This window comes from Peromyscus californicus, unplaced genomic scaffold (genome assembly GCF_007827085.1).
Source record: "Peromyscus californicus insignis strain IS unplaced genomic scaffold, ASM782708v3 Scaffold_1__1_contigs__length_55948999, whole genome shotgun sequence".
Taxonomy (NCBI): domain Eukaryota; kingdom Metazoa; phylum Chordata; class Mammalia; order Rodentia; family Cricetidae; genus Peromyscus; species Peromyscus californicus.
The window spans coordinates 53,824,732-53,893,418 of NW_026294492.1; the positions used below are offsets into that span (position 1 = coordinate 53,824,732).

Below are 68,687 nucleotides of genomic sequence, written 5' to 3' on the forward strand. Positions count from 1 at the left end.
TGGACAGGGAGCACTATGCAGTCGGGCTCTGTCTCTGAACAGATTAAGGAGGAGATCTAACAGAGCCACATCACAGACTAAAGAGAAGTTATTTACACCAGCAGCTGACTGGAGGAATATGTGCCTGTCACCCCAGCCCTCAGGAGGCTCAGGAGGAAGGCCAGCCTGCCATACATACTGAGACTTTGTCTCAGAAATCAGTCAAGGGTTGGGGTACAGCCCGGCAACTGACCGCTTTCTCTGCCAAGTGCTCAGTGGAGCCCAGGCGAGAGCTCCGCCCAGTGAGGCACCCACCCCAGCCACATTCAGTTATTGTTTCATAAGTGCACAGGCCAGGTGCTGGGCAGGCTCCTGGAGAGAGACCTGTTTTACATGTGCATTCATACCTCGTTGCATATGTAGGTACTGTGCTCAAAAATCATGTCACCACGGTGTATCCCTGATGGAAAGTCTTCCTCCACCAGCTCACATGGAGCAGATCTGGGGCTGGGGGTTTGCTCTCTCCATCTCTACTGTGTGGGTCCCAGGGATCGAACTCAGGGCCTCGGGCTTGGGGGCAAGCTCCTCTACCTGCTCAGCCCTCTTGCTGATCCCCAGCTGTCCCCAGTTAACTTCAGGCACATCTGGGGTCTCCAGGTCTGGGATGGGAATGCCTTGTTTTCCAACAGTCCAGGAACCCTCCTTCATTCCAGTTTATCTCAGCTCCATGAAATCTTTATGGACCTGTAATGGACTGTCATAAACGCAGCCTCTGGAAGGTGCAGTTCCCTGAACTGTTAGGGCAGTGCTCCTGTGGAGCTATTCCCCTCCAAGCTGGACGGGCCTGTCTTCTCAGGCGTTCCTCATCTGCCCGGGTGGGCAAGGGTGCCATGGTCAGGGATTGTCACTGATCGTTTAACTAAGAAAGGACCCTGACATCCCAAATGGTGGAGGACAGAAGCGAGAACTTCCGAAGTTCAAAGGCCTCTGGGTTACAGAGAACGTAGGACAGCACTGGACAAGTAAGACCCTCTGTCACAGCAAAGAGCACTCAGGTGTGGTGGCCCAGGCCTTAAGTCCCAGCACTCAGCAGGTAGGGGCTGACAGATCTCTGGGAGTTCCAGGCCAGCCTGGTCTACATAGCCAGTTGCAGACCAGCTTGGGGCTACATTGTGACCTGTAAGAAAACAACAACAAAAAGTATACATGGCCACCTGGGTGGGGTCAGGGTGGGGCCCCGCTTAGAATCTGCCCACCCCCACCACCAACCTCAACCCCTGTAACGGGCTGGGGGCGTGGTCAGGATGGAGTCCCGCCTAGAATCCCCAGTGAGGGGCTGGGGGCGTGGTCAGGGTGGAGCCCCGCCTAGAATCCCCAGTGAGGGACTGGGGGCGTGGTCAGGGTGGAACCCCGCCTAGAATCCCCAGTGAGGGGCTGGGGGCGTGGTCAGCGTGGAGCCCCGCCTAGAATCCCCAGTGAGGGGCTGGGGGCGTGGTCGGGGAGAGCCCCGCCCAGAATTCCCCAGTGAGGGGCTGGGGGCGTGGTCAGGGGTGGAGCTCTAGGAAGCCCTGGCTTAATTCCTGATACTGAGGCTGGCCTCAGACTCACAGAAATCCTCCTGCCTCTGCCTCCTGAGTGCTGAGATTAAAACACAAACATAACTTGTGGCCATCTCGTCATGCAAAATACATTCAGTCCAGAAGGCTATCCAGGTGTGGTGGCGCACGCCTTTAATCCCAGCACTCAGGAGGCAGAGGCAGGTGGATCTCTGAGTTCCAGGACAGCCAGGGCTGGTACACAGAGAAACCCTGCCTCGAACAACGACAACAGAAAAATCAAAGTAGCTGCTGTTACTCCTTTGAAGGGTGCTGCTCCTCCGGCCTCCTTGGTGCAGATCTCTGCCTGCGCTTTTATTGTCATGTTTGTGGCTCTGACCTAGTCCAAGGACAAACTGGATATCAGAGGTGTCTGTCTCTGTCCAGCTCAGCAGACGTGGTGGATGTGTGTATGATATGTGCACTGGGCACTCCTGTCCCGGGGGGTTGTGTGCTGACCCGCCCCCCCCCACACCTCTAGCCCTTCACAGGAAGTTTACGGCTGGGGTCGCAGGGCGCCTCACACCTGCTGCTCCCTATCTTTACCACCCAGCACTCTGCTGGTGAACTTTCCCAGCCGGTATCTGACTCATCACCAGCTCCAACGACATCCTTCTGGGCACCTTGTTCCAGACACACCAGGGAATAAATATGTAATGGCTTTCTTGATAATACTAACTCAAGGTGACACTTGTCTTGCTGGGGCAGAAGTGGGGTTGACTCACCTGTATGCTGGTTGAGGTCGCTGGAACACCATCTCCTATCTGGATACTCCAGGACCATGATTAACACCCCAGCTGAATCCATTCCTGTGTATAAACAACAGATACAAGAAGTTTTTATGGTTTGTTTTGTTTGCTTGTTTCCAGACAGGGTTTCTCTGTGCAGCCCTACCTGTCCTGGATCTCGCTCTGTAGACCAGGCTGGCCTGAACTCACAGAGATCCTCCTGGCTCTGCCTCCCGAGTGCTGGGATTAAAGGCGTGCACCACCATCACCAGCTGGCTTCATGTTTTTTAAGCTTTTCATTTTTCTTACTTGGGCACATATATGTGTGGTGGTATTGTGTTCCCCAAAATATTGTGCACCCTAATAAACTTATCTGGGGTCAGAGACAGAACAGCCACTAGATACAGAGGCTAGAAAATGGTGGCACTCACACCTTTAATCCTACCATTCCAGAGGTAGAAATCCCTCTGGATCTGTGAGTTCAAGGCCACATTGGAAACAGCCAGGCATGGTGACTCACACCTTTAATCCCAAGAAATGAGCCTTTAATCCCAGGGAGTGATGGCAGAAACAGAAAGATATATAAGGGGTGAAGACCAGAAACTAGAAGCTTTTAGCTGGTGAAGGTTTCAGGCTTTGGAACAGCAGTTCAGCTGAGATTCATTCTGGATGAGGACTCAGAGGCTTCCAGTCTGAGGAAACAGGGTCAGCTGAGGAACTGGCGAGGCAAGGTGGCTGTGGCCTGTTCTCTCTCTCTGATCTTCCAGCATTCACCCCAATACCTGGCTCAGGTTTGATTTTATTAATAAGAACTTTTAAGATTCCTGCTACCTATATGTGAATATGTGTGCCACAGAGCATGTGTGGAGGTCAGAGGACCCCCTGGAGAGGTTCTCGACTTCCACCATGTGGGACACCGAATGGACCTTAGGTCCGCTACCTTGCCTGCAAGCACCTTTACCCTGAGTCCTTTCGCTGGCCTTCTAGCCCCATTTGTACGAAATGACTCAACACTGCTCACCATTTGGGAGAGACAAGATCAAAGGGCAGTGAGGGTGGATGAGAAGGTGTGTGCACCTGTGCAGCTGCAGGGCGGGGCCTGGGCTGCGGGCCAGCCTAGGCACTATTCAGAGATAGCTCCCAATGCGAGAAGGTGTGGGACCTGGGGCTCAGTGGGCAGGCCTCACCCACCCGCACTCCATGGACCAGGTACCGCGGTGACATGTCCGTCAGCACACAGGAAGTGGATGCTGGAGGGTCAGGTCTCAAGGTGATAGCCTGAGCTACAGGAGACACTGGGAAAAAAAAAACAGAACAAGGAAAACAGCTGAGCCTGGTGGCCCCCGACTTAATCCCAGCACTCGGGAGGCAGAGGCAGGAGGATCTCTGTGAGTTCTAGGTAGGCCAGGACAACATAAAAGGACCATTTCTCAAAAATAAATAAATAAACAAAGAACAAGGAAGGAAAGAAAATGCATATTCAGGAGAACTCGATGGCCCCCTGGAGACAGTGCTCAGTGGCATGAGAAAGGCGCAGGACACAAGCCTCAGGGGCCACTCCGAGGAGGTCCCTGAAGTCCTCAGGGCCACAAGACAGGGGTGTCGGGTGCTGGGGCCGAGGATGCAGTTGTGGAATAAGAACACAGCTTCAGTGTGGTGAGATGGAGAGTTCTGGAAAGGTGCGGTGTCGATAGCTGTACAGCGTGGGGATCCTAACATAATTAAGTATATTTTCAAGTGGTTGTGACGGTCCTGGAGCAGGACTCGGTGGCAGAGTGCTTGGCTGCCATGTGTAATGCTCTGGCTCCTTTCCTCAATGCTGAAATGAATCATTAATTAGTTAAAAGGGCTAAATTAGGGGGTAAGAGTGGAGTTCAGTGGGGGAGGTATGTGGAACAGGACCTAATTCCACACCCAGTAATGACCCTCACACCAAAGAGACTATGGTTGTCAATAAATGTTGCATACTCTAAAAGAACTACTTGAAAAATAGAACCTAGGTTGGCTAGCTGGCTCAGAGGATAAAGACACTTACCCTCAACCCAAGGACCTGAGTTCAATCCCTAGCACATACACGGTGGGAAAAGCAAGTCCTGTGAGTTATCTTTCAAGCTCCATGGGTACAGTGTGGCACACACGTGAACACATGCACACACACAGCAGCAGCACACGCAGCACAAACTGGACCCCCCCACACACACACCACATTGCACACACAAAACTTCGGCCGGTACAGCTCAGTCATCATCCCAGCATAAAGGAGGCTCATGAGGTGGATCCAGCCTGGGGCACACGGGCAAACCATCTCCACAAAAAAAAAAAAAACAACAGCAAATTAAGTGTAATGGTTGGCCTTGACCATCAACTTGATGGGATTTAGAGTTGCCATGGATACAAGCCTCCTGGCCTGTATGCAAGAGATTATCTTCAGTAGGTAAATGGGGGTGGGCATCACCCCGTAGCCTAGGGTCCTGGACTCAATAAAAAAGACCGTGATTTGAGGCACTGCGACCATCTCTGCTCCCTGACCGCATTGTGCCTGGTCACCATGATGGACTGTATCCTCCCACTGAGTCAGAATTAACACTTCCATTAAAAATCTTCATGCCGCCGGGCGGTGGTGGCGCACTCAGGAGGCAGAGGCAGGCGGAACTCTGTGAGTTCGAGGCCAGCCTGGGCTACCAAGTGAGTCCCAGGAAAAGGCGCAAAGCTACACAGAGAAACCCTGTCTCGAAAAACCAAAAAAAAAAAAAAAAAAAAAAATCTTCATGCCGGGTGGTGGCGAACGCCTTTAATCCCAGCACTCAGGAGGCAGAGCCAGGTGGATCTCTGAGTTTGAGGCCAGCCTGGGCTACAGAGTGAGTTCCAGGACAGCCAGAGCTACATTACATAGTGAAACTCTGTCTCGCTAATAATAGTAATAATAATAATAGAAATAATTATTATAATAAAAGCTTCTGCACACCATCCACACAGTTTCATGAGATGATGGGAGGGGTAAGTGCTGAGAAACAGATGGTGGAGGCCATTCTCCTGCTTTTCAGAGGTGGAGGGCCATCAGGGACAGGGCTAGAGGCCACTCAGTACAGCGTTTTGTCGTCGGCCTCTGTCAGGCTGTGTTCTGCCCCTACCCTGGAACGTCAAGCCAGGCCGACTGGGAAGTGATGGACTAGCTCACCTGGGCAGGGGAATTTCAAGGTAGAACATCCTGGTGGTGGCACGCTGCTGCCCGCTGCTCTTGTTCAGATTTTCAGTGAGAAGCAGTAGAAAAGGGCGCAGTTTGGGGAGGGATTGTGTGTGAGGTGCATTCAGACGCTGCAGAGGACAGGACTTGGCACTGTGAAGTGAAGCCCGGGGTTATACATCGGGACAGCAGGAAGGCATCCCGAGAGTCAGACCCCGTCTGACAAAGGCTGAGCCTGTGAAAATCCAAACTCATTGAGAGCAGAGAAGCTGACAGGTCATTCCATCAAAGCTGCCCCCCCTCTCCCCTGCTCAAACACAAGCCCTCAAGAAGGGGACCAGCACACAGGAGGGATGAGGCTGGGGTCCAAGGGACCAGGCTCCATCGTGACATGCCTTAGACCTCCACAGGCTCCCCCACTTGGTACTGGTTCTTCGAGATTGATCGAGAGGATCATGATGTCCTGCTGCATGATGACTGAGCTCCACTGAGGCCAGGAAATGTGTGACAGGGTTGAGATCCATGCAGGAGGTCCTGGCAGTCCACCGTGTGAAGCTGTGTAGGCGAGGCCTAAGTTACAATGGAGACCCCAGGATCATGCTCGTCATAGTCGGCTTTATATGGCTGTGATAGAGCACTGACCAAAAATATCTTGGGAGAAAAGGATTTATTTCATCTTACAGGTCCCTGTCCATCATCTAAGGAAGTCAGGACAGGAACTCAAACACGACAGGACCCTGGAGGAGGAGCTGGTGCAGAGGCCATGGAGGGGAATGCTTACTGGTCTGCTCCCCATGGCTTGCTCGGCCTGATTTCTTACAAAACCCAGGACCACCTGCCCAGGAGTGGCCCCGCCCACAGTGGGCGGAACCCTCCCCATGTCAATCATCAATCAAGAAAATGCCCAGTAGACATTCCCATAGATCTGTGGCAAACCGTCCCTTGAGGCTCCCTCCTTCCTGGCTGTCTAGTTGGTGTCAAGTTGACAACAAGTACCCAGCACACTGGTGACGCGAGGACCACTGTGGGTCTGCTGAGGGAAGCGGGCACGCAGCGGAGCTGGTGTAAAAGAGAGGCTGTGTGAGCTGCCAGGGCAGGGACGGAGGGGCGGGGCTCCCCAAGCCCAGAGGAGCCCAGATGACTCTGTCATGAGTCACAGACGCAGGACATGGAGCTGGAGGATTTGGGGTTCCTCCTGCTGGGTGTTGGTCTGGCTTTGGTCTGCTAATTCTTTGCTGTGTTCTGATTTGTCCCTTTTTGAGGAGGAATGTTCACTCGGTGCGAATGTACGCTGTTTTTACCTCACAGGGAGTCGCAGTTAGGAAACACAGTGTTCAGGTTCAGGGGATGTTTGGCACTTTTGAATCGTGTTGAGACACTTAAAGACTATGGACACTCTCTCTTTTCAAGACAGGGTTTCTCTGTGTAGCCCAGAATGGCCTTGAACTCACAGAGATCCTCCTGCCTCTGCCTCCCCAGTGCTGGGATTAAAGGCGAGCACCACCACACCTGGCTAGCTATGGGGACTTTTGAAGCTGGACTGAATGCATTTTGTTGACAAGATGGCCACAAGCTGTTGTGGTTGTGTTTAATCCCAGCACTTGGGAGGCAGAGGCAGGAGGATCTCTGTGAGTCTGAGGCCAGCCTGGTCTACAGAGTGAGACCCTGTCTGAAAACAAACAAAAAAAAGCCTGCTTTTTTTAAGTTGATGAGGGGTAGAGTCCGTCAATGGGGGGCGCATCCTGTGGCCTGGGGTCCTAGACTGACTAAAAAGGAGAAAGAGAGGGTTTGATGTGAACAGATGCCCACAGGTTCCTGCCACCCACCACGATGAACCGTGTGCTGGTAAAATGTGGGCCAAGATAACGCCTTCGCTCTACGTTTCTTGTGGTGGGGATTTCCTCACAGCAGCCACATTCACAAGTTACACACACAAGACTGAGCCACGTGAAGCAAAACTGACGTGTTTCATGTGATTTAAGCACAGAGGGTTCTCTCTCACCCACTGGACTTGTTCAGTCCCCAGGACCTGCCTCTGAAACAGCAGGAGCCACAGAGGGACAGACAGACAAAGAGGAAGAAGCTCCCTGAGGAATGCAGGCAACCAGTGAGGCCTGGATCACACAGACCTGCACACGGCCCGGCTCCTCCAGTCTGCACAGTCCTGGGGTGACATCTGGCTTGGAGTGTGCTGGCCAGTGCTGCACACCGGAGCTCACAGCATTGACTGTGGATTCAAGCGTTTGTCAAATGTGCTCATAAACATTCTGTGAGATCACCTGGCTCCAGGTATCACAATAGGAATACTGTGTGTTTTGTGACTCTTTTTTTTAAAAAGATTTATTTATTTGTTTGTTTGTTTGTTTGTTTATTATGTATACAGTGAGTGTTCAGCCTGCAGGCCAGAAGAGGGCACCAAATCTCATTGTAGATGGTTGTGAGCCACCATGTGGTTGCTGGGAATTGAACTCAGGTCCTCTGGAAGAGCAGCCAGTGCTCTTAACCTCTGAGCCATCTCTCTAGCCCTGTTTTGTGACTCTTATTTCGTGGTTTATTGATTTATCCAGACCCCCTTTTTGAGATAGGGTCTCACCACACAGCCTTGGTGTGTAGTGAGAACTGTGTAGACCAGGCTGGCCTTGAACTCTCAGAAATCCACTTGCTTCTGACCCCCCAGTAAAGACTCGGCTCCCACACCAAGCCTTTTTTTTTTTCAAATGGGGTCTCACATAGACCAGGCTAGCCTCCAACTCCCTATGTGGCTAAGGATGACCTTGAACTCATGATCCTCCTGCCATCCCCTGCTGAGTGCTGGTATGACAGGTGTGTACCACCAAGCCTGCTTTTTTTGGGCAGGCACCCTGACACAGGCCTTTATTGCTGCTACCCAGCACACACAGAAACACGCACAGTCCCTGTCCCCAGAACAAATCCTTAAGTGGAACCCACGTCCTGCTGTGTTTACCCCGTGGAGAAGGGACATGCTGCTTCACCAGATGTGCAATAGTCACATGACCAAACGTCAGCAAACATCTGTGTCATGTTCACCCTGGCCAGGAAAGGAGATGGTCCTCAGGTGCACGGCCCTCCTCCAATTATGTCACACAGTGCCAAGGCCCGGCTCTGCTGTGCGTCAGTGCACCCTGAGTGTGGATGAGTCAGAGGAGGTGAAGGTTCCAGAACAATGTGGGCAGGGGACAGAATGGGCCACGCCCGCTCGGGGAGTCCTGAACGTTTTGTTGTGCTTCTGTCCAGCTGTGCTGTGTCCTGACCCCCGGACGGGAAGTACTTGTCCGTTTTCTGTCTTGGACTTGTGTCTATCTGGACCAACAGGTACCAGGAGATAAGGTGGGGAAACACTAGGTGGATGTGGGGGCCTGCGGGTGACAGTTGGAAATGGCAGCTGCTCTTCTAACGAAAGCTGTTGGGGTCCAGCCCCTCGATAGCCTTCACCCAGAGCTCCAGAAGAGACGCTACCGGTGGCGGATTAATCTGAGGGGTTCACTAATAAATCTAAGTACACGAAACTCTTCGGTCCATACACTTTGTCCTTCTGAGTCAGTTCTCTCTCTCCACAGCTTCTTTCTCTCTCACACTCAGCTCCTTTCTTGCCTGATTCTCTCCACGTCTTTGTGCTGTTCCTTCTTAGTGCTATCTGGATTCCTTCAGCTTAGTTCTGCCCCATCTTGGTCTTCCTCATCTCGCTCTTACCCACCTCGTTCTTCCCCGTCAGGCTCTTTCTCATCTCCCGTATGGTCCCTCTAGTTCTCCGTCCAGTTCTCCAATCTAGTCCCCCAAGTCTCTGAGGATCACAGTTATATATCCACACAACAGCAGTGCTCTGGCTAAGGCAGGGTCACCAGGCTTGAATTCTTACAGACAGTGACCGTCAGGCTTTCTTTTCAACCCCAAAGGGGAGTGGTAAGGGAGGAGGTCAACTAAGAGCGAAAATCGGTTAATAGATCAGAAAAAGGGAATTTAGGTGCTCAAACTACATTCCTAGAAGTGGTTAGGTAAAATGTTAGGAGTCTGTAATGTTAGAACAGATACCACTAAGGCTGTATAAGAAAGGGGGTTCTGAGCTTAATTTGTACAAGACACAAAGCTATGCACCTAACGTCGCCTAGGCGTAGGAGACAGGCGGTGTCTCCGTAAGGGTGTTTACCTTAATTCAGGAGACTCAGCAGTTGGTCTGAAATTCTTTGTCCTGTCTGCCTTTTGGCTTTGGATGCTACAGAAGTATGTCAGATAAAATACACTGTTAGAAGTTCTTGGGGAAGGTATGAGAGAGAACGCACAAGAAATTCATAGCAGGAAACAGCTGATATGTTAAGAGCCAAATAACCCCATATACTCCTTGAGATTTGGGTTCCTCTGGAAGAATTCCCTGGTTCCTCCAGGTATAGCTCTACCTACCATATTCAGCCGAATTCCCGCCACATTCCTGTGGCTTGCAACACTGTTCCAGTGAGTTACTTCTTTAATAGGACCGAAAAGGCCCTGAGGAGATGGCTCTGTGGGTAAACACTTGCCCCACAAAATGAAGACCTGAGTTCAAAACCCCAACATGCCCATAAAGCCAAATGGAGTGTGCATCTGCAATCCCAGCATTCCTAGTGGAGACAGGTGGCCGACCGGCCGGCCTGTGAGCAGAGACCAGCTTCAGACAGGTGTCACTGAGGACTAACGTCTGAGGTGTGTGGCCAGTATACACACACACACACATACACACACACACACACACACACACACACACACACACACACACACACACACAAGATTCTCTGAAAAATGACAACCAGTTGGGCATTGTCTTTCTTTCCTTCTTTCTTTCTTTTTTAATCTATTTTTATTTTGTGTACATTTGTGTTTTGCCTACATGTATGTCTGTGTGAGACTGTTAATCTCCTGGAACTGGAGTTACAGGCAGTTCTGAGCTAACATGTGGGTGTGGGGATTGAATCTGGGTCCCCTGGAAGAGCAGCTGGTGCTCTTAACTGATGAGCCGTCTCCCCAGCCCTGAGCATTGTCTTTCTAATTAAATTTTATTTTATTTTATTTGGTGACAAGATCCTGCTCTTTAGCCCAGGCTGACCTTGAACTCACAGAGATCCTCCTGCCTCTGCCTCCCCAGTGCTGGGATTAAACACAAACATAACACCTTGTGGCCATCTCGTACAAAATGCATTCAATCCAGCTTCAGAAGTCCCCATAGCCAGCCAGGTGCGGTGGCCCTTGGAGGCAGAGCCAGGGGGGTGTCTCTAAGTTTGGAGCTAGCCTGGTCTAATCACCAGGGCTACGTAGGGAAGCCTCGTGTCAAAAGAATAAAAGAAAGAGGGGACTGAAGTGATAGCTCAGTGATTATCGCACTGGCTGCTCATTCAGAGCACCCAGCTTCCGTTCCCAGCACCCACAAGGTATCTCTCAATCATCCGTAACTCCAGTTCCAGGAATCAAAGCCCTCTGTGGGCACCAGGCACACACACATGGTGCACAGACACACGCACGTGCAGGCAAAACACTCACACAGATAAAATAAAATAAATAACTTTAAAAAAAATAAAAGGAAGAAAGAAAGGAGAGAGAGAGGGAGGGAGGGGGAGGGAGGGAGGGGGAGGGAGGGAGGGAGGGAGGGAGAAACTTGAGCTGCAGGGCCAGCGGGATGACTCTAGGGTAAAGGGGCTTGCGGCCAAGCTGGTGACTCAAATACCATCCCCTGAACCCACCCACATGGGGGAGGAGAGCGCTGACCCCTCACGCTGTGCTCTGACCTCCATGTTCGTGCTAGGGCAGGCCTGCTCAACCGCTTGCAATAAATAAATACAGAAATGTGTGAGGTTTTTGGTTTTTGTTTTTTTGTTTTTTTTTTTCAAAAAGAAATGCAGAGTCTTAATGTCAGGGTCTTAATGTTTTCCCTCCAAAGTGGGACTTGGGGTCTTGGGCCCGTCAGCTCAGCACCTGGGAGCCCCAGGCAGGAAGATCTGGACAATGTATGGGGAGGTCATCTTAAGAAGTCCAGGCTGTGGTTCAGGCGGTGCAGAGCTCGCCTGGAGCGCGGGCGGCCCGGATCCACCCCGGCACCACGTAAACCAGGTGTAGGGGCGTGGGGGGGGCGGGAAGGGGGGGCGGGGCATGCGGGCCTGGCATCCCCGCACTGGCAGGGCCGAGGCAGGCGAGGTGAGAGCTGAAAGTCAGCTTCAGTTACACAGTGAATTTCAGGACAGATGGGGCCACACGAGGCCCGTCTCCAATCGACTAGTCAATTGTTAACTAAAGAAACACTCGATTAGATCCTCGATGAATGGAACGGGCCAGCGCGCGCTTGTGGGCATCGGCCTCTAGGGGGCAGCACCGCTCGGCGGGCAGGGTCCGTTTGCCCGGGCACGTTCAGAGGCCGGGAGGAGGGACCAGGGTGGGGCTGGGTAATTGTCTTTCACTGTTTAATTCTTCCCCCTCTCTTTTAAGTCAGGGCCTCACTATGTAGGGCAGGTTGTCCAGGATTAAAGTCGGAGCCACCGCACCAGGCCTAATTCATTTTGCGTATTTACTTTCTATTTTCCTTGAGTCAGGGTCTCTCACAGCCCAGGCTAGACTCCAAGTCCCTTTGTCATGAAGTCCTCCACTTCCTGGGCGCTGGGATGACAGACCTGAGCCACCCCACTATATTGCCTGGCCTTGTTATTGTTTATATTTAGACACAGGGTGTCACTCTGTAACCCAGATTGGCCTTGAAGTAACAGCAATCCTCCTGCCTCCACCTCCTGCGTGCTCAGAAGGCAGGCAGGTGCCTGCATATCCCTGGCAGATTCTCAATGGAAAAGCCAGGGCAAGAGTGTGGCGCATTGGCAGGGCTCCTGCCTACCGTGGATGAGGTCCTGGGCTCCACGCTGAGCACCATGGAAAGAGGGCGAGGGCTCAGTGGTTAGAGCACCGGCTGCTCTCACAGAGGACCCAGCTTCTCTGTGCAGCCCTGGCTGTCCTGCAACTTGCTCTGTAGCCCAGGCTGGCCTCGAACTCACAGAGATCCACCCGCCTCTGCCTCCCGAGTGCTGGGATTAAAGTCATGCGCCACCACCGCCCTGCTAAGTGATGCCCTTCTAAGAGATCTCACCTTAGCAGGTGTCCTGGCACATCCCTGTCATCCCAGCACTTGGAAGGCTGAGGCAGGAGGAGTGAGTCCCTGTCACAAACAAATGTAACTGCGCCCTGGCCTTTCTTCGGCAGCCTGTGAGATGCCAGGCGAGCCCACGCCCCTGCAGCACCAGGGCCCGCACTGAGACCGAGGGTCAGCACCAGGTCCCTGCGGCCCCTTTTGCCTGGCATCGGGGTTCACTGTAACCTTTGTACCCCTAGGCCATAAAGCAATCGCTGATGAGATTGTGGCTAGACCCAGCCGGCTGGGGCAGGGCCAGCAGAGCATGGAGTGGGAGATGGACCCGAGGTTGCCCCTGTGCGGCGCTGACCTGGGCAGAAGCTGGCCACCCTCTTCATCTTGTCAGCCAAGGGGGACCCTGGGCATCCATCTTGGAGCCTTCCTGTTCTGTTCTCAACCCTGGCTCCTGGAGAATCTTCTTTTTTTTTTTTTTTTTTTTTTTTTTGGTTTTTTCGAGACAGGGTTTCTCTGTGTAGCTTTGCGCCTTTCCTGGAACTCACTCTGTAGCCCAGGCTGGCCTCGAACTCACAGAGATCCGCCTGCCTCTGCCTCCCGAGTGCTGGGATTAAAGGCGTGCGCCACCATCGCCCGGCTCTGGAGAATCTTCTAAAGCCATCCCCATGGTGGGACTGACCCTGCAGGCCTCACCCTACAACCCCATCCCATGGTCACCTGTCCACCCTGTCCTCTCCAGCACTCTGTCCCCAGCTCAGCCATTGCAGCCCCACAGGCCTCTGAGGTTATCCTCTAACCTCAGGGCCTTTGCACAGGCTGTTCCTGGATCTAAACACTGTTCCGCCCACCCAACCCACTCTCTCCCCTCCCGTGGCTCTTTGCCTACCACAGGTCCAGGCCACCCCACCGTCCCTCATTCCTCCACCCCCGAGTGCTGGGGTGCCTCCACACCGGGCTCTACCACGAATCTTTCTGAGGCTATTGGGGTCATCTACCGGTGTGGGGAGCCGGGGGGAGCAATCTCTTAGTTAAGTCCTCCAGGTCTCCAGACCTGGCACAAGGCCAGAGGGATGACTTAGCTGGTTAAGTGCTTGTAGAATGTGAGAGCAGGAGCTCCCACAGAGCGGGGGTGGGGGCACGCGGCGCACCTTCCCGGAAGGATGAAGCCTGAGAGTTACCCAAGAGAGAGCAGAGTCCCCTGTGGCCACCCAGCCCGCACCCCTGTCACAAAGGGGGTCACTCACACCTAGCTGTGTTCTGGGGAGGAGGAGGAGGAGGGGCGGGGGTCTCTCCATCCTTCCCAGCAGCTGTTCCAAATGCAAAGGCGGGGAGAGAGGCTCAGGTGAGCAGATAAGGAACAGGGGACCTGGGTGTGGCCTGGCCCCGCAGCAGGGGCCAGAGTGAGTCAGGTGCTCTGTCCCTCACACAGTGCAGCCTGTCCCGACACACCCAGCACCCCTTCAGGACCAAGGGGTCGGGCTGCCAGGGAGGGACAGAGACGGCCCTGAGAGTCACCATCACAAGACGCTGCCTGCGAGCTTCTTGCAGACACGCCTTGTCATAAAGTAGCCCGCAAAGGACGGACCTAGTTCATTACGAATTAATTAATTACTGGATTTAACTTTTGCAGTACTAGGGATGGAGCGCTGTGCCTCATGGCAGGATGGGGAAGAATTCATGACTCAGCCACCCCCCCCAGCCCCTCACTGGGGGGTTCTGGGCGGGGCTCCACCCTGACCACGCCCCCAGCCCCTCACTGGGGGTTCTGGGCGGGGCTCCATCCTGACCACGCCCCCCAGCCCCTCACTGGGGGTTCTGGGCGGGGCTCCACCTTGACCACGCCCCCAAGCTCCTCACTGGGGATTTCTGGGGAGGGGGGTATGCTCTTGAGCTACACTATGCCCCAGGCGCTCGCTCTCTCTCTCTCTCTCTCTCTCTCTCTCTCTCTCTCTCTCTCTCTCTCTCTCTCTCTCTCTCTCTCTCTCTCTCTCTCTCTCTCTCTTTGTTTTTTTGAGACAGGATTTCTCTCTGTAGCTTTGCGCCTTTCCTGGAACTCGCTCTGTAGACCAGGCTGGCCTCGAACTCACAGAGATCCGCCTGCCTCTGCCTCCCGAGTGCTGGGATTAAAGGCAAGCCTCAGCACACCCAGGCTCCCCTGCATTTAAATTCTTCTTGCCTGGTCCTCTGGAGGAGCTGGGAACACAGACCTCCGCCAGCAGGTGGTCACCCTCTGGCACAGCAGTGTGGCAAGAAGCCATCTCAGAAATGACTAAAGACATTCCCTTGTGACCTCACGTTCTGGCCAAACCAAACACGACCCTAGGAAGCAAACAGAGAGGACCCTGGGACTGTGAGAAAACCAGAGGCCAAGGGCCCTGAGGCCGTGGCTTGCATAGGGGCTGCAGCTCTGCTCAGGAGCCCGCAGGGCACTGTGGACACTGGGCTGGCGCTGTACTCTGTGGGACATCCTGGGTCCTGCCGGGCACAGAGCAGTGTCCCTGGCCTCCACTCACTTGAGGTCCCGCCAAATAGATGCCAGAAAGTCCATTTCTCCTGATGCCGCCCTCGGCACCTCCTCCATTCGCTAAGTTCCCAGCAGCTTCCTGCTACGCTTAGTCCACGCTAAACTCCTTGACAGCCCTCGAAGCCCTGCCTGTCCTGTCCAGCCCTGCCCTGCCTCCTCTCCTCTCGTCCCTGTGCCAATCCTGGCTGTCCCTCCCTGTCACCTCTCTTTCCAGACCTCAACTCCAATGTCCCCGACCCCTTCCGCTCAGGCTGTGCCGGGGTTTACTTACTGAGTAGGTGCTCACTTAACGCCCCCCCCATGTCATCTCAAGGGCATTTTCTTACCCCCCCCCGTCCTTCCTCTTCTCAGGAGGGTCCTCAATGCTCCTCCAAGCTCGAAGCTCCACCCTGCCCCAGGACCTTTGCACAGACCGTCTCTTCACCCTGAAGCACCGTCCCGCTGCTCTCCGCTCACCAGCTCAGTCTCCCGTTCAGGACTCCAGGTGGCCCGGGATTCCTTACGATGGAGTCATTTGGTTTCGTTTTCTTTCTTTCTTTCTTTCTTTCTTTCTTTTCTTTCTTTCTTTCTTTCTTTCTTTCTTTCTTTCTTTCTTCTTCTTCTTTCTTTCTTTCTTTCTTTCTGTCTGTCTTTCTTTTCCCCCCGAGACAGGGTTTCTCTGTGCAGCCCTGGCTGTCCTGGATCTCACTCTGTAGCCCAGGCTGGCCTCGAACTCACAGAGATCCTCCTGCCTCTGCCTCCTGAGGGCTGGGGTTAAAGGCGTGCCCCACCTCCGCCCAGCTTCATTTGGTTTCTTGCCAGCATTTGTCCCTCAAGCTGTTACTCATCTCGCTACCCATCTCAGTCCAGGCCACTTGTGGATGATTGATTGGTCACGCCTAAACCGGTGGCAGGTACACAGGAGGCGTTCAATGAGCAGGCATGGAATGAGCGCCACCTGTGTACCCACCCTCTCTGGAGAACAGCAGTTAGCCGTGACCTGTCCAGTTTATCCCGGCCCCCCAAGGGTGGAAGGGAAGCAGGAAGCAGATGGACCCGGCAGACAGGGCTTCGAAGGCTGTAAAGGCGTTGGTAGAGTTGGCCGGACACACACAAAGCCCTGGGTTCTTTGTGTCCCAGTCCCGCATAAGCCAGGTGTGGTGATCCACATCTACACCTGTCATCCCAGGAGGCGGAGGCAGGAGGATCAGGAGTTCAAGGTCATCCTTAGATGCCTAGTGACTGGGAGCCCAGGCTGGGCAAGGAGTCGCTCACAGCGGCAGGCCAGGCAGCCTAACGGACAGGTGCAAAGGCCCTGGGGTAGGGAAAGTGCACCTTGTATAAATATTTGTTGCCTAAATACATGCAGGTCAGGTGATTCCACAGGCACTGATTCCCCGTGGGGGACGCTCGGCAGCTGAGGGGTCACCCTGCATGAGGGGGGGGACGGAATTCCGCGCACAAGCAGAGGCTGCTGTTTTATTCTGTCTGGAGCAGGCACGACCCACCCAAGAACCCTGGGGTTGCTGGGGACCCAACATCCGGGGAGGCCAGACAGAAGCAGTGGCTGTAAGTAGGGGAGAGGTCACGCAGACCCGACACCCCAGACTTTGCTCTTTGCTCCCGGGAAAAGCACAAAACAGAGCGATAACGGTCGTCCCGCCCTCCCCCCGCCGCCGCTCGCCATTGGCCCCAGGTCCTGTCTGTCTCCCCCCCGGCGCCCAGTCGCAGCGGGGGCTGGGCTGGGAGCTGCGGCCCGGTATTTCAGCATCCTTTGGGGGTGGAGACGTGGCAAAGGGCGCAGCAGGCGGCGACAGGGACCCGGGAAGGGGCTGCCACAGGCCGGGACATGGATGGGGACATAGGAAAGGTGAGGGGCTATGGGGGGGGGATGAGCCGGGGGGGGGGCGTCCAGGCTAACAGGGCCGCACCACACCTGCGGGAGGACGGCTGGAGAGGGGTGCACTGGAACCCCACAGCCTCCCGGGGACTCCAGGACGGGCTTGATCCAGGCGCCAATCTCTAGAAGTTTTTACATACATCTATATTAACTTTTTTTTCCAGACGGGGTTTCTCTGTGTAGTCCTGGCTGTCCTGGAACTCGCTCTGTAGACCAGGCTGGCCTCGAACTCACAGAGATCCACCTGCCTCTGCCTCCCGAGTGCTGGGATTAAAGGTGTGCGCCACCACCGCCGCCCGGCTATATTAACATTTTTTAATTACAGTGAAATGTGTGCCGCAGCACACTAGCCATATGGATGCCCAGATTTCGTTTGTTTGCTTGTTTTTTGTTTTGAGTCTTGCTCGTGGTAGCCCAAGCTGGTTTGGAACCTGCCATCCTCCTGCCTCAGCCTCCTGAGAACTCACATCATAGCCTCATACACACGCCTCCGTGGTGTTTTAGACTCCTGGCTACCCCGGCCCAACTCTGTCAACACTTTGGGCAGATTTACAGACCAGGAGACCCAGCCCGGGGGCCGAGGGGCCCAGAAGGAGTTGGGGTGCTGTGTGTGAAGGGCGCCGTGTGACCTGCCCCCTCCGTCTCCCCACTTCAGATGGAGTCCCCTGCCTGCGCCATGGGTCCCTTGGACAGCCTGGAACTCCTGGATCTCTTGTTTGACCGGCAGGACGGCGTCCTGAGGAATGTGGAGCTGGCGGAGAGCTGGAGCCACGCCGGGGAGGAGCAGGTGAGGTCCCGTGTGGGCGCTGCCAGCCACAGTGCTGGGGTGGGGGCGCAGGACAGGCCTGTGGCTCTGCTGGCCTCGCCACAGCTGCTCAACCAGCCTGTGTGGCTAGATGTTCCTTCTCACGGGGGTCGGGGGTGGAGGCTCAGAGAGGGCATGACGCACACCCCGAGTCACACAGCCAGCTTCGAACTTAATTCAGATTCAAACTCAGGACTCAGAGGTGCTCACCCGCGTCTGTCTTTCCCTGTTTGTCGGTCCCTAAGGCAGAGAGAGGGTCAGGGAGCTGCCCGGACCCACACAGCAGCCCGACTGAGCATGTGTGTCTCGCTCTCCCCACTTCCCCGCTAGAAGGTTCTGCGGAATTCTGACTCCGATGACTTCCTAAGTTCCATCCTGGGACCTGGAGACTCTGACCCCAGCTCCCCGCCGCTATGGTCCCCGGCTGACAGTGACAGCGGCATCTCTGAGGACCTGCCCTCGGATCCGCAGGACACCCCACCTCGCAGCAGCGGAGCAGCGAACCCCCCCGCCAGGTGTCATCCCAGCCAGCCAGGCAAGGGGCCCTGCCCCTCCTACCTGCCCAGCGCCCCATGCCCCGCGCCTCCAAGGACGCAAGTACTGGAGTCCTCGGTGGCCATCGACCTGGGTGAGCGTGGGACAAGCGAACACCTTGGGGTGGGGGGGGGGGGCACGGTGGGGCCCATTTCACAGATTGGGGTGGCGCCAGCCTCAGTCCTGGACACAAACTCCCCCAGGCGGCTCAGACACCGGGCAGCCAGGGCGCGAGGCCGGAGGGCGGCCTGGACCTCACTTTGTCCAAGTGCGGCTAACCCAGTAGGTGCTCAATAAAAGCACGGGAGATCCCGGAGCCCCTGGCGCAGGCGCGGGTTCTGCCCTGAAGGACAGCTTATCAGAGGCCACCCAGAGATCAATAATGATTTACTTCAGGGACATCGATCCGCACCCCTAGCCAGGAAGAGCCCCACGGGAGATACGGGACACAGGGCTGCCACCGCTAGGCTCCACCCAGACCACGCCCCCAGCCCCTCACTGGGGATTCTGGGCGGGGCTCCACCCAGACCACGCCCCCAGGCCCTCACTGGGGATTCTGGGCGGGGCTCCACCCTGACCACGCCCCTAGCACCTCCCCAGTGAGGGATTCTAGGCGGGGCTCCACCCTGACCACGCCCCCAGCCCCTCACTGGGGATTCTGGGCGGGGCTCCACCCTGACCACGCCCCCAGCCCCTCACTGGGGATTCTGGGCGGGGCTCCACCCTGACCACGCCCCCAAGCTCTGTCTCTGAAGATTTGCAAGCTGCTTATTTCTCCTCGTTACTGATAAAGTCAAAGTTCGGAGAGGTGAAGCTCCTTTCCTAAGGTCACGCAGCTCTGCTCAGTCTGATCAGAGTTTACTGCCACAGTTTCCGTGCTGTTAAAACAGCATGCCTACTGTGTGCAGGCTATCCAGAGGTACAGGCTAGATAGGACACCGGCCGTGCCCCCGTCCTGTGCCCCTGTGTGGCGGCCACTCCTGGCTGTGCTGGCTCTAAGTCCCCTACAACATGCTGCGCCTCTATAACCCCATGGCACAGACCCACTTTCTAAGATGAGTGTGCTGCATCACATAACACAGGGGAAACTGAGGCACAGGATCATGTACCCTCCCATTCAGGCTTTGGTCCCAGCACTCGGGAGGCGGAGGCAGGCAGATCTGTGTTCGAGGCCAGCCTGGGCTACAGAGCGAGTTCCAGGACAGCCAGGGTGACAGACAGACCCCGTCTTAACAGGGAAAGAGGCCTCCATTTTTGAGGCCGACATTAGGGACTTGCTGGGCGCTGAGACTGACGTCCTCTCTGTCCCGTCCCCCCCGGCAGACATGTGGAGCACAGACACACTGTACCCGGAGGAGCAGGCTGGTTCCCCCTCCAGATTCAACCTCACGGTGAAGGAACTGCTGCTGTCCGGCAGCGGCGGGGACTTGGTAGGCATCCCCGCCCCACCCCACTGCTTCAGGTCCTGGATGTCCGGACAGACACACCCCCCGCCCCCATGTCCGCCCTGCACAGTCTGGGACACCGATGCCCAGAGAGGACCTGGGCACACCTCGGCCCCAGACAGTCCTGCAGTGTCCTGTCCGCTCTTCTGGGCTGGCCAACTCTTCAGTAAAGGGAGAGGGGGATGGGGGGCCGTGGGGGAGGGCAGCAGGACCAGCCCTGGGTGCCTGCTGCAGGGAGGCAGCGTTAGGATAGAGGCTGTTGGAAGAAAGCATTCATTTAAGTGTGATGCTGCAGGACCACTGCACCTGCCAATCAATCGATCCGTCCCGCCCCCCAGCCCTGGGCCCCGCCCCCAGCCCTGGGCCCCGCCCCCAGCCCTCTTTTTATTTCTGGGGACAGGGTCTTGCTAAGTTTCCCCAGCAGGTCTTGAACTTGAATCCCCCCTGCCTGGTCGTCCTGGGTGTTCAGATGACAGGCCCTGCTCCCTCCCCACGCCCTGCTCACTTCCTTAGATTCAGAGTCTGTGCATCTCTAATGGACGCCCCCTCGTTTCCACAGCAACAGCATTCCTTGGCTGCCTCCCAGCTGCTGGGTCCCGGGAGTGGGCACTGCCAGGAGCTGGTGCTGACAGAGGACGAGAAGAAGCTGCTGGCTAAAGAAGGGGTGACCCTCCCCACCCAGCTGCCTCTCACCAAGGTGTGTGGGGCTGGATCTGCGGCATGTGACTAGCTCAGCTCTTATTCCCCTGCCTCCACCGCCAGAGTGGGGCAGGTGCGCACTCCCAAGCCTGGGGCGTGTGGCCCTGTGGATGGAACCACTGTGCAGCCCTGGCTGTCCTGGAGCTCGCTCTGGGCTGGCCTCGAACTCACAGAGATCCGCCTGCCTCCGCCTTGCAAATATTTACTGTTTTTCCCCGGCCTGCCATTCACACTGATGCTGTTCCCGGGCATCGCCACCAGGTGGGGCTGTGGCCCGAGCCGAGGCCACGATGGCGACGGCACATTTTCTCAGACTGGGGTCTTCACTCGGGTGCAGCCCGAAAGCGTGGAGCCCTGGAGTATTCTAGGGATGGAGCAGGACTGTAGGGGAGGGTGCGGCTCGGTGGGCAGATCGCTCCGTTCCCAGTACCGCAGAAACCAGGCAGGGCACCCAGGAGCGGGAGGCGGGAGTTCCAGGCCATCCTCGGCTACATGTGAGTTAGGGGCTAGCCTGGGCAAACACAGAGATCACGGGTTGGGTGTGGGGTTGGGGACAGCAGAGGTTGACACAGCGCGTCGTGTCCCCCGTCCCCGCTCCGCAGTATGAGGAAAGAGTCCTGAAAAAAGTCCGCAGGAAGATCCGGAATAAACAGTCGGCTCAGGAGAGCAGGAAGAAGAAGAAGGAGTACATCGACGGTCTGGAGAACCGGTGAGCGGGCTGGCCGCACACTCCGAAGGGAAACTGAGGCAGAGATGGTCAAGTTTTACAGCTCAACCACACTGGGGTGGACACGATCCGATGTCTCTCCCCACTAATGCGGAGTCCAATGAGCACCGACGGGTGCGTGGATTTGTGTGTGTGGACACCGCACACCGCACACCCACCCACCGCACACCCGCACACCCGCACACCCAATCACCGCACACCCGCACACCACACACCCGCACACCACACACCGCACACCTGCACACCCGCACACCCACCCACCGCACACCTGCACACCCGCACACCCGCACACCCACCCACCGCACACCTGCACACCCGTACACCCGCACACCTGCACACCCACCCACCGCACACCCGCACACCCGCACACCGCACACCCACCCACCGCACACCCGCACACCGCACACCCACCCACCGCACACCCGCACACCGCACACCGCACACCCGCACACCCGCACACCCACCCACCGCACACCCGCACACCCGCACACCCACACACCCGCACACCCACCCACCGCACACCCGCACACCCGCACACCCACCCACCGCACACCCGCACACCCGCACACCGCACACCCGCACACCCGCACACCCACCCACCGCACACCCGCACACCCGCACACCCACACACCCCGCACACCCGCACACCCCGCACACCGCACACCCGCACACCTGCACACCCACCCACCGCACCCACCGCACACCCGCACACCCGCACACCCACCCACCGCACACCCGCCACACCTGCACAAAACGCACACCCACCCACCGCACACCCGTACACCCACCCACCGCACACCTGCACACCGCACACCCACCCACCGCACACCCGCACACCCGCACACCCGTACACCTGCACACCGCACACCCACCCACCGCACACCCACCCACCGCACACCCGTACACCTGCACACCGCACACCCACCCACCGCACACCCGACACACCCGCACACCCGTACACCTGCACACCGCACACCCACCCACCGCACACCCACCCACCGCACACCCGCACACCGCACACCCACCCACCCACCGCACACCCGCACACCCGCACACCCGTACACCGCACCCACCCACCGCACAGCCGCACACCCACCCACCGCACACCCACCCACCGCACACCCGTACACCTGCACACCGCACACCCACCCACCGCACACCCGCACACCCGCACACCGCACCCACCGCACACAGCACCCACCGCACCCACCGCACACCCGCATACCCACCCACCGCACACCCACCCACCGCACACCCGCACACCCCGCACACCTGCACACCCCGCCCACCGCACCCACCGCACACCGCACCCACCGCACCCACACCGCACCCACCGCACACCCCACCCACCGCACCCACCGCACACCCACACACCGCACACCCGTACACCCGCACACCCGCACACCCACCCCACCGCACACCCGCACACCCACCCACCGCACACCCGCCAGCACACCCGCACACCCACCCACCCCCACACCCGCACACCCACCCACCCCACACCCGCACACCAGCACACCCACCCACCTCACACCCGCACACCCGCACACCCACCCACCCCCACACCCGCACACCAGCACACCCACCCACCTCACACCCGCACACCCGCACACCCACCCACCCCACACCCGCACACCAGCACATCCGCACAACCCACCCACCGCATACCTGCACACCTGCACACCCGCACACCCGCACACCCGTGCAGAGCGGCTCTCTGCCTCTGGAGGGGGGTTTGTGTGAGTCAAACCCGGGTCGGTCAGGCTTGGAGACAGTGGCAGGCAGCTCTGAGTCCCACGGGGACCTGGCGCTGGGGAAGGATAGGGCTGCATGTGGCCTGCTCGGCTCTGCAGGGTCAGGGCGACACCCCGGCAGATCTCTCCCCTCAGTCCCCCTCCTCATCACCCCTCCTCATCACCCCTCCTCATCCCCCCACTCCTCAGCCCCCTCCTCATCCCCCTCCTCAGCCCCCTCCTCACCCCCTCCTCACCCCCCTCCTCAGCCCCCCTCCTCACCCCCCTCCTCATCCCCCTTCTCACCCCCCCTCCTCACCCCCCTCCTCATCCCCCTCCTCACCCCCCTCCTCAGCCCCCCTCCTCACCCCCCTCCTCAGCCCCCTCCTCAGCCCCCTCCTCAGCCCCCTCCTCATCCCCCTCCTCATCCCCTCCTCATCCCCCCTCCTCACCCCCTCCTCATCCCCCTCCTCACCCCCTCCTCATCCCCCCCTCCTCAGCCCCCTCCTCAGCCCCCTCCTCAGCCCCCTCCTCACCCCCCCTCCTCAGCCCCCTCCTCACCCCCCCCTCCTCAGCCCCCTCCTCAGCCCCCTCCTCAGCCCCCTCCTCAGCCCCCTCCTCACCCCCCTCCTCAGCCCCCTCCTCATCCCCCTCCTCATCCCCCCCCTCACCCCCCTCCTCACCCCCCTCCTCATCCCCCTCCTCAGCCCCCTCCTCAGCCCCCTCCTCAGCCCCCCCTCACCCCCCTCCTCAGCCCCCTCCTCAGCCCCCTCCTCAGACCCCTCCTCACCCCCCTCCTCACCCCCCTCCTCAGCCCCCTCCTCACCCCCCTCCTCAGCCCCCTCCTCAGCCCCCTCCTCAGCCCCCTCCTCATCCCCCTCCTCACCCCCCTCCTCATCCCCCTCCTCACCCCCCTCCTCATCCCCCCCTCCTCAGCCCCCTCCTCAGCCCCCTCCTCAGCCCCCTCCTCAGCCCCCTCCTCACCCCCCTCCTCATCCCCCTCCTCATCCCCCTCCTCATCCCCCTCCTCATCCCCCTCCTCATCCCCCTCCTCACCCCCCCTCCTCAGCCCCCTCCTCAGCCCCCTCCTCACCCTCCTCCTCAGCCCCCTCCTCATCCCCCCTCCTCATCCCCCCACTCCTCACCCCCCTCCTCATCCCCCCCCTCACCCCCCTCCTCATCACCCCTCCTCACCCCCCTCCTCAGCCCCCTCCTCAGCCCCCCCTCCTCACCCCTCTCCTCACCCCCCTCCTCACCCCCCTCCTCATCCCCCTCCTCAGCCCCCCCTCCTCATCCCCCCTTCTCATCCCCCCACTCCTCATCCCCCTCCTCAGCCCCCCCTCCTCATCCCCCTCCTCACCCCCCTCCTCACCCCCCTCCTCACCCCCTCCTCAGGCTGCAGGAACACAGGCTGTTGGCCCTGAGGACCCGAGGTCACCCCTTCCGTTCACGGAAGCCGGTGTGGGGCTCATGCTATGCCAGCACTCCAGACACTGAGGCAGGGGATTCTTGGGGCTCACGGCTACAACGTTTACTGCTCTCTCATGAGGACCCATGGTTGACTGACGCATCGGGCGGCTCACGGCCGCTGTCACCCCAGGTCCACGGAACCTCCATTGATGTGCACACAGAGAGATAAAAAATAATAAATACCTGGCACAGGGCTGGAGGGTCGATCCCAGCACTGGAAAGGCAGAGGCAGGAGGATCTCTGTGATCTCCGGCCAGACCGGGCTGTATAAAGAGAGACACTGTCTCAGCAACAATAATAATATGAAATATTTTAAAACAGAAAGTGGAGAGAGCCTGGTGATGATGCGCGCTCTCGCTCTCTCTCTCTCTCTCTCTCTCTCTCTTTCTTTTTTTTTTTTGGTTTTTCGAGACAGGGTTTCTCTGTGTAGCTTTGCACCTTTCCTGGAACTCACTCTGTAGCCCAGGCTGGCCTCGAACTCACAGAGATCCGCCTGGCTCTGCCTCCCGAGTGCTGGGATTAAAGGCGTGTGCCGCCACCGCCCAACTGATGGTCTCTTAAAAAAGAGTGGCGAGAGATCGAAGGAGACATTCAGGGTCCCCTTCCAGTGTCCACAGGCATGCACACCCCGGACACACAAGTGACACACACATCCTGGCCTGTTACAGAGGCATTGTGGCCTCGGCTGCCATTTGCCCTGTGTTCTCAGTCGCTGGGTCCCCGTGTGTAAAGCAGGAAGTGTCCGTGGGGGTGGCGGGTGACAGGCACGTTCTCAGGGTCCTTGTCTTCCCAGGATGTCAGCATGTACTGCCCAGAACCAGGAGCTGCAGAGGAAGGTCTTGCATTTAGAAAAGCAAAATTTGTGAGTGTGTGTTGAGATGCCCGGGGGGGGGGGGGGGGGTGCGGTTCTCCCTAGGGTTTGCCCAGGGAGGGTCTTGAAGGACAAAACTCTGGCACAGTGGCTGTTAAGAGAACAAGAAATGAGACCTTTGTCTACCAAGGAGGGGAATTTTATTTGGGACTTTGATGGGTGTGTAAGAGTTGGCTAGAGAGGAATTGGCATATACAAAGTCCTCTGGGATGAGCAAGAACCAGCTACAGACATATCCGTGGAAACAATGTTCTTGGTACAGAGGGCAAAGCCTGGGCAAAGGCCCTGGGGCAGGACAGAGTCTGCTGTGTGGCAGGATTGGGGGACTGAGGGCCAGAGAGGCAGGAGGGAGGCAGGGAGGGCGTCTTAGAAGGGGTGAAGTTAGTACTCCAAAGAGGCTGGGGGATTCCAGAGAGGGCCAGGAAGCAAGGAGGCCCCGAGGGCTCACCTCGGATGTCCTCTCCCGGCAAGGTCTCTCCTGGAGCAGCTGAAGCACCTGCAGGCCCTTGTGGTCCAGTCAACCAGCAAATCCGCCCACACCGGCACCTGCATTGCTGTGAGTCCCCCCCGCAGGCACTCCCGGGGTCCCCAGGACTGGGGTGGGGTTGCTCGGCCTTAGTCCGATGGGTAGCGGGGGAAGCGAGTGTCTTAGGAGCGGGGCCGTGGAGCCTGCCACGGTGGGACAACCATGGAGTTCCGGGTCAGCCTGGGCTACAGAGTCAGGCGCTGTCTCAGTACACCACAGGCCCATCTAGAGGAAATAAAACGAAAAGCCCACCCACCCCCGCTAGTGGGACCTGCTCCCCTGCCTGTGAGTTCAGGAGGATGGGGTGACCCCGCCCCGTGTCTGGCAGGTCCTTCTGCTGTCCTTTGTGCTGATCGTCCTCCCCTCCATCAGCCCTTTCGACTCCAACAAGGCCGACAGCCCTGGAGACTTCGTGCCAGTACGAGGTGGGTGGTCCCAGCCTTGCGCCCCGGGTGAGGGCGGGGCTCAGCAGGCCGCGCTGGCCTGGCCTCCATCCCCAGCACCGCGGAAATCGGGTGCGGTGGTGCAGGCTCGTCCCCCCGGAGGTGGAGGCAGGGGGATCAGTCCAGGGTTATTCTAGGCTACCCAGGACAGCCTGGGCTACGAGACCCCTGACAAAAATATCAACAAATAAGCACACACACACCCCAAAACCAAAAGCCCATGTCAGGGGGCTGGGGGGCACATAGGTCGCTTGCTACCAAGCTGACGACCTGAGCTCAATGCCCAAGTCCACAAAATGGAAGAATGGAAGCATTCGAAACAGCCCTCAGACCCACGCGGGGGGTGCTGTGGCACCCCACAACCACAGTGCACACAATGCAACACAGTCCCCACTGCGTCCTGCCCACCTGGGGCAGGGGAGGCCCCCAAAGCCTCCGTGGTCTCCTCTGACTCCACGATTCTGTCCAGTGTTTTCCAGAACCCTCCACAACCACGCTGCATCCCGCGTGGCTCCCGACGTCGCCCCAGGCTCCGAGGTCCCAGGACCCTGGCCAGACGCTGGCACAACCCACAAAGGCTCTCCTTCCGGCGGCCTCGGCGCAGACTGGGGCAATTTTATGGAAATACCAATGCTGAGCAACTCCACAGGAGAGCTAGACAACTCCACCCTGGTGCTGGTCAATGCCACGGAGGACCTGGGCCGGGCCACCCTGCTGGACTGGGTGGCTTTGGAATCGCTGCTTAGCCCGGGCCGGGTGGGGCTGGAGATGCCAGGGGTGGAGATGTGGCTGTCCTGGCTACCAAGGTGGCTGAGGGTCCGTCTGGTGCAGGGTGCTCTGGAGGTGCTGTGACAGCCGCAGACCCAGATTCACAGACAACCCTAGGGACTGACGGCGCCTCCTCCAGAAGCTGACCCTGCATATCCAGTGGAGGGGTGCAGGCAGGCCTGAGTACAGAGGCCCTGGTGTAGGACAAGAACTAGACGCCCTTACCTACACAGACCCCGACAGACAGACACACTTCCACCTGAGCCCTGACCCCCACCCCATGGAGCCTTCCCTATCCCGTGACCACTGGGAAGATGCAGGGCCTCGGGGACCGGGTTCTCCAACACCGGGGTATGGACTTTGGAGTGGGCCCAGCCCACAAATGCCCATCTCCTTTTTTTCTTTGAGAGACAGGGTCTGGATGACAGAGGCAGGCCTCGAACTCACAGAGATCCTTCTGCCTCTGCCTCCTGAGTGCTGAGGTTAAAGGTGTGCGCCACCACCGCCCAGCTAAGCACCCCCCTTTTCTAAGACTGTTGTTTGTGACTGTCAATAAAGTATTTTGACAATACTGGGGCTGTGACTCAGTGGGTACACACCTGTCATCCCAGCACTTGGGGGGCACCAGCAGGTGGATTTCTGTGAGTTTGAGGCCAGCCTGCTCTACAGTGAGACCATGTTTCCAAAAACAAAAGAGTTCAAGGTCATCTTTGAGTCCTCGGGGAGTTTGAGACCAGCCTGAGCTACACTAGACCCTGTCCACACACACACACACACACACACACACACACACACACACACACACACACACACACACACACACACACACACACACGGTATCTTGAGTGTAAGTGGCAAGGTGTTAACTCAGAGGGTGGGGCTCTGGCAGGCCGCCTGGGATGGGCCTTGACTGGCCTCCCAGACCTAGGTGAGTTCAGCACCTTGGAGAGTGGCAGGGAGGCCGGAGGACTCTGCATCTGTCAGGGCCGGGCACCCACCTCCCCAGGGTCTTGGTCCACTCTGCTGCTTTAAGAGGCCTCTCTCTCTCCGCCTGGCTGGAACTCGGAAGTCCGTCCCTCCCCCGCCCCCCAGTGCTGGGATGAAAGGTCCGGCTGCCGCATTCCATATGCTCTTCCCTTTTTGGGTACATCCATTAAGTGCCAGATGAGTCTGCTCAAGGCCCCTGCCCACCGTCACCTCATCCCCTTGGACATGTGCCCCAGGGTCTTGATCTGACCCCGTCTGAGAGTGGCAGCCATCCTTCCTTTTTAAAGCATTCGTGTGCCTGTGCCCTGTGTGAGCAGGAGCCCTCGGAGGTGAGGGAGCCCTCGGAGGTGAGGGGCCACGGGACTCCCTGGACCAGTAGTGACAGGCGGTCCTGATGCCTGAGTCCAAGTCTGCCAAGACAAAGTGCTCTAACCACTGAGCCCCTGTCCAGTACCCCTTCCTTCCTGTGCGCCTGTGTGTAGATACGTGACTACAGCCCCCAAGCAGGCCGGAAGAGGGTGTTGACACACACACCCCACCCCAGAACTGGAGTTGTAGGCGGCCATGAGCCATCATGTGGGTGCTGGAAATCTAACCAGGGTTTCGGGCCAGAGCAGCGAGTGCTCTAACCACTCAGCCACCCCTCCAGCCCTGACCTGTCTTCTGAGACTGACTGGGGCTCATCGATTCGCCTAGGCTGGCTGACCAGGGAGCCCCAGGCATCCCCCACCCCGTGCAGACATAACAAGGGCACTCTGTGAGCAAAGTATTACTGACTGAGCCACTGGGTCAGAACCCACAGGAGCCACACTGGAACTGCCCATGCCCCTGCCTCGGTGGCGGCCTCCTAGACGCCTCCATGACAGGCATGTATCACTGTGCCTGAAGAGGGTGTCTTTGGACAGTGGATTACATAGTTTGGGATCTTGTGTGAAATGCGGATTGGAGTTGATCGCATTGGCTTCCTTTTGCCGTGGATACTAGCTTTCCTGGTTGTGCGTCTGTACTGTCTGCTGTTCCGGCAAGTCGGAGGAGGCCAGCCTGGGCTACACAAGGGCCTGTCTTTTTCTTTAAATGCAGATTTAATGGTGGTTAGGGGTTGCAATACTGCACACAGCCAGCAGGTGGCAGACCCTCACCAAGTCTTCCTGCAGCCGCCCCCGGAAAGGTCCAGAAGCTGGTTGTTGAGAACAGACACAATGACCCTGAGCGACACACTGGGCAGGTGACCCTGGCACCCTCCCTTAGCACCCTCCAACAGCTGGACTGTCATAGGACCCGAGAATGTCACAGCCCAGGGCACTGGGGACGTGTGGGGCGGAGCAGTAGACAGGGAGGGGCGGGCAGGGGCCTCTATCAAGTTTAATGGCTGCATCACAGAAAACAGTGTCCATCACCAGGTGCTGGGGAGGGGCTAGTGCAAGACGGAGGCCACCAGGGCGGCCTGAGGCCAGGCCCTGAGGACGGGGACCTTGAGCCGGGGCATGGCGAGGATGGAACACTGCCCCAGCTCATCCACAGGCCCGAGGGCTGCTGAGGCCGCCCCGCCTGGGCTAGGCTAAGGCACAGGGCGGCGGGCTGGTTTGCGGTCAGCAGGCGGGCGGCTCGCTGCCCTCCACCTGCAGGCCCTTGCTCAGGAGGAAGGCGTCCTGCTTGGGGTCACGGCCTAGGAACCGCTTCAGCATGGCGCTGGCATCCTCAGAGCCCCCTGGCCTCAGGATGCTGGTCCGGTAATCCATGCCAACCTGGGGGCAACAGGGATCAGGGTCAAAGGGGGTGGGGCTGGCAGCGGGGGTTACATACACCGAGGGGAGGCCCTGTAGACCTGGGGTCAGCGTCTTCGCGCATGCGCAGAGGCAGGCCCCAGTTGCCTAGCTGGGAGCCTCGTGCAGCGCGGTGCTATCCTTGGCTCCCGACATTGCTGGCGGAAGGCCCAGGGCAGCGCACTGGGACTCACCTTGGGGCTCAGCACACCCTCTTGTTTGAAGCGCGTGTGGAACATGTCCATGGAGTAGACCTCGCTCCACAGGTAGCCATAGTACTGCGCGTCGTAGCCGCCGGCGAGGTGGCCAAAGGTGGCTGGCATGTTGGTCCCTGGGCAGACACAATGGGGTGCAGGTTGCAGTGGCCCCCAGGGAAGGGCGGACTGGGCGGGGCCAGTGTGGGGCACGTGGCGACTGTCCTGGGTTCTGAGGGTGTGCATGATGTCCCCGTGTGCCCCCTGGGCGAGGCCCATGACAGGCAGCCTAGGGAGGGTGAGCATGGGTAAAGGACGCGGGCAGAGTGAGGCGGGTGTGGTGGCTTGTGTCTCCCGCAGCCCCTGGGGCGCCCCCACGCTGCCTGCGGCTCTCTGGGGGTTGGGGAAGGCCTCTGAGCAGCTACCTGGCGTGGCCGGCACCCCGAGGATCTCTTGACAGAGCCGGGCATACTCCTCAGCCGGGTCGGCATCTGTCTGTGTGTGCAGGGCCTGGTCCACCTTGGCCAGGACGATCTGCCGAAGGTTGAAGAGACCTTGGGGGGAGGTCAGAGGTCAGCCAGCAGGAAGTGCCACTAAGCTTCCCATCCGGCTGAGTGCCTATGGCCAAGGGTGGCATGGCCTCACCTGCGTTGGCCTGGCGTGATTTGATGAGCTTCTCCAGCAGGTCCTGAGGGGCTGGGCTGCCCGTTCGGTAGTGCTGGGACATGCGCGTCAGTGGCTCCTTCTCCCACACCCAGTTCTCCAGCATCTGGGACGGCGCCTCCACGAAGTCACGCTCCACATGGGTCCCACTGAACATGGCGAACTCCGCCTACCCAGGGCACAAGCGGGTACAAGCCTTAGGGCATGCTGGTGCCCAGGCCACACATCTGGCCTAGGCCCCTCTGCCGTCCCAGCAGCTGTCAGCGCACCGGGCTCCTGCACACCGGACGCCACCAGCCGCAGAGGCTGGGCCCCCCACATCTCCGGGTCCCCAGGCCTCACAGTGAGGTTCACGAGGCCTTGGCTCTGCTCCAGCCTCCGATCTATGCACACTGCACACAACAGCCCAGTGCTGGGAGAGGCTGGGCTGAACTGTACCCCCAAAGCCATGTTGGGAGGTGTGGGCGAGATGGCTGACTGGAGGGCGTGGGGACCACCGCAGGCCACCATCACACCAGACACGGAGCAGGAGGGAAGGGACAGGTCAGGGACGTGGCTCAGTGGCTAAGGGAGCTTGCTGTCAAGCCCAGGTTCGAACCCCAAGACTCAAATGGTAGGCGAGGATCAACCGTCCTCTGGTCTGCGCATGTAAGTCACGGCACACAAGTGCACACACCCCTCACGCGAAAACAAGCAAATGCAATGAAGACCCTTTCCGCGGAGCAGAGGGCCCAGGCCCGCCTGGGCCAGGACGTGGTGAATGCGCCAAGCCAACGCCGCCGGCGCTTGTCCATGGCATTGGCCCAGCCACGCGCTGCACCCCAGGGGCCCCAGGCCGCTCACCTGTGAGCAGAGCTGGTGCATGACATGGCCGAACTCATGGAAGTAGGTCTCCACTTCGTCATGCTGCAGCAGGGACGGCGCGTCGGGCGTGGGCTTGGTGAAGTTGGCCACCATGGCCGCGATGGCCAGCTGTCGGCTTCCATCCTGTCGCAGGCAGCCCGGCTGCAGGCCGAAGCAGGCCGCGTGGCCGTACTTCCCTTCCCTGAGGAGTGAGCCGGGGTCAGAGCGGAGCCGAGGGACACCCAGGCACCCAGAGCCGGCGCCCGTCAGTGGCTACGGGACCCGGAGGAGCCACACTTGCCCACAGCAGGAGCCGCGCTGCCCGGGCCTCCTGCTCTCTATCCCCTTGCAGACAGGGTGAGCGAGGGTGACCCCGGCGTCCCGGCAGGTCCCCCCCGGCGTCCCGGCAGGTCCCCGTGCCCACCTGGGGTACAGGTCGAGGTAGAACTTGCCGACCTCCTCTCCAGAGGCGGCGTCACGCACTGAGTACAGACGCACGTCCTCGTGCCAGGCGGCGGCCCCGTCCTCCAGCATGAACGTCAGCCCCAGCAGCTCCTGGTAGATGGCCAGCAGCCCACGCGTGACCACCTGCATCGGGAAGTACTCCTTCAGCAGGTTCTGGTCCACACGGTAGCGCGTCTCCTCCACCTGGTTCATGTAGTAGCGCATGTCCCACGCGTGGATGCGCCCGTCGAAAGGCAGCCCCCGCTTGGCGCACTCCGCCTCCTTCAGCTCCAGGATCACCGCGCGCTCCTGCTCACCCAGCGGCTTCAGCTTCTGTGCCAGTTCATCTGCAGAGGTGCCACCGTCACCCCCGCTGCCCAGGAGGGGTGTGTCACCGCCCACGTGACACGAGGTCCCCACCACCATCCACTGCGCCCCAGAAGGGCAAGCCCGCGTGGGGGGCTGGACGCAGGATGTGGGCTCTACCCCAGGCCTGACATATGGTGAGTGAAAACAGTGATCCTCCGGGCTGAGGGCGGGACGGGGAAGGGCGGGGCGGCTACCTAAGAAGGTGGCTACTGTTTGGCTGGTCTTGGCCATGTTCATCTCCAGGACGTAGTCAGCATGTGTACGGAACCCCAGAAGGCTGGACTTCTGCGCCCGCAAGGACACCAGCTCCTTCAGGATGGCACAGTTCTCCTGCAGGGATACAGGCAGCCGGGGGACTCCATCTCTGCACCGTCCAGACAAGACCCCGGGTGCAGAGAGAGGCGAGGGCTGGCTGTCCTGGGACTGGTCTTAGGCTCCACAAACCTGATCACAGAGAAAGCGGACCTGCCACCAAGATGGCTTAACAGACCACGGGACAGTCGCCCACTCCATTTGGTCACCATGAAGGCATGGCAGGGCTGCTCAGAACAATGAAGGCAGCACCGTGTCTGGGGAGGGGGCGGAGCACAGGACGGACTGCCAGGGCACAGCCCAGGGCAGCGCTGCCCCAGCATCACCCGGCCCTGGCCACCCAGCCCGCAGCACTACAGCACCTCAACCCACCCAGGAGGCAGGGGGCCTGCTGGAGGTAGTACCAGCTACATATTGGAGCCCTTGGGAGGTCAGGGGAGATTTCGGGGTGGAGTTCTGAGGACTCCAATCTGTTAGGTGATGGTAACAATCCCTCCCCAGCCCATGGCCCGGATTCTGAGGCCCATGCTTTATGGTCAGGGCATTATAGAAGTCAGGTGCCCACTTCAAACTGCAGCTTCTGGGGGTGGGGAACCCCGGCTCCGGTCACGCCAACGGAAGTGGTGACAGGCACCTCCGTTCCCTGCCCTGTCCCACTGCAGCTCGGGTCCCTGACCTGCGAGTCCCTGGCCGGCAGGGCACCTCTGGGAGAGCCGCCCGGCCTCAGCTCAGGAGCTAACTGCAGACTGCCTGCCTGCACAAGGCCGCCAGGTGTCCTCATGACAGTGAGCACCTGAGCACAGGCCCACAGTGGGCAGCTGTGGAGGGGGCCGGGGGACAGTGGCAGGGACAGCTGGAGCCGCCCACCTCCCTGCAGCGGCAGTTGAAGGCCTGCTCCACCAGACGCCGCGTCTCAGGCACGTGGCACTTCTTCAGCAGCGGGAAGTAATGCGGGTACTTGAGGGTGACCTTCAGCTTGCCATCCTCCGTCTTCTCCAGCGAGTTCAGGAAGTCCTCGGGGAGCCCGCCTGTGGATGCAGCAGGTGCTGCTCAAGACGGAGCCCTGGAGCCAGGCCAGTAACCCTAACCCCTGAACCCGTGGGGAACCTCCCAGAGAGGCAGGGCCATCACAGCCACGGGGTGGAAGCCCAGACACCACACGTAGGTGCTAGTCCTCCAATGTCCGAGGCCTGGGCCGAGTCACCACCCCTTATCCGGGGCTACAACCCACGCTGTGTGGCGGGGTGCTGTGTGTGGGGTTCTGGACAACTGCTAACAGCACCCGGCTAGGACGGTCCCAGCTGCGCCACCTCAGGGCTCCTGCTCTGGATAGGATCTGGGCCAGCAGAACCCAGTTCTTGCCTCCCAGGGAAGGATGCTGCCATTGTCCTTGGCCAGCTGTGAGGACACCCTCCCCCACGGCGTGCTCACCCAGCTCTCCCCCCCATGGTGTGCTCACCCAGCTCCCCCCCACACAGCACACTCACCCAGCTCCTCTCGTGTGAAGGGCAGGAAGGTGGTGTCCTCGTTCAAGTTCTTGTTGAAATCAATACACAGCAGGCTGAGCTTCTTCTTGATGCCCTTGATCTTCTGCAGAGACAGCAGGGTGAGGACACTGGCCTTCCCTGTCCCTCCAGGCCGCCCTTCCCAAAACCACCCAGCAAAGGACAGGAGGAGCTGGGGGCTGACATGCCCTCCGCCACTCCCCGGGGCACCTCTGGACTCATGTGCTCTCCCCCAGGCCTCCCACTGGGAAGGATCCTCAGCCTGCAGCCTGAGCTCTGGTGACAGAGGGTCACACCTCTGTCTGCTAAGGCCAGGTCCAGGGTTTAACTAGGAATCCACTCAGGGACGTGCTGTCAAATGGACAGGGGTGACAACCATGGCTGGGGGCTGTCACAGGCCAGCAGCAGAGGCCCTCTGCCTGTCGGCACAGGAGCAGCATGGCTCCAGGAACCCCAGCACAGCCTCCAGGGGTTCCCAGGGCCTACGTGGGATCTGGAAGCAACCAGGAGACTCCAGGCACTTCCTGCTTCTCAAAGCCACCTGGCCAGTGAGTGCTCGGTGGAACAGGGACCAGGCATGGGTGCGAGGCAGGGAACACCAGGAATCCCTGCTCCAACAGGGCCACCTCTCCACCCTTGCCCCACCCTACAAGAACTGGGCCTTCAGTGACCACGGTGACTCTGCGGAGGGACCCAGCTGAGCCGGACCCCGCTTCCCTTAGCCTGCCGGGTGTCCGCCTCAGCAGGAGGGCATCTTTATTAAGTAAAGGTCCCGGGCTCTGATGCAGTGGCCTCTGGGGTATGGGTGACCCCGCGGGGATGGGCACACTCCCAGAACGGAGGCTGGTTCGTACAGTGTAAGCGCCACCTGTCACGCCCCTGCAGAGCCAGCTGAGGTCTCTGCCATGCCCGGTGCATGACACCCCATCTCTGCACACACCAGGGTCTTCAAGCCAGCCCTGGAAGGCATGCATGGGTGCTGTGGGATGGTCTGTATGTCAAGTGTGTTGCTGATTGGTCAATAAATAAATCACTGATTGGTCCGTGGCCAGGCAGGAAGTGTAGGCGGGACAAGGAGGAGAATAAAGCTGGGAAGTGGAAGGCTGAGTCAGAGAGACAGCCAGCCGCCACGATGACAAACAGCATGTGAAGATGCCAGTAAGCCATGAGCCATGTGGCAAGGTATAGATTAATGGAAATGGATTAATTTAAGCTATAAGAACAGTTAGCAAGAAGCCTGCCACGGCCATACAGTTTGTAACCAATATAAGTCTCTGTGTTTACTTGGTTGGGTCTGAGTGGCTGTGGGACTGGCAGGTGAGAGAGATTTGTCCTGACTGTGGGCCAGGCAGGAAAACTCTAGCTACACATGGGGACCCGTATTTCAGGCCCAGCAGAGCTGACTCAGCCAAGCACCGGGGCCGAAGTGGGGCGGCTGCATCACGCTCTGGGTAGTGGCTCTGCTTCCCTAGGCTCAGGCCCCAGGCAGAGGACAGTGTCATCAGGCCTTGACCGGAGCGTTCAGGACAGGGCACACCCACCTCTTGCGTGTCCTGGGGTAGGTGGAGCCCGTTCCTCCGGCCCAGCTTGATCAGCCGCTCCAGGTAGCGAGCTGCCTCGGGCCGCAGGGAATCCTTCGGGATTTTCTCCTGGAAGACGCCATCAAGAGCTCAAATCAAACACTGGGCAATTGCTCAGGGAAGTGTGTCCCTTCTCTGCTCTCACGGCAGGGGCAGGGGCACCCATACGGCGGCTTGTAACACACACACACACACACACACACGCACGCACGCACGCACACACACGCACACCCCGTGACTCCAGCTCCAGGAGACACAGTGCTCCCTGCCGGCCTCCACAGCAGCAGCACACGTGAACACAGCCACCCAGACAGAAAAACACACACATAATGAGAACACAAATAAACCCACACACTGACATGAGACAGGGCTCTGAGGGTAAAGGATTGCAGCCAAGCCCGAGTTCAAGCCGTGTGGGAGGAGAGATGTGCTTCCAGAGGCTTCCCATCCCCAGGAAAGAGGGAAATGTTAAAACCTGGTTACACAGCCAGGCACAGGGCCAACCAGAGACCCGACTCTCGGAGACGGAGGACCCTGGTCCCCAGTCAGCACGGGCCACAGAGAAACATCCCCATCCATTAACACAACGGACTCCCCAACCTCGACCACAGGCTGCCTCAGGTGTGGCCATGGTGCTCCCGTGTGCACAAAGGCACCAACCTGTGCTGTGAACGGTGGCGGGAACCCTAGCCAGCACTTCCTTTTTCTTCTTTGGGTGGTGGGGTGGGACCCAGGAGGACAGGCAGTCTGCCCCCAGCCAGGCCCCAGACCCCACTGGGGGACTCTAGGCAGGGCTCTTCCATTGAGGACTCCAACCCTCTATTTATTCAACAGGGGCTCATGCAGCCCAGGCTGGCTTTGAACTCAGTTTGGAATGAAGGACAAGCCTTAAACTCCTGGTCTCTTGTGTCTACGCACTGAGTGCTTGGATGCCATGCACCATGACACCGTATTCTATCCCAAGTGGCCCTGGCTGGCCTCGAACTCCTGCTGCCTCAGGCTGCAACGACAGGCCTGGGTCACACACACGCGGCCCTGCGTCACTCTCATAGCCGTGTGATAATTACAGGTACTTTAGATTTATTTTTTTATTTGTTTTTTGGAGACAGGGTTTCTCTGTGTAGCTCTGCACCTTTCCTGAAACTCACTCTGTAGCCCAGGCTGGCCTCAAACTCACAGAGATCCGCCTGGCTCTGCCTCCCGAGTGCTGGGATTAAAGGCGTGCGCCGCCACCGCCTGAATTACAGGTACTTTAACAACAACCCTGACCACAGTGAAGGCCGCAGCAGGCTGTGACTTCACAGTTCACACAGTGCCTGGCCTTGACAGGGTAGCGGATCTGGTCACATCCCACAAGGCGGCTCGCGTGGCTGCCGTGAGCCATGTGCCGGTGCAGAGCCGGCCGCCCTGTGCCCGCGGCCCCCGGCCCCCCTGTGCCCGCGGCCCCCAGCCCCCCTGTGCCCGCGGCCCCCGGCCCCCCTGTGCCCGCGGCCCCCCCACACCTGCAGCCACACGACTCTCTGGTAGACGTCCTGCCTCATGCTCATCTCCACATCGAACTCTGAGAGCTTCTTGTCGGCCTCTGTGCTGGCTGTGCGGATCTCCTTGGACGGGGACACGTGCTGGGGGAAGTCCAGGATGTTCCTCTGTACTGAGGGTGACATATGGGGACAAGGTAAGAGGAGCAGGCCCGCCAGCAGCTTCCGCGGAGATGCCTCTGCATGCGCGAGGCTCAGGCACTGGGACAGAGGGGGGGCGCTGTCACCCTCAGCCTTGGGGACGGCACAGCGGAGACTCGGGACAATAAAGCAGACACCAGGACACACTCAGGCACGCTAACGGGACAACGGTTCCACGGCTGACCCGCTCACGGGAGTGGTGCTTACACCTGCCATCGGCGCCCTGGAGGCTGAGGCAGGGGCATGCCTGAATTTGGGACCATACAAGCGTGAACGTTACGACACTTGCCCTGTGACCCAGTCCCCTCCCCACACATGAAGCGGCGAGGAACAAAGCCCAGGTCACTATCAAATCTCGTGCACGTGGGACACTGAGACCCACAACAGCCAAAGGTAGGGGCTCCCAGTTCCCACGCACACGCTGGAGTATCACACGGCCCCGAACAGGAGTGAGCCTCTGACACTCACACCACAGCACCAGTCAGAGACCCAGACACAAAGGTCACAGGGCACGGGACTCCACGACAGGAAACATCCACAGACAGAAGGCGGATGTGCAGGTGTGCAGGATGGGAATGGGATGGCGTGATGGCTGAGGGGCGGAGGCTCACTCTGGGTGCTGATGGCCCCGTATGTTTAGTCACACTTGGGTGACGCTGGCCAGTGGAGGAAGGGCCCAGAAGACCGGAGGCCTGAGAGGGGAGCACAAAGGATATGACCTCCATGCAGAGTTCACGGGCGTGAAGTGAGGAGCTGCGAGGGGGCAGCCCAGAACCACTTGTTTCTGTTCTGTTTGGAACAAGCTCTTGCTGTAGCCCAGGTGAGTCCTGAACTTGTGGTAATCCTCCTGCCTCAGGCTGTCAAGTGCTGAGGTGTGAGCCACCACACTGGGCGGGAGGAAGAGGTGCGGGGGAGGCTGGCAGGGATAGCAAAGGATTTGTGATACAGTAACGCCACACCAAGGGAAGGGGTCACCAGGGGTCACCACTGGGCAAGATTCCCACCTGAGACCAGAGGAAGTGGACACTGCTTGACGCATGAGGGGAAACTGAGGCCGGGGACTGAAGCCAGGACAGGTGAGGGAGCGGAAGTCAGCTGCATCCGAGGGGTGTGTAAGGCCGCCGCTGTGGGGCAGCCACAGGATGCTGGTCCCAGGCCCATCTGGACCACACCCGGGGATGCAGGCGGAGAGCCCCTGCTGGACCTGAGGCAGAGCGGCCTCCGTGGCCTGAACATGCCTCTCCTGCCCATTTCCAGAGAGGGGCTTGGGACACAGTGGCCCCGGACTGGGCAGCTTGGACCTCGGGTCTAGTGGGTCTGAGGAGGAAGCTGCCATCATGCTGGATGGCAACAGGCACATGTAGCATCGTGTTAGAGACAGAGCGGAGGCGGGGGGACACGAGGATACGAAACGGGGTGCTGTGAGCAGCCCAAGTTGGCACCGATGGCCAGACATGAAAACCTGCATGCAGATGATCACCCCAGCAGCAGGAATGCTGCTCCAGCCACAGGAAGGAGACGCCCGGTTGAGTGTGTGGAGGTGTGCCCTATGCGATGCCAAGGCAGCAGGACAACCAGGACTTAGACCTGTCTGGCAGGCACAGGGGGGACTCAGAATAAAGGCGAGTGAGCTGGCACAGTGGGCAATGGTGTGTGTCAGCATGCCCAACAGCCCCAGTGTGATCCACTCGGTGGAAGAAGAACGGACAAATGTAAGCTGTGTCCGTCCCCCTCCCCCATACACACGAACACTGAGACACACCTGTCACCCCAGCATGCAGGAGGCTGAGGCAGGAGGACTGCAAATTTGAGGCCAGCCTGGGCTACACAGTAAGATCTTGTCTCAGAAAACAAAGGAACCAGGGGGTGACTCCGTGGTTAGCACATTGGCTGCTCCTGCAGAGGACCCGGGTTTGGTTCCCAGGTCCCCCGCATGGCAGCTCACAACCATCTGTGACTCCAGCTCCAGGGGACCCGACACCCCCTTCTGGCCTCAGTGGGCACTGCACACACGGGTGCATAGACACACACACAGGCAACATACTCATACACAAAAATTAAAATACGTTGGTTGCTTGTATGTATTTTTGTTTCTTCTTCTGTTTACTAGACAGGGTCTTGCTATGTAGATGAGGCTAGCCTCAAACTCAGAGATCCACCTGAGTCTGACTCCCAACTGCTGGAATTAAGGAGTATGTGCCACAAACACTGGCCTAAAAATAAACACATCCTTAAAAGAAAGAAAACAAACTTAGACAAAGTCTGTTTGGCAGCTCAGGTAGGAGCTGACACCCAGTGCCTCAGAAGCCACAAGGGACTTGGTTTCAGAGCTGACACCTGAGCTGTGTCCTTAAGCCCACGCTGCTGCAGGGAGGCGGGGGAGGGCAGCAGGCTGCTTCCACCGGCCCAGTGGGACAGGCCTGTCCACTGTCACACCCGCCTTCAGTGGCAGGCCCCCCTGCCGGCTCCCACCCATCACTGGCCTCTCCAGACGCGAGGGACCGACTGGGCTCACCCGTGTAAGTCACCTCCACATCCGCCAGCGCCTTCAGTGTGGTCTCATAGGACACATCCTCGAAGTCCTGGGCGCCCACGCGGTCGTACACACACTTGGTCTGCTCGATGAGCTGCTTGGTCAGGGCCTGGATCTGCTGTGCACTCAGGTCCCAGCGTAGATGATTCACCGTGGAGCATGGCGACGCTGCGTCCACGACGTCCCCAGCACAGGCTGCAGGAAAGAGAAGGGTGGGATCATAAGCAGGAGGCCCAGGGGCTTGTGGGAAGCACTGAGTCTGTACCGGGAAGAGCCTGTCCACCATCTTCCTCAAGGGATCTGCTCAAGTAGCGATGTCATGAGCAGGGAGTATGTGCAGGCCAGGGACAGAGCCCTGACCACGCCCCAGCCCCTCACTGGGGGGTTCTAGGTGGGGACAATACTGCTGAGGGATCCTACTGCTTTGGCAAACGCCATCCTAGAAATTAAAGCACAGGTTCTGGCCAGCTGCACCCTTTCAAGGTCTTGAGAGGCCAGCCCTGAGGGATTTCCAGAAGTCTGTCTTTCGACTGGTCCCCTGTCCTCCACACCATGTTGGCACCACACAGCCATCCAGCAGCATGTCATTCAGGATTAGGTGTGGTCCTCCACACCCCCGGCGTTGCCGAGGTGTAATTAAGGCCATTGCTGCCCACATCGGGCCTCACGGACAAAGGCAGGTGTGGAAGCAGAGTTAGCAGGCGGAAAGGGCCCTGAAGACGGGGTGGGAAGGGACAGGAAAGGGCACTGCCCACCAGGAGGGTGTTTCACAAAGATGGACTGGGTGGGGTACGGGTGCCTGTTCTCAAAGCACTCGGGAGGCTGAAGCAGGAGGATTCCACATTTGAGGCCCAAACAGAGAATACAGGGCAACCATTTTTCTCATAAATAAAAACAAAAACAGGGATGGGGGCTGTGGCTCAGTGGGTAAGCACGCACCCGTGTGCACAATGCCTTCATCCCAGCACTCGGGAAGCTGAGGCAAGCCAGAGTTCAAGGTCATCCATGACTACATATCAATGAGGCCAGCCTGGGGTACATGGACCCTGTCTCAAAATCGAAACCATGGCTGGGTATAGTGGTGCACACCTTTAGTCCCAGCACTTGGAAGGCAAAGGCAGGTGGATCTCTGTGAATTCAAGGCCAGCCTGGGGTACAGAGCAAGTTCCAGGACAGCCAGGGCTACATAGAAAAACCATCTCAAAATCAAAAAGTAGGTTGGGCAGCGATCGAGTAAAATACTGTGTCAACCCATCCTCCACACACCCACATGTGTGCGCACACCCACACAGAAATGAAGGGCTTTAGAAGTGAGGGCAGGGCCTGCTGTGAGAACAGGGAGAGTCCTAAAATTCTGGAGAAGCCATGATTTCAACATCTTTCTGTAAACATTTGGATTACTGTCTCCACTTTAGGTCATCTTCGAGCTCCTGAGGCAAGAGTAATACTAATTATTCCTATCCCCATGACCACAACTGGGGGACAATCCGCAGGTGTGAGAAAATGCAAGGAGGTGGCACACACCGGGCCACTTTCTAAGACACCGGACCCAAGTCACAGCGCTTTTTTTCTTCCCACTGGTGCTAGGTGGGGAACCCAGGACCTGCACACACGCTGGCCACATCCCCAGCCCTCTTCACTGTTTAAGACAGGACCTTGCCAAGTTGCCAAGGCTGGATCCGTTCTTTTCTGGATTAAGCAAATCCAGGAATTGTCCAGGTGGCTAAGCCAGGTGAAGGTGCTTGCTGCCAACCCTGAGGACCCGAGTTTGATCCCCGCCCGGAGGTGGAAAGGGAACGGACTCACAAGCTGTCTTCTGACCTACACACACACACACACACACACACACACACACACACACACACACACACACTCAATAATGCTAAGAAAATAAAACTTAAACTTTTTGCGCTGTCCACACCTGACACTGGGATCCCTGCCCTCATCCTCCCCAGGGCCTGGGAGAGAAAGGTGGGTCTCCCAACGGGCCTGCACCCTTGTTCCCCCGCATCAAGAAGCTTGGGCCGCAGAGGGGCTCAGGGGGGAAGGGCGCTTGCTGCTCTTCGGAGGACCCGAGCTTGGTTCCCAGCACCCCTAAAAGGCCGCTCCCAACCACCTGTAACGAAATCCAGGTACAGAGGCTCCGCCACACTTGTGGCCTTCGGGGGTGCTGCACCTATGTGCACGTACCCACACGCAGACACACGCGCACACACACACACACGATAAATCCTTAAATAAGAAAAAAGGACCGAATTGGAGGTGCTCCCCTGACCTCACGGGAGGGTACACGGTCCCGGCACCCCGGCTCCCACGCCACCGTCCCCACGCAGCCCTCCGGAATACCCCGCGCCTTCACTCCACGTGTGGGTTTTGCTCACCGCCCGGCTGGCAGTCCACCTCACTCTGGTGAGCACGAGGAAAGTTTTTATCTTTTGAAATCCCGTCTGCCAGGCGGGTGAAGTCATGGGAAAGTTGGTCCATTCATTTTGCAGCCGCGGGGGCCGGGGGGGAGGGGGAGGTGCGCGCGCCCGGGGCCTGGGCGAGGGGCGGCCAGTACCTGCGGGGGGCTTCATGGCGGCGGGCTGCGCGCGCGCGGACGGCCCCGCTCCGGTCCTCCGCCTGGGCCGCCGGGTCTCGTCGGGAGCTCGCCGGCCTCGGCCCGCTGCGCCGCCGCCGCTCGCAGACTCAGGCGCCCGACGCCCGCGCGCTCTGGGCACGCTAGGAAGGCGCATGCGCGCCCAGGCAGGCGGGCCTCGGGAGGGCGCATGCGCGCGCGCGGCCCCACCAGTCCGGCGCCGGGCGGCTGTTCCGGCGTCTCCTGGAGGCCGTCCGGGCCGGCGGTGCGTTCTGCGCATGCGCTGCAGACCATCGAGCCCGTGATTGGCGGTCCGTAGGCGGGTGGGCGGGACCGTGGAGCCGCCGGGATGCTGTTTCTATGGAAACCTAACACCCTTTCTCCGGTGTCCGCGCAGACCGTGTGCGTTTGCCCTTGGCCTGCTCGTTCCTTTCACTTCTTTTCGGTCTCCAGCTCGTGTAGCCCAGACTGGCCTCGTCCTGGCCATGTAGCCAAGGATGACCTTGAACCCCAGATCCTCTGGCCTCCACCTTCTGAGTTCTGGGATGACAGGAGCGTGCCACCATGCCTGGCTTCTTCTCTGTCTTTCTTTTTTTCTCCCGTGCTGAGTGTGATAGCACACACCTGCAATTCCAGCGCTAGCTAAGTAGAAGCGGGCCAACCTGCAACCTGCAGGGGGTAGCCTGGGCTACATACCCTTGGGGGGGGTGGGGATCAAAGCTTAAATGAATCGTCCCTGGTGATACGTCAGTGTCTTTTCGTGGTGCTGTGGTAACAGAGGGAACTGGGGCGCTGGAGCCCACTGGACTCGCAGCTCCAGGGGTCCTGACGTCCTCACCTCCGCAGGCACTGCGTGCACGTGGCGCGCATGCACACAAACAAACAGTAGGTTAGGGAGGCAGAGGCAGGCAGATCTCTGAGTTCGAGGACAGCCTGGTCTATGGGGCAAGTTCCAGGACAGCCAGGGCTATACAGAAAAACCCTGTCTCGAATAAGCAAGAAAAAGAAAAGTAGTTTAAAGCAGAAAATTCATTTTAATTCACAACTCACACCACAGGCCCTGGGGAAATTAAGTTATTAGGAGCTTGAAGCAGTAGGTCACAGCACGTCCACGGCCTGGAAATGGCAGCGCCTGCATGCTAGTCATCCGCTCGCTTTCTCGATTTTACACAGGGTCCCTGCCCAAGGCGTGGGCTGTCCAGTCTTTCTCAGTGATGTCATCAAGAAAATCCCCCCCAGGAAGGCACAGGGGCCACCTCCGCAGGGACTCAGATCCAACCAGATTGACGGGTTACACTGATCATCATGGGTACCTACAAAAGGAAGAAAGAAAACAATGCCATCCTGCAGCTGTGTAGGTAGATCTGCAGGCCCCGGCACCCACAAAGGGCAACAGGAGGGCAAGACAGGCGGTCCTGGAGCAAGGCTGAGGTTACACCAGCAGAATCTGCAGGCTCTGGCTCTAAGTGAGGGTGTAGCAGGAATCTTAAAAGTTCTTATTAATAAAATCAAACCTGAGGCCAGTTATTGGGGTGAATGCTGGAAGATCAGAGAACCAGAACAAGCCACAGCTACCTCACCTCACATCGCCAGTTTCTCAGCTGATCCTGTTTCCTCAGACTGGAAGCCTCTGAGTCCTCATCCAGAATGAATCTCAGCTGAACTGCTGCTCGAAAGCCTGAATGCTTAACCAGACAGAAGCTTCTAGTTTCTGGTCTTCACGCCTTATATATCTTTCTACTTTCTGCCATCACTCCCTGGGATTAAAGGCTCACTTCTTGGGTTTAAAGGTGTGTGTCACCATGCCTGGCTGTTTCCAATGTGGCCTTGAACTCACAGAGACCCAGAGGGATTTCTAACTCTGGAATGCTAGGATTAAAGGTGTGAGTGCCACCATTTTCTAGCCTTTGTATCTAGTGGCTGTTCTGTCTCTGACCCCAGATAAGTTTATTAGGGTGCACAATATTTTGGGTAACACAATACCACCACATGAGAGTGTTTTTTGTTTTGTTTTGGTTTTTTGGTTTTTGAGACAGGGTTTCTCTGTGTAGCTTTATGCCTTTCCTGGAACTCACTCTGTAGCCCAGACTGGCCTCGAACTCACAAAGATCCACCTGCCTCTGCCTCCTGAGTGCTGGGATTAAAGGCGTGCGCCACCACCGTCCGGTCAGTGAGGGATTTTTTTAAAAAATTATCTTTATTTTATGTGTATGGTGTTTCACCTGGGTGTGTGTATGTACATCGCAGGCATGTGTGGTGCCCCTAGAGAACAGAAGCGTTACAGACAGTTATGAAGCACCATGTAGGTGCTAAGAATTGAACCAGGGTCCTCTGGAAAAGCAGCCAGTGCTCTTAAGCACTGAGCCATCTCTTCAGACCCTAAGTGGGAGTGATACAGAGTGGAGAGCGAACTCCACCTCGGGCTGCCACGTACATGTTACACGTGCTTCAACACACAGGGTGCATTCAATGCACACACAACACAGGACCAATGTGAACACCGGCTGACAAGGGGCCCTTGGAAGCGGGTTGGGGGCCCTTGGAAGGGCTTGTGGGAGTCAGTCCTCTCCCATCAACATGTGGGTCCTGGGAACCGAACTCGGACTCGGTGGCAAGTGCTTTTATCCTCCCAGCCAAGGCGCCTTGGCGACCCTGATGTGTGAGCACGAATGTGTGTGGCCGCGCGCGCATGAGCGTGTGCCTGCGTGTGTGCGTGCATGTGCGTGAGTTCGTGCGCGAGTGTGTGTGAGCGTGGGTGTACATGTGTGTACGCGCATGTGAGTGCGTGCGTGTGTATGTGTGTGAGTGTGTGTATTTGTGGATCTGGTATTTTGTCCGCTGCACCACCACCTGCGTGCAGTACTCATAGAAGCCAGAAGAGGGCGCCTGGAATTGGAGTAAACATTCGGCTGTGAGCCCCCTTGCGGGTGACTTGTACCGGGTCCTCGGGAAGACCAGCCAGTGCTCCTCACTACACCTGCTGCGTCTTTATGTGTGTGTGTGGTGTGTGTGTGTGTGTGTGTGTGTGTGTGTGTGTGTGTGTGTGTGTGTGTGTGTGTGTGTGTGTGTTTGAGGCAGGGTCCATCTCCAGAGTGTTGCAGGCATGCACTTCCACACCTGGTGTCTGCAGCTCTGGAATGGAGCCCAGGGTTTCGTATGTGCTGGGCCAGGGCTCGACCCACTGAGCCCCTATCCGAGGTCATCACAGCAACTTCAGCACTGATGGTCGGGTTCTGTATCACACTGGGAAGTTCTCACCCCTCCTGGTTTTCTCTGTGCATGTGTGGGGGTGGCATTTGAGATGTGGTCTCACTCAGTAGCACAGGCTCACAGATCCAGCCTCGGCCTTCCCCTGTGCGCATATGAGCCTCAGTGCAGGCCTTCTCCCCATTGCTTGAGAGTTTTCATCCTAATCTGTCCTCATGTCTGCTGTTTCCCTGTGTGTGTCTTTTTTCTTTCCTTTCGGATTTCCCCACTTGTCAGCTGTGAGGAATCAGTGCCACACCGTCACCGTCCACAGCCTGAGGAGGCCCTCTCATCTTTCGGGACTTGGCTACAGACTACACAGAGATTCACAACTTGGGAGTTCATGTAGCAGAGTTGGGTGTGGTGAGGTGATGTGATATGGACCATCGTGGGGGGAGTCTAGGCGGGGTGTGAAGCCGTCCACGTCACACCCACAGTCTAGGCAGGGTGTGAAGCCGTCCACATCACACCCACAGTCTAGGCAGGGTGTGAAGCCGTCCACGTCACACCCACAGTCTAGGCAGGGTGTGAAGCCGTCCACGTCACACCCACAGTCTAGGCAGGGTGTGAAGCCATCCACGTCACACCCACAGTCTAGGCGGGGTGTGAAGCCATCCACGTCACACCCACAGTCTAGGCGGGGTGTGAAGCCATCCACATCACACCCACAGTCTAGGCCAGGTGTGAAGCCATCCATGTCACACCCACAGTCTAGGCAGGAAAGGAGGCCGTCCACATCACACCCCCACTCAAGAGCAGAAAGATATCTTCCCTTGCGTGTTTCCCCTCAGCCCCCTTCCTCCTTTTATTTTGGTATTCACTCCCACTTCCTAGGGAATGTTGCCACCCATAGTTCTAGCAGGTTTCTCAGACCACCAGCCCCCAAATCATGACACAGAGACTCATCATTAGTTACTAATGCTCAACCTAGGTTAGACTTGTCCCACTAGCTCTTATAACGTATTTTAACCTGTTTCTCTTCATCTACGTTTTGCCTCAGGCCTTTTACCTTTCATTCTGTATGTCCTACTCTGTGTCTGGCTGGCCCCAGCATCTCCATCTCCCTCTCTCTCTCTCTCTTCCTACTTATTCTCTCTGCCCGCCAGCCCTGCATATCCCTCTGCTAGGTCAATCAGGTGCCTTAGGCAGGCAAGGTAATACAGCAACACATTTTTACATAAACAGATGCAACGTATCTTTACATTATTAAACAGATGCAGCATAAGCGAATGTAACACATCTGTACCTAGTTAAAGTAATAGTCCACAACACAGATCACTTAGTTTTAATCAAGACAGTTTCCCACAGATAGGCTCCCAAGCCAAGATGATCTAGATGATTCATGGAGACTCTTACTTTTTTGTGTGTGTTTTTTTTCGAGACAGGGTTTCTCTGTGTAGCCCTGGCTGTCTTGTGATTCACTCTGTAGACCAGGCTGGCCTGGAACTCACAGAGATCCGCCTGCCTCTGCCTCCCGAGTGCTGGGATTAAAGGCATGTGTCACCACCGCCCGGCTTCATGGAGACTAGCTAAGTGATTCTAGGTTGTGTGAAGTTGACAGTTAAAACTAATCTGATGAGGGGAAATCAGAAGTCACCGAAGGGCAAAGGGGGCTAGTTAAGTTTGTATCCTTTCCCTGTAAATGGAGCTTTTGGTGAGATTCCTAGAAAATATTATGTTTTCAGTCTGGAAGGAAGAAAAGCCTTAAACAGCTGTTAGTTGCCTGGGAATTCTCTGCTAAAGATGACTTCAGCTGGATGTGTAGGTGACAGGGTCCTCTCTGAAGTCCCTCCAAGGTGCCTGGCTTTTCTATCCTGCCTTACCACACACTTCAAATCTCTAACCAACCTAGGACACTCAGTTTGGAAATCATAACCACACCACATTGATGCTGGTGGGTGTGTACATAGGGGGAATGGCAGAAACCTGACATTGCACACAGTACTTGGAGGCTGATGCAGGGGGATTACCATACTTTTTTTTTTTATTTTTGTTCTTTTGCTCTTTGAGACAGAGTTTCTCTGTGTAGCTTGTTGCCTGTCCTGGATCTCACTCCGTAGACCAGGCTGGCCTCGAACTCACAGAGATCCACCTGGCTCTGCGTCTCGAGTGCTGGGATTAAAGACACGGTCACTACTCATGGGGTACTACCCATGGGGACTGTGATGCTTTCAGGCTAGCCTGGGCTACACAGTGAAATAAAGAGGGGAGATAGCTCAAGAGTTAGGCGTTGAGTTATACATGCAAGCTGGGTGGGGTGGCGCACGCCTTTGATCCCAGCACTCGGGGGGCAGAGGCGGGCGGATCTCGGGGTTCGAGACCAGCCTGGTCTACAGAGTGAGACCCTGTCTCGAAAACCTAAAATTTAAACAGAAGTCCGTACATTTCTTGCAGAGGGCTTGGACAGCTCACAGCTCGAGCTCGGCGGGGGTCCGGCGCTGTGGTGTCCGCAGACCCCGCACTCCGTGCACACACCCACACACAGACACACGTACAGTTAAAAACTGAAGACAGATCCTTAAAAAGGCATCAAATACAGAACGAAAGGGCTGAAGCAGCCCGCTCAGTGGTTAAGAGCGCTGGTTGACTCTCCACAGAGTGGGATATGCCTGTCCTCCTCCGGCCTTTCCGAGGGGATCGGGAGTTCAAGGCCCGTCTGCGCGGGTGAGACTGTCGGAAAAAAAAAAAAGACAAGTCAACAAAACGGAAAAGCACAGCAACAGTTAGCAGCTCGCACCCGGGGCCGGGACGCAGGGAGCCGCACCACGTGACCCGCCCCGGACCACGTGCTCCGCCACCGCCCGCCCAGCCGCGAGCCGGGCCCTCCTGCGACCCGTCAGGCTGACTTCCGGCCTTCCGGCGGCCTCCGAGGTCAGTGTCTCCGACGACCCGGTAGTGCCCGCCTCCCTGCGACGTCACTTCCGCGCCGCGGCTTGGCCGGCACTCAGGCGCACGCGCAGAAGCAGACCACGGAGGCCGTGGGTTCCTTCTGCGCAGGCGTCCTGGGCCGGAGGGCGGGGCCTGTCCGCGCCGCGGTGCGCAGGCGCAGCCGTCGGTGGGTCGGGGCTTCGGTCGGCTGAGAGGTGAGTCGGGGGTCTCCGCGGTGCCCCGAGGGCGGTGGGGGCCGGCGGCCCGGGGTGCGCGGCGCTCGGGAGCCTCCGAGGCGAAGCTGGCTCGGGGCCCGCACGTCTGCGCCCCGCCGGTCACGTGAGCGGGCGGCAGAGCGGGGAAACTGAGTCAGGCGGCGTCCCCCGTGGCTCTTCCTCCGGAAGAGGCCGGCGTCTGGGTGTGGGAGGTCCCCCCGCACCCCCGGGGTCCCCCCGGGGTCCCCTCGGGTCTGAGGTGTCATCCCAGCTTCGCCGCTCACCACCCTGCTGACCTTGCTCAGCCTGTTACCCGCTCAGAGCCTCAGTTTACCCCCTGTGTACAGTGGGCATCGTCTCCACTCTCCGTCCCAACGGTGTTGGTGCTTGTCGGGCGCCAGGGTAGGCAAGGATGTGGGTGAAGGGCAGAGGCCCGCCTGTCTGCCTGCTGTGCACACTAGGGCAGGTCGCTTGCCCTCTCTGAGCAGCTGTAAGGCAGGTGTGCTGGCACCGCAAGTGTGCCAGCACTGTGGAGGCTGAGGCAGGAGGATCGACTTGAGTTCCATGCCAGCCAGGACTGTATACTTTGATGAAAAAAACAAAACAAAACAACAACAACCAAAAACCAAAAAGGCCCTAAACAGCAGCCCAGCTCTTTGGTCCGTACCCTACAAGCCGGTATTGCCTTTGGGAGGGTGAGGCAGTTGGATGACTGGGAGTTCAGGCCCAGCCTGGGCTACCGAAGAAGTTACGTGGACCCCAACGTGAGGTCAGTTGACTTTAGTTTGTTGAGACGGCGTCTATGTATTCCTGGCTGGCCTCGAACTCAGTGTGTAGACGAGGCTGGCCTCCGACCAGCGCACCCGGCATCATAATTAACTTTGGAAAGGATGTTACCATAGGCAGTAGGTTAGTTGTAAACGGGGGTTGCTGGCTGTCATCCCAGATGTGGGAGGCTGAGGCAGGAGGATCTCTGAGTTCGAGGCCAGCCTGGTCTGCAGAGCGAGTTCCAGGACGGCCGGGGCTGCACAGAGAAACCCTGTCTCCACGAACAAACAAGGAAATGAAATGGCAGCGGCAAACCAAGCAAGTCGACTGAAGGTGTCACTGTCTCTGTCCGTCACCTGGAGGGTAGGTGACTGTCCCCGAGTTTCCTGTCAGCCTTGGTAGCGGGGCTGGGAGGACACGGGGTCCCACCGGTTCATCTGCTTTGGTCTGTTCCCGTCTCCGGTGATCTGTTTGACTGATTTTAACTTTCCCTGGCTGTTCTTGTCCCCGGAACCCTGGACAGTGTTTGGGGACACTTGTGCGTGCTGTGACTGAAGGGACTTCTGACTTCTGACACTGAGTGGCGGTCAAGGCATGGTGTCCAGAATGAACGATGCTCCTGTAGGGGTGGGGAAACAGCTCCATGAGTGAAGTGTTTGGTGCAAGGATCTGAGTTCGATTCCTTGCCTGCCCATGTAAAAAGCCACAAGCGGTGGTAGCTCTTGTAATCTCAGTGCAGGGGCCAGAGATAGGTGGGTCCTAGACCCTCTGCATAGCCAGCCTTGCCTTGTCTTCAGCCTGGTGTCCCAGGGCCAGACACTGTTTCTTTTCTTTTTGGTTTTTTTTGAGACAGGGTTTCTCTGTGCAGCCCTGACTGTCCTGGATCTCGCTTTGTACACCAGGCTGGCCTCGAACTCACAGAGATCTGCCTGCCTCTGCCTCCGAAGTGCTGGTGTTAAAGGCAAGTGCCACTGCCACCACCACCCAGTTAGTTTCTAAAAAATGAGGTAGCACCTGGAAGGAGGACACCTAGGTTGATGGTGTGTGAACACACTCACACACACAAATGCAGGACTGCGCCAGTAGTGAAGCACGCCTATAATGCCAGCACTCAGGAGGCTGACCCTGAAGGGGTTGCCTTAAATCTGAGGCTGGCCTGGGCACACAGTGAGCTCTAGTGTTAAAACGAAACTCTAGCCCAGTGAATCCTCATCATCGAGGCCTCTGTGCAGATTATGTGGTCCCAAGATTGTGTGTGCACCCAGTTTTGTGGGGTAAAGGATTGCCCGTGGGCTCTGCACCCTGGAGCCGCTGTCCATGGTCCCGGCTTCTGCTTCGTGGCTGGGCATCATCTCCAGTGAGCTATTCCATCTCAGGGCTTCCTGTGTGTGGGTGAGCACTGCCCACCGAGACCCAGGCTTGTGGCCAAGCTCAGAAGTTGCCACACTGACCTGGCTTGTGAACTTATTGGTAGGAGTGGGGATGGAGACAGGCAGAGACATAGTCTGTAGCCTAGGCTAGCTTTTTTTTTTTTAATTAATTTATTTATTTTATGTGTGAGTGCTCTGTCTGCAGGTACGCCTTTCTACATGTACACCTTTATGCCAGAAGAGGGCATCAGATCCCACTGTAGATGGTTGTGAGCTACCATGTGGTTGCTGGGAATTGAACTCGGGACCTCTGGAGGAGCAGTCAGGGCTCTTAACTGCTGAGCCATCTCTCCAGCCCCCAGGCTAGCTTTATACTCTGGCAATTGTCCTGCTACAGCCTCTCATATGCTGGGCTGACGGCTTGAGGCTCAGGCCTGTCTGGAGTTGGAGGACAAGCCTTGCCTGTCCAGAGCGTTCCCAATGATCCCTGAAGTGTGCGCTGCACATGTTAGGTTAGTTGGGTGCCCCGAAAGTTCTGATTGTGCCAAGGACTGAAGCCAAGCATTATCATAGCACTTCCTGGCAGAGAGCTGGTCACCTCTGGCCCACACCACACACCAGCCACCCTGTGAGAGCCCTGCTCTGTCTTCTTGGTCCTCATTTTTATATTTGAAAGGAGTTCATATAGACCAGGCTGCCCTCAGACTGTAGAGCTGAGGATGACCTTGAACTCCTGATCCTTGTGCCTTCACCTCCCAAGTGCTGGGATGATGGGTGTGTGCCACCATGCTCTACTCTGTTTGTTTTTCATTTTTTAAAGAGTTGTTCTTGATTGTACATACGTGTGGCTGTGTGCACGTGCATGCAGTGCCCCTGGAGGCCAGAAGAGGGCGTCGGCTCCTGGAGCTGGAGTGACAGGCGGGTGTGATTGGCTCATCTAGGTGCAGGGAACTGACCCTCTACAACAGTAGAGAGTGCCCTTAAGCAGTGAATGTCTCTACCCTTGCATTGTCTTCCGAGGGTGAAGCCCAGCTGGCTTTGAACTCACACCGCCTCCTGCATTAATCTCCAGAATGCCGGGATCACAGCCCTGGCTCTGTTGTGTTTCTATAAGGAAACCAGTGGCCCAAAAAGGGGGCCGTGCTCCTCAAGAGACTGGATCACATGGCTTGGAGACTGGCCCTCTCAGCTTGCCACGTGCTGCCCGTCCACCGTGGTGTGGATGCTGCCTGGAGTTTGCGCCCAGGAGGCACTCTAGGGTACATAGCCCGAGATGAGGCCTGAGGCTGCCTCAGATTTGGGAGCAGGGTAGGACTTGGAGATAGAGACTGAAAGCTTTTATCTGGTGTGGGGGAGGGGCCCCCTTGAGTTTCAGGAGTTTGGAGTAGTCCCCCACCCCTTTCCCCACAGCCGGTGTGCATGCAGGGTTTGCCAGGGAGCCGGCGAGGGCCTTCATGTGTGCTGTGACATCTGCTTGCCCTGCAGACAGATACGGGCTGTGGTCTGGGGAGCTGCTGTGGGGGGGCTGCATTTAGCATGGGGGGAGGCTGGGCAGGGCCGGGGGGGCTCACTGCTGTGGGAGGGCTGCATTTAGCACGGGGGGAGGCTGGGCAGGGCCGGGGGGGCTCACTGCTGTGGGGGGCTGCATTTAGCATGGGGGGAGGCTCACTGCTTCCTTCACCGTATTTGTCCTGGACGTGGGTATAGGGGAGGAGAGACGCTTGTGAGCTCTGCTCTGCTGGGTTTGGGTTGGTCTTATTTCACTTTGAGACAGGGTCTTACTGTGCAGCCTTAGCTGGTCTGGGACTTGCTATGTAGACGAGGCTGGCCGCAGGGCTTTTCCAGTCTTCTTCCCTTGAGACAGGGTACCCCTGACCCTGGAACTAGGTTGGTGGCCACAAGACCCAGCCATCTTTCTGTCTCCACTCATGCCCTGGCACTAGGGTTACCCACACACATGACGAGAAGCAGCCATTAGGTGGGTGCTGGGAATCTGAACTCAGGGCCTTCCTTACTCAGCAGGTGCTGTTGCCCATGCAGCCACCCTCGGTTTGGGTTTTGATTCTGAGATGAAGGTGTGAGCAGGTATGGCGATGCACACCCACCGTGTTAGCTAGTGAGCTGGGTCTGGTGATATGTTGGGGGGGGGCATTTGAGGCGAGGGATGGTGAATCTGAGGCTGCATGCCACACTGTGCCTCAGAAGGAAAGGGCAGTATAGAGAGGTGTTGGGCTGCTCACCCAGGAGCACCCTGGGACTTTGTCCTGTTTCCCGCCCCCGCCCCCCATCCCGTGCTCTGCAGACCAGACTGAGCCTGGGTGGTGGGCAGCTGCTCTCAAAGTCCACACTGTTCTGGGAGAATAGGCCTTTGAGAGCCTCCTCCCTCAGCCAGAGCCTTCCCGAACCATTTGTGCCTGGGGTGTGAGAAGTGGAGCCTCACGGCTGCAGAGGGGGGTCAGTGGCTGCCACATGCTGGACAGCCGGGGGAGGGAATTCGTGGCCTAAGCATCATTGATTCACAGCTGGGTGAGTGATGAGAGCCGCGTGAGCCATGACGAGAACAGGCAGCCGTCACTGAGGGACTGTGGCCGGCATGATGTCTCCTCCTGGTGGTGACAGTACCTGCTCAGCTCTTTTCTAGTCCAGGCATACCAAGTGTCACGGAGGACAGATGTTCTCTGCGGGGTGATCCTGGTCCCCACCTACTCCACCCGTCCTGGTCACACAGCTCTGGAGGAAGGATGGGAGACAGCTCGGCCTGGAGCAGGCAGGCTGTTCGCCTGTGTGTGGGGTATGTGACCACACGTGCTCTCTCGTGCAGAGGCCCCACACCACGTCCTCCACACCACGTCCTCCTCAGTGACTCTCTACCTGCCAGTGAACTCCAGAGATCCCCGTCCCTACCCCAGCGCCGGTTACAGCGCGTCACAATGCCTAGCTTTTACATGGGTGACGGGATTTGAACTCGGGTCCTTGTGTTTGCAGAGCAGTAAGCACTGCACACACTGCCATCCCCCAGCCGTGGTCTTACAGTGCCGTATGTGTGTGGGTGCCGTGGTGTTATTGCAGACATGGAGGTGGAGGACAGCTCAGGAGTCTGTGTGGAACCCGGGATGGAATTCAGTTTGCCGCTCTTGACAAGCTCCCTTACTCACTAAGCCATCTTATTGCCCCCGGTTCTATTTTTATTCAATTATTTGTCTTTGTATTTTATATTTTTTGTTTTTTCAAGACAAGGTTTCTCTGTGTAGCCCTGGCTGTCCTGGAACTCACTCTGTAGCCCAGGCTGGCCTCGAACTCACAGAGATCCGCCTGGCTCTGCCTCCCGAGTGCTGGGATTAAAGGCGTGCGCCACCACCTTATTTGTTTAATGAGTCAGAGTCTCACCATCGCCCAGGCCAGCTTAGAACTTGCTCTCCTCCTGCCTCAGCCTCCAGAGTGAGGATGAGAAGTGGCTTCACCGTGTCTGGCAGGCGGGCCTGGAGTGGATGTGTGGAGACCAGGCTTCCCTTTGGGACAAGCTGGAGGTCCTGCTCGGCCTCCGGCTTCTGGGGTGCACAACCTACCGCCGTGGTTGGTCCCTGGCTTGCGTCCCTGGCGGCCCGTTTGTCCTTACAGTGGGAGGTCTGGGCCAGCTGTGTTAACAGCGCGTTCTCCCCTGCTGCTGGTGGGGGGATGGACGGAGCTTCCTCTTGGAGTCCCAGAGCCTGGGTGGCTCCTTCTGAGAGGGATAGCTGTTGCAGGCCTACTTCATCTTTGTCTTCACACGGTGGTCCCCTGTGGGGGTCACAAATACATTCATCGTGTTAATGTTTTGAGAATAGGGCCCCAGGCTTTGAACATGCTGGGCAAGAACTTGGGACTGCGCGGTACCCCCTGACCTTGTGTATTTGTGTCTGGCTAGCTAGCCAGCCAGCAGAGGGTATCATATCCCTGGGGCTGGAGCTACAGGTGCTGTGGGTACTGGGAACTGAAGTGTGACTGAGCCCTCTCCTCGCCCCGTATTTATTTACTTATCTTGAGGCAGGGTCTCCCTGTGTGGCTATGGCTGGCCTCGAACTCACAGAGATCCGCCTGCCTCTGCCTCCCAGGTACTGGGAATAAAGGCGTGCATCACCACTTTCAATCCCAGCCCTCAGTCTACTCAAACCAACCTTGAAATCAAGATCATTCTCTTGCCTCAGCCACCCAAGTTCCAGTACCACAGGCTTGTGGCTCCTGCCCTGAATCTCCCCCGCTCTTGACCTCACTTTAACCTGATCACCTCCATAAAGACCCCGTCTCCAAAGACAGTCATACTTGGGCTTGGGGGTTCAGGGTTCTCCATGTAGAGGTCATGGGGACAGTGTATTTGCTTGTGGGTTCTGTGGCCATAGGTACCAGCCTGGGAGCAGTCCCCCACAGTGCTGTCTTCATGTGTGTTAGCTTGAGATTGACCCTGCCCCTCTCAGGTCTTGGTCCAAGACCGCCTTCTAGAATGTTCTTCCAGGTGCTGTTTGACCAACTGGTCTGGGGCTGGAAGCATGGCAGAGTGCCAGTCACCGTGGTACAGCTGGCACATGTGTCCTCAGGCCGGGGTGTCTGGGTCCAGCAGGCACGTCTGGGGGGCTTGGCCAGTGGCCAGCACCCCACCACTGCTAAGAGCAAGCCCTCTGTCCTGGGTACCCAGGATGAAGGTCACAACAGAAAGGGGCTGCTGTGCGCTGGGGGAGAGACGGGAGAGCCAGGCCTGCCCTGTGGTCTTCGTCAGTGGAGAGGCCAGACGGACGGTGTAGAAAGGCCATGGGCCCAGGCAGGCCTGGCCAGCTGTGGTGTCTCAGGTCTGCTCAGGCACAGGCAAGGGTTACCCAGCCTGGGGGGTGGGGGGAAGGGGCTCCCAGCCACAAGGGACATCCTGCAAGGCCTCAGAGGGACGTGCCCCACACTGCCTCCTCCATCCAGGATCTGGGCACTCCCCTCTTACCCACCACCTATGAAGACCTGCTGGCCCCGCCTTCAGTGACAGGAGGAGACTGAGACTCGGGAGACTGAGCTGGTCTCTGGGGGTCCCACAGTGCTGTCAGTCTGAGTCTGTGCTGAGGAATCACGGCATCAGGGACAAGTGTGGCCCGCTGTGGCCGAGGACTGCCCGTGACAGCGCAGTGGCTCACTGTGAGGTTCTGTCAACCCCGCTTTACAGGTGTAGCAACTGAGGCTCTGAGGTGGAGCTTAGAGGTCAACAGGGCATCTGGCTTATTGGCGTTAAGAGTCACATGACCTTTCCATTACATTCAGGGCCTCGGTGATCACATGCCAAGTGCCAAAACTCTAGGCCAGCTTCTGCCCAGGACTGGAGAGCACAAGTCTGACCTGGCAGAGCCCCAGCTGTCTTCCTTCCTGTCCTCCCCGCCTCCGGGGCCGTCGCCACCCTGGTCCCTTCGCTTGTGGCCTCTGTCATACGGTGTCTGCTGTGGTGCCGGGGGCCAAACACCCTCCTCTTTGAGGGTTCCTGTCAGGGTTGCCCAAGCTCATGGCTCCCTCGGGGACATAGCCTGGGTACCCTGCCCCAGAGGGACTGAGCTCAGTGCTGCCCCCAAACATTACCTGGGCCGAGTCGCCCCAGGGTGGTCAGGAATGCCCGTCCAGCTGTCCTCTGCAGTCCAGAGGTGTCCTGGTGGCACCATGCAGTGTGACCAGGTGTCGGGGACCGGGCCTGGTGAGCTGAAGCACCTGCCGAGCTCTGGGTGTGTGGGGGGGGTCAAGGAGCTAGACACCTCAAAACCCTGGGCTCCCCGAAAACAGCCGTGCTCACTTGGCCCTGGGAGAGGCCGCACGGATTGGCGGGCATGCTGCAAAGAGGTAAATTGAGGAAGGAGTGCCTGGAGGCAGCACTGTTAGCTCGGGTCATGCTCTCCATCCCTGGCGCTGTCTCCTGTGAGACAGTCATCTCTGTAGGTCTGTGACTCCTGCCGTGGTGTCCCCAGCTGTCACGGGCAGATGGAAGGCTCCGCCCGGTGGCCTTGGCACTAAGACTGCCTGGTGCTCCTGGACCAGTTCTGGTCATGGCCAGAGTCAAGGCAGGTTTCCATCCCTGGTTCCACATCCTGCACTTTGTCCTCACAGATCCCGAGCAAGCAGCGTTACCTCACCAGCCTCGAGATGGACAACAGGAAGCGCCTGGCCTATGCCATCATCCAGTTCCTGCACGGCCAGCTGCGGCATGGCGGGCTCTCACCTGATGCCCAGGAGAGCCTAGAGGGTAGGTGTGCCTTCTGCCCTGCCAGCCTGTCCGGGCCCAGGACACCCTAGCCTGCCAACCAGAGAAGCCGGAGGCAGCCAGCATGCATGCCTGGCCTGGGCGTCTGTTCCTTGGCTCCTAACGGGAGAGTAGCAGGTGCCCAGCACTCCACTGGTGCCCTGGGTTCCTGTCCTGGAGCTCATGGCTGTGCACTGAACTGTCATCTCCCTGCTGGCAGCTGAGGTACAGTTCCGTCCTCCTCAGCCTCCCAGACGCCAGCGCCCAGCCTCCCTGCCCATCCTTCCCCTCTGCTCCAGGAATACCATGCCTAGCAGAAGACAGTGGTTCCTGGGGCAGCCTCAGTGGCTAGTGGGCTCCTGTGTGGCCTCCTGGGCCTTTCTCGTTTCTGGCACTATTCCTGGGAGATGGCACAAGTGACAGTTGGCCTCAGATGGGGGACTGGTGATAAACCAAAATGCAGACACCACCAAAGCCCAGCTTGTAAGCCAGTGAGTCTGGGGGGGGGGGTCACTTACAGCAGCAGAAATGACTCCAAGATGGCTGCGTCACCAGAGCCCACCCCAGCAGGGCGGCCAGACAGTGTCCTTTCCCAAGGTGCCACTGCTCAGAGACTGAGCAGCCCTGCCTGCTTCCCTGTGCTTGACCCTGCCTGCTACATCCGGTCTGCTTCAGAGGCTTCCTCTCAGCCAGCTCCCTGGCAGCATGACGTGCCAGTCAAAGCTAAGACCAGACCTTGAGGGGCAGCACGACAGTTTGTCCCCAGGAGTGGCAGATCCACAGCGTGTATACCACCCTGGGGAAGGGTGGCTGCCCCAGGGCAATTTGAGCTGTTCCCAAGGACAGGTGTTAGGGACAGCCCTTGTGCTGATGTCTCAGGTCAGGCCGAGCCACAGCATTGTGACCCCACGGAGAGCATGAGGTCACCCAACTAGGGCCTCCTGTGTGTGCCTCCTGCTGCCAGGATGGGCCAGTGTGTCTGAGGCCGACTGGAGGTCAGGTGCAGGTGCTGGGCCGGGCTTTCAGGTACATGGGGTGAAGACACATGAGTCCTGCACTGGGCCTCAATGGGTGGAGCACGCAGCCTAGCTTGGGTGAAGTCCTGGGCTCAAACCCGGTGTAGTGATGCTCACCTGTTCCCTAGCACTCGGAGTGGAGGCAGGAGAATCAGGGCTTCTGACATATGCTTGGCTATGTAGAGTTTGAGGGCAGCCTGAGCTACATGAGACACTGTCTGGAGAAAAAGGAAAGTAGCAGAACTTCCTGTAGGCTCTGCCTGGTGCCTGGGGGCCCTGCGCTCCCTGGAGGCCAGCTGATCCTCCCTCCTGTACAGTTGCCATCCAGTGTCTGGAGACCGCCTTTGGGGTGACCGTGGAGGACACTGACCTCGCTCTTCCCCAGACCCTGCCAGAGATATTTGAAGCTGCCGCTGCCAGCAAGGTAAGCTTGGGCTTCCCGTGACTGCACCGTGATGGCAGTGTGCGGGCATTTGGTGCTTCACCAGGTCGCCCAGCCGTCTGAGCTGGGTGGCATCCTGCAAGGGCAGGTTTGGCTGGACACGACGGGATTGTTTTATCTCTAGCAGGAGATGCCACAGGACCCGAGGGGCCCTGACAGGACGCCACCCTCTGAGGAGGATTCCGCTGAGGCAGAGCGCCTCAAAACCGAAGGTGAGGGGACAGCTGTCCCATGGGAACCTCTGCACGGGGCCAAAGGCTGTGGTCAGTGAGGTGGCCTGGGGGAGCGGTGGGTGCTTTTGGAAGTGCATCTGTGGGGTGCTGGAGGGATGGTCAACGGTTCACATGCACTGTTCTTGCAGGGGTCTGAGATGGGGTCTCAGTATACTTAGGAGCAGCTAGCTCACCGCTGGTTCTGTGCCCAGCTCTGGGGCATCCAGTGCCCTCTTCTGGCCTCTGTGGGTATTTAAAACAACAATAATAAAATAAAATAATAAAAGAGTCCAGTGTGGTGGTGTCCACCTTCAGTCCCAGCACTCTGGAGGCAGACGTAGGTGAATCTCTGTGAGTTCAAGAGTAACGTGGTCTGTAGAGCGAGACTGTCTCAAAAATCCAAAGAGAGGGAGAAAAACTGCTTAATAGCTTGTGTGAACCATGGCTTTCAGGAAAACCTCCAAAAGACACATACTCGGGCAGACCACAGCCCCTGTATTGCAATCCATGGCTTCTAGAAGGCGGGTGGCCCTACCTGTCCCTGGCTATGCACGGGATGCACTCGGCTGGAAAAGGAGCCCGTGCAGGCTGGATTCTTGACCTTGTCACCCAGACACTGCAGTGGGCCGGCCCGTGCCCGGCACTGCCACTGTCCCTGGAGGAGTGGGCAGCGCTCGTGCCCGGCATGCGTGAAGCTGGCTTTCCTTCCCAGCACCACGTTTCCCGGGCACGGTGTCACACCTGTCGTCCCAGCACTGGGGAGGTTGAGGCAGGAGTTGGCCGCATCATAAGTCTGAGGCCACCCTGGGGTGCGTGACCCCTTACCTGGTCCCCGTGTCATCTGGGCATCGGTTCTCCCTGCTAGGGGTGGATGGCAGCATGGGCTAGCCTGGGCTCCTCTCACCCTGCAGGTAACGAGCAGATGAAGCTGGAGAATTTTGAGGCGGCCGTGCACCTGTATGGAAAGGCCATCGAGCTCAACCCCTCCAACGCCGTCTACTTCTGCAACAGGTACTGGTCTGGCCAGCAGGGCACGGTGGTAACTGTGGGGACCTTGGCCGCATGGACTGCGTGCTGAACTGTGGCTCCGGGTGAAGAGCGGGGTCAGGCGGTCTCCCAGGGTGTACCATTCGAGGTGGCATGATTCTCCTACAGGACAGAGCTGGGTGATAAATGCAGCCTGCACCAGACAGCCGGAGACTCACATGTCCTTGTCCACGCTGTTATTTTCCTTTTTAATTTTTCTTCTCATTATCTGAGGCAGGGTTTCACATACCCCGTGTACCTCTCAAGACCTGTGGTACGCTTTGGAGCCTCTGTGGTCCCAGTGTGGGGAGGTATAGTGTCCACCTTCCTGCCACAGACCAGCTCCTCTCAGAGGCCTCTGTCCCCTGTGAGGAGGGCCGAGTGTCCCCTGTGAGGAGGCCCGAGTGTCCCCTGTGAGGAGGGCCGAGTGTCCCCTGTGAGGAGGGCCGAGTGTCCCCTGTGAGGAGGGCCGAGTGTCCCCTGTGAGGAGGCCCGAGTGTCCCCTGTGAGAAGGGCCGAGTGTCCCCTGTGAGGAGGGCTTAGTGTCCCCTGTGAGGAGGGCCGAGTGTCCCCTGTGAGGAGGGCCGAGTGTCCCCTGCTAACTGTCCCTCTCCCCAGAGCCGCAGCCTACAGCAAGCTGGGGAACTACGTGGGGGCCGTGCAGGACTGTGAACGCGCCATTGGCATCGACCCAGGCTACAGCAAGGCCTATGGCCGCATGGGGTGAGTGCAGCCAGCAGCTGGCACAGTGCTGTGTGCCCAGGGTCAGGCCAGGTTCCCCCAGCGGCCTTTTCAGTCGCCATTTGCTAGAGCAGCTGCAGCATCAGGAGACTCGATGCCTGTGCTGTGTGCTTAGTGCCAAGGCAGGTCGTAGGGATGAGGTGACGGGCCAGGTGCCCTCCCCACAGTCAGCAAGATGGAGGCCTGTGTCCTCACCCCTCTTTTTAATTTCAACTTTTATTTTTATTTTGGTATTTTGAGACAGGGTTTCTCTGTGCAGCCCTGACTGGATCTCGCTCTGTAGACCAGGCTGGCCTCATAGTCACAGAGATCCTCCTGCCTCTGCCTCCTGAGTGCTGGGATCAAAGGCGCGCACCACCAGCACTGACTGCCCCATCCCTTTGTTCTTTTGGGTGACCAGCCTCAGGCTCTCCAGGTCCCCTCAGTAGTAGTCTCAGATGTGGGCTAGGGCTTTGTAACGGAGAGGGGGTGAGACTTGTCACCCAGGAAGGGCCACTGGTGTCAGCTCCTGGTGCCAGGAACACGCATAAGCTCCCACCCGTCCCTGGAGGCTGAGGAACAACCTCCGTGGAGCCTTCCCCGTGCTGGTCTCTGTCCTTACGCGACTTCACCCTCGTTTCCCGGCCTTGGTCCGTACAGCAGACAGGGCAGGGTTGGCGCGGGGTCCCGTGGCCCCACTGTGGCTCACCTGGCACACTCTTGTCCCAAGCCTTGCGCTCTCCAGCCTGAACAAGCATGCGGAGGCTGTGGCTTACTACAAGAAGGCCCTGGAACTGGACCCTGAGAACGACACCTACAAGTCCAACCTCAAGATTGCGGAGCTGAAGCTGCGGGAGGCGCCCAGTCCCGTGAGCCCATCCCACAGGAGGGTGATGGGGAGGCATCTGGACCCTGTTCTGGGGGCACACGGGGCAGAGCAGGCCACACTGGGCCGTGTGGGTCATAGAGGAGCTGGGGACATGCAGCAGGGACCCTCCGTGGTCTGTGTGATGCTGACAGGGGTGAAGGCCACAGACAAGGTGGAGGGTACAGGCTGCCCAGGGTTCACAGTGACAGGCAGCTTGTTGGGGGCTCCTGGCAGGACCCTCCCCGAATGGTGTAGAGCCTCCGAGACCCTGAGGGCCGTGGCCAGTTGTCTTTTCCCCAGAGTGGCCGGCCTGGCTCCAGACACCACTAACCGATGCTTCTCCTTCAGACGGGAGGCGTGGGCAGCTTGGACATCGCCGGCCTGCTGAACAATCCACACTTCATCACCATGGTAGGCACTCGCCCTCAGCCCCTCTGCCACCCAGGCCAGGGTTCCCGCCCCAGGCCTGCCTCCTGGTGAGGACTCACGGGGAAAGGGCCCCAGGTGCCCACTGTAGGGCAGCAGGCCTGTGGGGTAGCGTGCCAGCTGGGGCCCCTGCAAGGCCACCCTTCTCCCTAGCTGTTCTGCATGTCTCAGCCATGTCGTGCTGTGGGCCCTGCAGCCTCGGCCAGTAGGGGTTGGTTGAATGCCCACTCTGACTCTGTGGGCATGCCCTTTGGAGAGGGGTGTGGGCTGTGCCCCACCCTTCTGCCAGCCACGCTTTGTGACTAAAGCTTCATTTGCTCGGTCCAGGGGTCTCCAGAGGGCAAACATGGCCGTTTGGGGTTGAGCAGTGGTTTTCACCTTGAAAGGCTCAACTCAACTGGGCATGATAGTGCAGGCCTGAGAGCCAAGCACTGGGATGCTGAGACAGGAGGATGGCACGTTTCAGACCAGACACTGTCAGAACATGATGGGAGCTGGGCATGGCTCTGCGGTCACCCGGGCTGCATGAGGACCGGAGCCCTGGGCTTTGCGAAGGAAGGAATTGGTGTCAAGTGGGAGACAGCAGGAGGCGGGCACAGCCTCGGGGAGGGGGCATGTGCGTCCATCTGTCGCTCCGTCCGTCCGTTTGTCGGGGAGGTCAGTGTGGCGGGGCTCAGCCTCCTGACGTGTCTGCCTTCTTTTCTCTAGGCGTCCAGTTTAATGAACAGTCCCCAGCTGCAGCAGCTGTAAGTCATGCGCTCCTGCTGCTCTGCTCTGCTCAGGGCGGCGGCCTTTTACTCCCTCCCTTTCCTACTTTCATTGTTGTGTGCGGGTGGGTTGCTGCCTGCGTGTGTTTCTGGGCACCACCTGTGTGCATGGCCCAGTGAGGCGGGAACAGGGCGTCTGATCCCTGGAACTGGAGTTATAGATGGTTGTGAGCCGCCATGTGGGTGCTGGGAATAGAACCCAGGACTTTATGAGAGCGGCCAGTGCTCTAACCAAGAACATTTCTTCATCCCCTGTTATAATTTTTTTTTTTAAATAAGAGAAAGCCGAAGTTGCTTCTTTTGTTTGCTTGTTGGGTTGGCTTTTTGTGTAAGAGAAATCCAAAGTCTACTTTAATATTTATGTTTGAGGCAGGGTCCCGCCATGTAGCTCCAGCTGGCCTGTAACTCTTGATGTAGACCAGAGTGACCTTGAACTCAGAGTGCTGGATTAAGTGTGCTGTGCTGCCTATCCTAGAGTTTGTTCTTAATCAAGAAAGGCCGGGTGTGGTGGGGCATGCCAGTAGGATTTGCTGAAGGATGCGGAGGCAGGAGGATCATGAGTTCAAGGCCAGCCTGGGCCACACATGCCTGGTGGTCGTGGTGCACGCCTTTGGTCCCAGCACTCGGGAGGCAGAGGCAGGCGGATCTCTGTGAGTTCGAGGCCAGCCTGGTCTACAGAGCGAGATCCAGGACAGGAACCAAAACTACACAGAGAAACCCTGTCTCGAAACAAAACAAAACAAGAAAACAAAAAACACGCAAAAAAGAACCTGGGTGGTGGTTGTGGCCGTCATGGAGTCCCACAACTGTTGCTACTGTAGGCCTTCCGCCCCCATGAGCCGTCATCCCAGCCTCTCCCCAGATCTCAGCACCCACAGACTTACCTCCCAGCTCTGCATTGGCCTCTTGTGGACATTGCCCATCATGGTCTGCCTTTCGCTGAACACAGAGTCCTTGGGGTCCCTTTGTGCTGTGGTGTGTGTCAGAGCCTCCTGTTCAGGGCTGTGTAATATTTCAGTCTGTCAGGAGCCCTTTGTTATGACTGCCGTCAGCTGCGCTGCTGTGGACACGATGGCACAAGGCTCATTCCCGGGTTGGAGCCCAGGGTCAGCTCTGCCTTGCTAAGGAATTTCGATTTTACACTCCAGCCCTACAGGACTGTGTCAGCCTTGTCTCTGTTGTGTTGGTGCTGCTGGCTCACTCTCCATAGGGCGTCGAGGTCTCCTCTTCCTGTCATGGCAGACACCTGAGAGAGGAGGGGTCGTGACTGGGAAGGGCCCCTCACCTGACCACGGGTCTCTGTGGGTCCTGGGAGGCAGAGGGCGGTGCCCCGGGCTGTGTGCTCAGTCCTTTCTCCTGCAGGATGTCAGGCATGATCTCTGGCGGCCACAACCCCCTGGGCACCCCAGGCAGCAGTTCATCGCAGAGTGACTTAGCCAGCCTCATCCAGGCGTGAGTGCCGCTGCTGCTGCTGCTGCTGCTGCTGCTGCTGCGAGCTGTGGGGGGCTGGGAGGGGCTGGCGGGAGGGAGGGGGCGGCGGGAGGGAGGGGGGCGGCGGGAGGGAGGGGGCGGCGGGAGGGAGGGGGCTGGCGGGAGGGGGGGGGGCTGGCGGGAGGGGGGGGCAGCGGGAGGGGGGGGGGCAGCGGGAGGGGGGGGGGGTAGCGGGAGGGGGGGGGGGGGCAGCGGGAGGGAGGGGGGCAGCGGGAGGGGAAGCACAGTCGGTCTCCTGGGCATCCACAGGGGCCAGCAATTCGCACAGCAGATGCAGCAGCAGAACCCAGAGTTCGTGGAGCAGATCCGGAGCCAGGTGGTGCGCAGCCGGACACCCAGTGCCAGCCACGAGGAACAGCAAGAGTGACGGTAAAGCCGCCAGTGTTGGGCTCCCTGCTTGTCGGCACCGCCGAGAAATCCCCAGGTTTCCTGGAATTAGTGAAATTGACCAGTCACCCGGCTTTTACCTTTTTGTCCCTTTTTTTTGCCGCAGTGCCCATGAACCCGGGGCCGAGTGGGTCCAGGGCCGCGCCCCCAGACCCTCACCGAGGATTCTAGGCGGGGCTCCACCCTGACCACGCCCCCAGCCCCTCACTGGGGATTCTGGGCGGGGCTCCACCCTGACCACGCCCCCAGCCCCTCACCGAGGATTCTAGGCGGGGCTCCACCCTGACCACGCCCCCAGCCCCTCACTGGGGATTCTAGGCGGGGCTCCACCCTGACCACGCCCCCAGCCCCTCACTGGGGGATTCTGGGCGGGGCTCCACCTGACCACACTCCGGTCCTCCTTTTATTCCTTTATTCATGTCTTCCTGGGTGCACATGCACAGTCATGGCCAACCTCAGGTGTTGGTCCTCAGACCCCAGCTGTCACTGGCCTGAAATTTTGTTAAGTTCTCCAAGCTGGGACGTTCCCTCCCCCGTCACTGGGTTTGCTGGCTCATTCCATGGCACTTGACTATTTCCATGACTTCTGGAGCCTGAACTCAGGTCCTCCGGCGTGGGAAGTCAGCACTTCGCAGACCGCGCCATCTCCCAGCCCTGATCCTGGTTAGGTTTTTGATCTCAAGTTGCCAAAGCTGTCCACAAACTCCTGATCGGCCCCTAGAGTGCCGGGTAACAGGAGTGTGCTACCACATTCAGCTGCCCGTGGTTCCTCTGAAGCCATAGTGCCCCGAGTGTCCCCTCCGCCCTCCCTTGCCAGGCCCTGGTCTGGTCGCGGCCCTCACCGCACTGACCTCACCGTCCTGACTTGTGTCCGCAGCTCCTCTGGGTGGTGATCCCATCGCGCCTCGGGCTCCTGGTGTTTTAGCGTTTTCTACGTCGGGCTGCCCAAGAGAGAAACTGGACCTGCATGTTAAGACGGACTTGTCCCCTGTTTCCCTTCATCCCCCTCTTCTGTTTTTGTATTCCTGCCGCCCCACGCCTTCCTGGAAGAGAGTCAGCCAGAGAACTACACACCAGCACCCGTTCCTCCAGCACCTAGGGAGGCTGCGCGGTGGGGCACGGGGAACCCCACCCTGCCTGGTTTAAAGGGACTTCAGTAGTTGACTCTCAGCCCCCTAGGAAGCGTCCACTGCCAGCCCCAGCCGGGCGCCAGCGTTCTGCGCTCACACGTGGGTTGCAGGTCCCAGCAGGTGCCCCTGCTTGCCTTATCCCGGTGACCTATACCCACAGGAGAGGCCTGTGACTTGTGCCTCGCTTGTGGGCTGTCCATGTCTCCTCCCCCCCAGCTTCCCTCCCGTCTCCACAACTGTCAGCCAGTCCTAATTTTGTGTCTAGTCCGGCTCCGTCCTCAGCCTGGGCAGAAGACACAGACATCCTGCCCATCTGTCCTTCTGTCCTCCATCTCAAGGGAATCCAACGTCTCTGGGTTTAGCAGGCAGTTTTGGGGTGTTGGCCCCCAGGCCAGGCCATGTTCTCAGCCCTGAAACACCCACCAGAGCCATTTTTGTTGAGGGGCAGTCTGTTCAGTGAGGGAGACCGTAGAATATCCCCACATCTGCTCTCAGCCCTGGGAGTGGGAGGCCAGATTGCAGGGCAGCTGAACCAGCAGTGGGTCGTGTCAGCTTGTGTGTTGTAGGTAGCCAGTAGGAAGATGGGCCCCGCGGCCAGCGCTGTCCCCTTGTAGGGCACAGTAGTGCCCACGTGGGCACAGAACACCTGGTAATAAAGAGACAAGGATGATGCTTGGCCTCCGGTGTCAGCCTGAGCCCCACTGACATGACAGCTAATGTTCCACATCCTGGAGGGAACGTCTGGGTTAGAGCTGGGCATAGGCTACTGGTGGGTCCGTGGGGATGCGGCCTGCACCCATGGGAAATAAGGTCCTGCCCTCTGACCTGAGGCCCAGCCATGCAGCCAGCAAGCTCCCCTGTCCCTTCCCTACTGTCAGCTTCCACAGGTAACAGGAAACAGAATCGTGTCAGGGAGGCTATGGGAGGCTGGGCAGGCCTGCGGGTCCATGTCTGGGGGCACAGGCTCACTGAGGCAGGTGGTGTCCAGGGACCCTACCTTCTGGGATCAGTCTCACTGTGTTTCTGTGTAGCCCCAGAGAATGACCTCGGCCTGGGCTGACCACATGGTCCCCTGTGTTGGTGACCATGTCTTTGGGTTGCAGTGGTGAGCATTGGAGGGAGAATTTCGGATGGTGACAGCCACCCCAGAGCTGAGGGCGTTGGCGTCCACCTCTGCCCGTTAACACTGCAGACAGCTGATCTCTTCACCCTCCGGGTCAGCAACCATGATCATTTTTATAATCAGCTGGGCATGGTGGTGTGGGCCATTGATCCCAGCACTCAAGAGGCAGAGGCAGGCAATCACTGAGTCCAGGCCAGCCTTATTTACACAGTTCCAGGACAGCCAGGGCCACACAGAGAAACCCTACCTTTAAAAAAATTTTGTTTTGTTGAGTGGTGGTGGTGGCACACGTCTTTAATCCCAGCACTCAGGAGGCGGAGGCAGGTGCATCTATGTGAGTTTGAGGCCAGCCTGGGCTACAGAGCGAGATCCAGGACTGTTAAATAGAGAAATTTTGTCTCAGAAAAGCAAAACAAAAAAGTTTTGGAGGGTGTGTCCATGCCCCACACCCATAGGGACGTTAGTCAGTTCTATCCTGTGGGTCTCAGTGATAGAACTAGGCCCATCAAATCTGGTGGCCTGTGCCCTTACCAGCCCAGCCGTCATGGCTAGCCCACTCTTGAGAACTTTGACCCACCTATGGAAAGGATCCCATCTTGGGGGGAGAAAAAGTAGAAATGTGCTCAAAAACAAGCTGTGTGTCCTTGGGTGGTGGTGGCGCACACCTTTAATCCTAGTACTTGGAGGCAGAGGCAGGTGGATCTCTGTGAGTTCAAGTCTAGTCTGGTCTACAGAGCGAGCTCCAGGACTGCACAGAGATGCTGTGGGACTCTGTGTCCACAGGGTGGTTTCTTTCCAATGAGAGTGCTCCGGATGTACAGCACAGGCTAGCCTCAAACTCCCAAGTGCTGTGTCACCAAGCCCAGCTGAATAACATTTGCAATCACAAGAGGGCTGAAGAAGGGGGCAGGGGCTCTCAAGCATGTTTCCCTGGCACTCAGGAGGAGGAGGCAGAATCAGGAGTTCAAGGCCAGCCATAGGTAGGTAGCAAGGGTGGGTAGGATGGGCTGGACAGATGCTGCTGCAGCACCTGGTGCTTGCGATGACATGAAACCCCTCTCAGCTGACACTCTGAGGTTCCCCATAGTGCCTGCCCTGTCCTGGCGTTCTGCCTGCCTTGGGAACACGAGCTGTCATGGATCTAGGCCATGTCTGCATGGGTGACTGTTGGGCACTGAGTGTCCCCTCCTGGCTTGGAGTGGGTGTAGTCCAGGGAGACTGCACTGCCCCAGACACCACACAGAGAACCACTTGGACCCCTGCTCAATGCACTTGGCCCATCCTCAGTGTGGCATAAACTAGTGCTAGGTTTGATTTGGTTCTTTTGAGACGGTTTCTCTGTAGCCCAGGCTGGCCTGGGACGCAGGGATCCTCCTGCCTCTGCCTCCAGAGTGCTGGGAGTAAAGGTGTGCGCCACCACTGCTCAGCAATGGTTTTAGGTTTTAATATCAGCAGGAAATAGTGACTACGTGGTTAAGAGCACTGGCCACTCTTACAGAGGACCCAGGTTTTGTTCCCAGCACCCACATGGCTGCTCACCACTGTTTCAGAGGACATGAGGGCCCCTTCCGGCCTCCTGCGGCACTGCACATGGTGTACAGACACTTACACCAGCAAAACACAGTCATAAATTGAATCCCCACCCTGAGGATGCAGAGGCAAGAGGAATTCTGAGTTCGGGGCCAGTCTGATCTACAGAGTGATTTCCAGGACAGCCAGGGCTACACAGAGAGATGGGCTCAAAGGGAAAGAAAGACCGGAAGTTGCATGGGCTTCCCGGTGTCTACCCAGCTGACAGAATTTGTTTCCAAATTTAAGATAAACCTAGAGAGGTCGGCGCCGTTCCGAGCGTGGCCAGCAGGAGGAGCCCTGCACTTGCAGCATCGGGCAGCGGCCTATGAACGGCCTC

The 68,687-nt window shown here is 58.2% G+C and overlaps 3 protein-coding genes across 5 annotated transcripts; 2 read left to right on the forward strand and 1 right to left on the reverse strand.

Moving 5' to 3' along the window:
* The first annotated feature begins 16,699 nt into the window (after positions 1–16,699).
* Positions 16,700–27,589, forward strand: Creb3l3 (cAMP responsive element binding protein 3 like 3). 2 transcript variants are annotated; one of them, XM_052747108.1, is made up of 10 exons: positions 16,700–16,967; positions 17,653–17,784; positions 18,136–18,430; positions 19,660–19,766; positions 20,341–20,478; positions 21,083–21,189; positions 25,204–25,272; positions 25,753–25,837; positions 26,136–26,232; positions 26,720–27,589. In XM_052747108.1, the coding sequence occupies exons 1-10, from the start codon at positions 16,947–16,949 to the stop codon at positions 27,100–27,102; spliced, it is 1,434 nt and encodes a 477-aa protein (XP_052603068.1). In that variant the 5' UTR covers positions 16,700–16,946; the 3' UTR covers positions 27,103–27,589. The 2 variants fall into 2 exon arrangements, with proteins under 2 accessions (XP_052603068.1, XP_052603067.1); XM_052747107.1 differs by having other exon boundaries at positions 16,702–16,967; positions 18,133–18,430.
* A 1,760-nt stretch (positions 27,590–29,349) lies between these two features.
* Thop1 (thimet oligopeptidase 1) lies at positions 29,350–42,582 on the reverse strand. Its single transcript, XM_052747097.1, has 13 exons — positions 42,451–42,582; positions 39,873–40,085; positions 37,181–37,329; positions 35,640–35,747; positions 34,081–34,183; positions 33,461–33,621; positions 32,476–32,611; positions 31,893–32,259; positions 31,469–31,670; positions 30,608–30,794; positions 30,388–30,516; positions 29,963–30,099; positions 29,350–29,750 (listed from the first exon to the last, which is right to left on the reverse strand). The coding sequence occupies exons 1-13, from the start codon at positions 42,464–42,466 to the stop codon at positions 29,595–29,597; spliced, it is 2,064 nt and encodes a 687-aa protein (XP_052603057.1). The 5' UTR covers positions 42,467–42,582; the 3' UTR covers positions 29,350–29,594.
* A 6,083-nt stretch (positions 42,583–48,665) lies between these two features.
* On the forward strand, positions 48,666–66,325 carry Sgta (small glutamine rich tetratricopeptide repeat co-chaperone alpha). 2 transcript variants are annotated; one of them, XM_052747115.1, is made up of 12 exons: positions 48,666–48,797; positions 57,038–57,173; positions 58,504–58,610; positions 58,753–58,840; positions 59,752–59,851; positions 60,485–60,589; positions 61,317–61,455; positions 61,803–61,865; positions 62,589–62,626; positions 64,010–64,099; positions 64,388–64,507; positions 65,403–66,325. In XM_052747115.1, the coding sequence occupies exons 2-11, from the start codon at positions 57,074–57,076 to the stop codon at positions 64,503–64,505; spliced, it is 948 nt and encodes a 315-aa protein (XP_052603075.1). In that variant the 5' UTR covers positions 48,666–48,797; positions 57,038–57,073; the 3' UTR covers positions 64,506–64,507; positions 65,403–66,325. The 2 variants fall into 2 exon arrangements, with proteins under 2 accessions (XP_052603075.1, XP_052603076.1); XM_052747116.1 differs by having other exon boundaries at positions 58,756–58,840.
* Positions 66,326–68,687: the final 2,362 nt, after the last annotated feature.

Coding starts and splice junctions, on each gene's coding strand:
- Thop1 (XM_052747097.1), bottom strand. Junction 30,795..31,468: donor TGCACCAGCTCTGCTCACAG/GTGAGCGGCCTG, acceptor TGCCCTGGGTAG/GCGGAGTTCGCCATGTTCAG. Junction 30,100..30,387: donor CGGGGTGCCGGCCACGCCAG/GTAGCTGCTCAG, acceptor GTGTCTGCCCAG/GGACCAACATGCCAGCCACC.
- Sgta (XM_052747115.1), top strand. CDS start 57,074: ATGGACAACAGGAAGCGCCTGGCCTATGCCATCATCCAGTTCCTGCAC. Junction 59,852..60,484: donor GCCGTCTACTTCTGCAACAG/GTACTGGTCTGG, acceptor CCCTCTCCCCAG/AGCCGCAGCCTACAGCAAGC. Junction 62,627..64,009: donor AGTCCCCAGCTGCAGCAGCT/GTAAGTCATGCG, acceptor TTTCTCCTGCAG/GATGTCAGGCATGATCTCTG.
- Creb3l3 (XM_052747107.1), top strand. CDS start 16,947: ATGGATGGGGACATAGGAAAG. Junction 17,785..18,132: donor GCCACGCCGGGGAGGAGCAG/GTGAGGTCCCGT, acceptor CTTCCCCGCTAG/AAGGTTCTGCGGAATTCTGA. Junction 18,431..19,659: donor CTCGGTGGCCATCGACCTGG/GTGAGCGTGGGA, acceptor CCCCCCCGGCAG/ACATGTGGAGCACAGACACA.